The sequence below is a fragment of the Olea europaea genome, chromosome 10 (genome assembly GCF_002742605.1).
Source record: "Olea europaea var. sylvestris chromosome 10, O_europaea_v1, whole genome shotgun sequence".
NCBI classification, from domain to species: Eukaryota; Viridiplantae; Streptophyta; class Magnoliopsida; order Lamiales; family Oleaceae; genus Olea; species Olea europaea.
Genome location: NC_036246.1, coordinates 42,175,090 through 42,247,178, shown reverse-complemented (window position 1 = coordinate 42,247,178; position 72,089 = coordinate 42,175,090). Strand labels below are relative to the sequence as shown.

At 34.7% G+C, this 72,089-nt stretch overlaps 3 protein-coding genes and 1 pseudogene across 4 annotated transcripts; 2 read left to right on the top strand and 2 right to left on the bottom strand.

The window, feature by feature from the left end:
* Positions 1-11,876: 11,876 nt before the first annotated feature.
* Positions 11,877-18,580, top strand: LOC111402341. The gene is made up of 9 exons (XM_023030570.1): positions 11,877-12,789; positions 13,117-13,377; positions 13,922-14,132; positions 14,233-14,342; positions 14,419-14,618; positions 15,888-15,991; positions 17,168-17,355; positions 17,458-17,657; positions 18,183-18,580. The coding sequence occupies exons 1-9, from the start codon at positions 12,507-12,509 to the stop codon at positions 18,414-18,416; spliced, it is 1,791 nt and encodes a 596-aa protein (XP_022886338.1). The 5' UTR covers positions 11,877-12,506; the 3' UTR covers positions 18,417-18,580.
* Positions 18,581-23,534: 4,954 nt separating this feature from the next.
* Positions 23,535-29,034, bottom strand: LOC111402340 (serine carboxypeptidase-like 31). Of its 2 annotated transcripts, none has more exons than XM_023030569.1 (10): positions 28,638-29,034; positions 27,322-27,429; positions 27,093-27,188; positions 26,793-26,885; positions 26,615-26,697; positions 26,225-26,506; positions 25,875-26,008; positions 25,615-25,710; positions 25,083-25,149; positions 23,535-23,975 (listed from the first exon to the last, which is right to left on the bottom strand). In XM_023030569.1, exons 1-10 carry the CDS (start codon positions 28,921-28,923, stop codon positions 23,826-23,828), a joined length of 1,395 nt encoding a protein of 464 aa, XP_022886337.1. In that variant the 5' UTR covers positions 28,924-29,034; the 3' UTR covers positions 23,535-23,825. The 2 variants fall into 2 exon arrangements, with proteins under 2 accessions (XP_022886337.1, XP_022886336.1); XM_023030568.1 differs by having other exon boundaries at positions 25,083-25,188; positions 28,638-29,030.
* Positions 29,035-37,116: 8,082 nt separating this feature from the next.
* LOC111402339 lies at positions 37,117-53,840 on the bottom strand (annotated as a pseudogene).
* Positions 53,841-57,105: 3,265 nt separating this feature from the next.
* LOC111400694 (probable UDP-arabinose 4-epimerase 2) lies at positions 57,106-58,779 on the top strand. Its single transcript, XM_023028084.1, has 5 exons — positions 57,106-57,132; positions 57,487-57,600; positions 57,692-57,799; positions 57,893-57,984; positions 58,701-58,779. Exons 1-5 carry the CDS (start codon positions 57,106-57,108, stop codon positions 58,777-58,779), a joined length of 420 nt encoding a protein of 139 aa, XP_022883852.1.
* The last annotated feature ends 13,310 nt before the right edge of the window (positions 58,780-72,089 follow it).

Here is a 72,089-nt window from a genome sequence, read left to right as displayed (position 1 = left end):
TCCACCTCCGTGACGTCATGGGTCGATGGGCCTTCCTCGTTGTCGTCGCTGGGAAGGGTGGCTACAGTCTCTTCTGGATCTAGTTCAAAGGAAATTTGGTGAAATGGACAAACACAAGATATGAATTATCATTTGCATAGGGAGGAAGTGTTTGGTAATAGAACCTAAATCACAAAAGTTGGAAAAAATTACGCACGTACCGTTCATGTCCTGCATGTCATCCTCCTCCGTACGGTCGTCGTCCTCCGGGCTCTGTTCGTCTCCGCCTTCCCCGTCTAGTTGGAAGACAGAGAACAAATGAATGAACGAGTGAAATTGAATACATATGCGTATGACGAGATGAGATGACAGAAGATGAAAAAAGAACGCACGTACCGTTCACCGCATGCATTTCACCCTCGTCTGCATGGTCATCGTCGTGTGGGCTCCATTTGTCGCTGCCTTCCCCGGCTACTAAAAAAAAATAAGAAATTATTGAACGACTTAAATTGAAGACAGTAAGTAAAGGCGAATAAAATAGGACAAGAAAGATATCACGAGATGAGATGACATAAAATATAAAATTTATGCACGTACCGTTCCCCTCCTGCATTTCAGCCTCGTCAGCACGATTGTTGTCATGCGGGCTCCGTACGTCGCTGCCTTGCCCTTCTACTTGGAAACCAAAAAAATAATTAGTATTACAGTCAAATTCAATAGACTAGCATATCACGAGATGAGATGACATCGAAGACCAAAAATGTGTTACACAGAACTAACGGATATACCATTCACCTCCAAGTTCCCGATAAGGAAAGGACGGCCACCGTCATCCGGGCATAGGTCCATGTCGCCTCCATGTACATCGAAGTAATTTTGCAATTTCAAAAATATATTTGTAAGCAAACGCATAGGAAAAATTGCACACATATTGTAAATGGAAGTAACAGTAACATAAACACATACCCTTGTAGGGGTCGTCCCTAAGGTTTGGCTCATTCACGACCGGAGTTGCAGCGGAAGTGGAGGTGCCACTAGACGGGGGCACCAAGGTAGATATGAAGTCCCTCAGTCTGGCGAACACCTCGATGAGGTGCTGCATGATTTCAAACTTCACGGTCCGCAACCTCATCTCGAAGAGGATGCGCTGGTCATACAACATTCCCTCCACGTCCTTCCTCATCAAAGTCGGTCCACCACGCGTACCCTGAACCCCAGATGTGGACGGGGCAACCATTGGAGTGGGTAATGCACCCGACTGTTGTCCCGAGGCATCCACTTCGTCCTCGCTGTCACTACCATCGATCTCGCTGGAGGGGTCGCGACCGCTTTCTCCACTATCATCAGGCTTAGACCCATCGTCCCCATTGCCCTCTGGTGTCTGATGGCCATCGCTCGCAGATGTGTCAATGTCCTTGGCCCCTGCACCGAACTCGTCATCATGCCCGTCTCCGCGGCGCTACCGTCAGCTCTCCCACTAGCTAGTGCCGCCTCATGGAACTGTGGCCCGACAACACTCCTAGGGAGGTCGTCCAAAAATTGCATTGGATGATCGGGAAATGGCACCAAACTGGCGATGTATGACAGATAACGCTCGGCCTCCGTGGGACGCAGTGTAGCGTGCACGTGCAGTTGTAGAAACAGGGGAGAACATGTAGTTAAAATATAATGCATACTATTCCCAATTAAACAAAATAATGGAAAGGCAAATGAAAAATGTCCATGACCTGTACGTCCCTGAAGAACGCATCGTATGTACGCTACTACGGTTGTTTGGTGGAGGTCCAGTACAGAAGCCGGGGCGAGCGTTCACCCACACGCTCACCGAAGCGTTCGCCAAGTTCGGGCATGGCCTCATATGCCCAAATCTGTCCGGACGATAACAAAACAAATGTCGCATTAATATCCGTCCAAACACTGTGGAGGCATGATCTAATATTGACAAACAAAACACATAAACATAATGTTGTTCGTACTTGCATGACAATCGAAAATCCGTGAATTGTGTAACTGACGTCCTTCTCGTTCTTTGTCTTCGCATCGCTCATTTTATGTGCCCAAGTACCCCGGAATCCCTTTAACAAACACCTATACCCCACTTTGGCCCAGGGGTACGAAAAAACAGCTCCAGGTCGTCCATGATGGCAAGTGTATCCTCATCAATGCCAACATTATGGTCCGAAGCAGTGATAACTCCTTCCACAAGTAGAGCAAGCCCGAGCTTGTATCTATCTGCCTGGGGTATCGAAGCGCGGAGAAAGGCCTTCTCCAACTGGGCACATGAAATCTTCTCTAGCGATTTGAAATATTTTTCCTTTAGCCTCCTCTTCTCCAATGCCTTTGTGTACCGATCACCCTCCAGAAACGACCCAGCATGTAGTCTAGTGACGATAGCATACTCCTACAGTCCAAACGGGGTAAGATGGCCCTGCACGTTGAACCCCATCTCATGGGACTTATCGCAAGGGATCCCTCGGCACACCAGTGCCTGGATTAGCTGAGCGGAAAACTGGATCTCCGAAACGTTAGCAAGAAACCCAAGGCAGGAGTCGCGAAAGTCAGCCCGAAGTTAGTCGTCAAAGTTATCCATCACTATTTTTATGTACTTTAAGTTGCTCCGTTGCGAGATACGTGCCGACAACCATACATTCTCGGGCACCAGAAATTGAAATTCCATAATATCTGCAGATGAAACGATAACGATCAGACCATAATTTAACAGCAACTGAATATTACAAATTACAAGCGTACTTCCGCAGAGCATACAACCACATCAATCGGAATAAGTAATACGAGAAATGTATAAGAACATATCATCTATCCAAAGTTGCAGTAAACATTTATTATGATGAATTGTCTATGCAATATTCAACAAAATAAAATGTTAGCAAATTTTTTTTGTAATGTACGAAAATACATGCGGTAATGACATTTGAATGTTTGACAGACATGTTGTTTCTCGACGCACGTGCTGTGTCGTCTGTGCCCACCGTCATGTGTCGAGATACTGTCACCAAAGCCTGTGTCGACAGATGACTGTACTCTTCCTTACAGTGGTATACGTCATCTGTCGAGAATGCCCGTAGCTAACTGTCGAGAACGACAGTTCATCTGTCGGGGTTCAGCCAACTATCGAGAATAACAGGAGGCAAATGTCGGGAACGACAGTTTTCAACATAAATATGGCATACGTATGTATGGTGCCCCAACTCACAAACTTGCTATATAATAGCGGAAAACCAGGCTCCCGAAAATTCACAAAACGCTTTAAAACTTAGATGTTACATATGCATGGTGCCCTATATCAAAATGTAGAACATGCCTAAATCCGGTCATCCCAAAAATCATAATGAAGGTGAAAACGTGGATGTTAATTCTAGAAAATCATTTCATAGCCAGCCATGTAAACAAGTACGAATGTAAACACAACGAAGCAACAAAGTAAAAAACAACCATTACAGTAGAAGGCAAGCAAACAAGACTAGTTTCCCCTTTATAACTACATCGAAAACACCAAATGATGCAACTGCGCACCGAACAATCTAAGAGATATGCAAAGCAGCAAGTTGGTTTGTGAATATCTTGTGCGAGATAAGTTCAATACATATTCGTATATCACAATAACAAGAGAGAAGAAAGTGCTTTCACCTCGTCTAGTTGTAGCAGTTGTAAAGAGATATGAACAGATACGTCTCTTTTCTTCATCCACACTCCACAAAGTTTGGTTCTGCAACAACAGAAGAAATGTTGTGCATAAAAAACATATTGGAAAGGACCATACATTGAAATTGCCACATTTCTTGAATACCAATCTCCAAATATTTTAATTATTTCGCATTATAAACTGAAAGTGTATATCAAGTATAACCAAAAGTAATATTAAAGCTAATTTGTAATGGTCAAATCCCTTTTCCAAATCAGCCCACAGAATATTGATTCCTATAAGTTACACCTAAAGAATTCATGGTTTTGATAGAGACCACAGTGCTGAATTCTGAAATGTGAAGCAAGGATATCAAGTTCACGATATATGTATCAAGAGAAAGTTCATATTCACACATGAAGAATACTGAAATCAAGAAACTAGAAATTGACATCATAACCCAACTAATTGATGCTTAAGCAGTTATAAAGAGAAAATACACTAAATGCTTACGGTTTCGCGTATATCCAATTCAATCTGGTATTCTCATGCAGTACTGCTGCATTTAATTACCTAAATGAGTTTAATAACGGGCAAAAGAATAGCAAGTGCAAATGATGATATTCCATCATTACCAGCTCCTTGCATGTTCAAGATTTTCATAACTAAGTTCTAAATCTCAACAATCTCAAAAGACGTGACCTTCTTTCAACAAATAATAAAAATGGTCCTCATTCAGAACAATGCATCTTTTCAGTTCCACCTTAAACCCTTCTTGGACTTATAAGTCTTAACCGGCAGAATTTGATCACTAGCCGCATGATGCAGCGTACTAGGAAGCTCATTTTTCAGATAAACACTCAAATATTGACCACTGTCTAATGCTTCATTTATCTTAACGACAACATCCTTTGGCAAAAAACCAGATGACGAACAAATTACAAACAATGGAGTATATAAAGGATCATACAAGTTACGAACACATGCACAATCACATCTAAAAACACACACAAATAAACAAACACATTCAGAACAATGCATCTTTTCAATTTCAATTTTAATCTCCAAAAGTCTAACATATAACTTCCGAAACTGATCAAGCTACAAACATATTTAAGGAGTATTAAATAAGTGAAACTTCCATTCAACTGCAAACTTCTCCGAATACTGAGCAATATTAGCAACAATGATGACTTTATACCAGCAAAAGATTTTAATTCAGGTCATATGTCATCAACTAATATTGTGTAAATTTCCATCTTTACTGGAAGTAGATACAATGAAAATTCTTATAAAATTCAAAAGCAACTGATGTGATTTACACAACTTGACAGCCAAAATAATGAAGAGAGAGTCAATTATGTTGAAGCAAAGGAAGATGACGAATTGTTGTTGGCAACCAAACAAGAAAAACATAAACAATCATAGTACCTTGACATCAGCCATTAGCACTTAGGAATCTATCCAAATTGATGATAAACAAAAATATTACCGTCTCTTGAGCACTTTTTAGCCTTGAATTAGTAGGATTAAATTTTTAATTTTAATTTAAACTAAGAGTCAACAATTCATTTAAATGACGTATTTTATGGACTTCATAATTTCTCAAGTACATATTTCATCAATTTCTATCAAAATCTACTAAACATTTGAAAATTATAATGTCACCCTGATTCTAATTGCACACAAAGGCCTCTCATGTCCCCAAAATAAAACACACCATCTTATTAAGAAAAAATAAATTCCCCAAAATCAACCATACTTCTTCTCTCTGCCGGCGCTAGTGCTTATCGATTTTCGCTGCTAATGTCCCCTTCCAGTAATAGTTTTCTAAAGCCATGCATTTATTCCAAATCATGGCAACAACAAAGTCGATATGGGGGATGATAGTGGGAGTCTCTCCTACACTACTGAAGCTACGATCTTATTATTGCTATTCTTCAATATGGAAATGCAAGGCCCTCGTTCTGTTTCTAGACACTGAATTGTGATGCAAAAGGATTACGTATTTAAAATCTACTTGTATTATGCTTTGTGCTTCACATTCATCCAACAAAAATTCACAGGTTGGACAAGTGCAATACATAGTCCATCAAATAAACACCAAAAACAAAAACCCATAAATTATTTTCGCAAAAGGAAAAAATAAAAAATGCATCCACACAAAACATATTACCGTACGTATGAGTACTCTGGGTAGTTAGTGGATCACAGGTACAGATCGACGCAGTGACAAGATCGCGCTTTAGGTTTCTGTTTTCGGTGAGATGACTTTTCTTACAGCTTTAGGGATTTCGTTTTCGGTGAGGGAGATGAGTTCGCCGGCAGTATGCGATTTCGGTGGTCGGACTGTGTTTCACAGTTTCAGGGATTCCATTTTCGGTGATGGAGATCAGTTCACCAGCTCGGTGGTCGGTTTATCCACAGAGAGGAGTGGATTTTCGCGATCTAGGGATTTGGTATTCTCTTGCTTTCCTTTCGCACTCACAGCATTAGAGATGTAGGGGTTTCTCTTGGGACGGCAATAAGGAATTTAGGGGATTTCTATTCGGACAGCAGTAAGGAATTTAGGGATTTCTCTTCGGACGACATTAGGGATTTTGGGACATGTTCGTGTATGCTCTGCTTTTTTAAGTTGCAGGATGTAATTTTTGTCTGACCAATTTTGTACAATTTCTTTGATGGGTCAAATCTCATTTACTTAGGGTATGGAGGGTATTTAAAATTACCTTTAAGGGCAAATAAGTCTAAAATTTTCTAAAATTGACATTCTTGCAATGTCAAAAAAAAGTGACATTTTTGCAGTTACAAAGCCAAAAGTTGACTATTTTGATAATTTCCTCATAAAAAATTAAAGAACAAATTATAATTATACTCCCAAACTTTTTTAAAAATTGCAAATAAATTATTAAAAAGATAATTAGCTCAAAATACTCATACCTTTCAATGTTATTGTGCAAAATTTTCTTACTTTTTTTGGGCATTTTCGCCTTATTTTAAAATTGCATTACGAAAATCATCATTTTCGTCCATTTTTTAATTAAAAACTATAAAATAACCAATATACACATAGATTTCAACTGAAAGAGAAAGAATTTTGGAATATAGAGCCAAAAAAAAAATAATACAATAAATATCTATTCATTTCCACATATATTTATAGGCAAAGTTCTCTAATAATTAAAAATAAATGGCATTTAACTAGACAGATATTCAATATATTTCACGTAATACAATTTAAATGCCATTTAAATAGATGGATATTCAATAAATATGACATTAATATGTAATGCATAAATCATTTTCAATAGGTTCCACCTATATTTCTATATTTTTCACTAGAACTGGACAAAACATTCGAATCGGACTTGATCCGAACTGAATCAAATTGAACGGTTCTTCTTAAATTAAATACCCGAACATGTATCTGAATCAAGAATCGACGGGTTCGGTTTAATTCGGTTCCTTGTTCTAGATCAAGAATCGAATCTCCTTAATTTTTTAAATTTATTTATTTTAAATAAGCCAAATTTTTTTTTCAAATAAATTTGCTAACTAATTAATTTAGTTCAAACCCAAAAAAATGGATGAACATGATTATTTTCGCAATGTAATATGAAAATAAAGGTGAAAAAGCCAAAAAACAAAAAAAAAAAAAAACAAAGGTTGTGACATTTTGCATAATGATGTTGAAATGTGTGAATATTTTGTACTAATTATCCTTTCAATAATTTATTTGAATTTATTTGTAATTTTTTTTAAAGTTTGGGAGTGTAATTGCAATTTGTTCTTTAATTTTTCTTTTCTTTTCTTTTTCGTTTTATTTAAATAAGAGGTTATATTTATCATTTTACATTTTTTTATTAGGAAAATTAAATGAAAATGACATTTTTCATAGGAATGTCAACGAGTTGAGCCGGGCGAAATTGGCCCACGAGTCGAAACTCAAAGATCGGGCTCAACTACAGTAAAAATAGTTCAGGTTTTTTGGGTCTGAGTTGAGCCGAACTTTTGCTCAACCAAAAAGTTAAGGCTCAAGCCAAGCTTTCTACTTGCTTTTTTTAATTTTTAATTCATGACAAATCTAATATTTTTTTAAAATAATTTAAAATTTATGTAATTTATACGAATTATAAATTAAATAAAAGTTATTACCTTTTTTTTTTTTTTTTTTTTTTTTTTTGGAATTTGGAGTTGACTACACTCAACATAAGCAGTTCATATTATACAAAAAAAAAAAAAAAATTTATGTACAATTTTTCTTAAAACAAATAAATTTAGAAAAAACTGCAGCAGTGGTTCCTAACATTTTCATTTTTTGTAGACTTTACATTAACCTTCATTTTGTGCTAATGAAGGTCCCCAACATTTTATAAATATGCACACGAGATCCATTTGGATGGAAACCGTCCAAAACATCGTCAGTTGATTGGAAAAATTCCTTAAACTATCGGCTACGACAATGATTTTATTAGACGTTGAAACCTTGTTGTACGGTGTTTTGGATGATTTTATTGAATGTTGATTTCTTAATTTTCTCGGCCAACAGACGGTGTTTTGGACAGTCTGACGTTGATACATCAGGTACATATTTATGAAAGGATGGGAACCTCCACTGACAAAAAATGAAGATTAGGGTAAAGTCTACAAAAAATGAAAAAGTTAAAAATCGCTACTGCAATTTTCACGTAAATTTAAAAATTACTTATATTTTTAAAAACTACGTAATTTTTTTGGGCATAGCTGTTTGTTAGTTTTAAAACTATGTAATTTTTTATATAATTTTTTTAAGATTGTGTAATTTTTTATTATTATTTATTATTATTATTATTATTTTAATTACATAGCCGCCTTAACGTAGCTACCTTAACAGGTAACTACCTTGTCAAGGCAGCTATGTTTACATTGATTATTTATTTATTTATTTATTTTTCAACTCTATTTTCGTTACGAGTCAAAAATGGCCAAGCCACAGGAGCTAGCCGGGCTTTTCCCAGGCTGAGTCACGGGCTCCTCAAGCCAACGAGCTAAATTTACACCCATATGAGTGAAAGATGAAAACGGGGGTGAAAATATCAAAAAATGAAAGATAAGAACATTTTACTCAATAACATTGAAAAGTAAGAACATTTTGTGTTAATTACTCCTTTTTATAAGATAGTTAGTATATAAAGAATATAAATCTTTTTTTATTATATAATGAATTATTTTTATTTAAACGGGTATATATGGGTTCCCAAAAAAAAATAAAATAAATAAACCTTCTTTTCTGGACACCTCATCTGTACTTAAATTAGATAATATAATTTCATTATATACTAGTATTATCATAACCAGTAGGGGTACAACATATAAATTTCGGATTTCATTCCATTACTGCATGAACCTAGGAAGCCAGTACGAGGTATCAGCAAGAAAACTAAGAATATCCTGGGAACCTAAATACGTCAAAAGGCGAAGTACGTGTGATGAATTTCGCTATTTTATGTCAATCTTTGTAGAGAAAAAAGAGCAAGAGCAATGGAGAAAATTGCCATGAGATCTGCTGTTTTCAATTGTAGCATTGCGTAATTTATGATCAGAGAAGTTGAAGCCATTTAGTACTTAAATAGTTTGTCAATTCACATGCGTTTATGATATTTCTTCGTCTCTCCCAAGGAGTTTTTGTTTTCAAAACGTATCTAAAATCAAAACTTTGAATGTTTTGCTTATGACACATTGTTCGATATCCGTATGAACGAACCATTTGATCAATCAAAATCAATTACGGATGAGTAAATTAAGAAAGATGCAACAGATTCAAGGTAAAAAACAGGATAAAAAATAGGGGCGTCACGTGTCGACAAGCAATTGGACAGTATGAATTTTTTTTTAAAAAAAATATCCAAATCAGCTTGTTTTCTTCTTTCCTGTCTTCAACCCGTCCAAGGAGTTTAATTAGTAAATTAATTCTTGATTTCCAAAATTCTCAGAAGGAACATATTTTTAAGATTGTTCTCATTCACGTTAATTCCCCTTCATCTGACAAACATTTTTGGGACTCCTAAGAAAGTTTGAATGTTCAAACTTCAAAGTCAAAGCTTCTGGCCTTTTCGAGAGTGTGCATTGCTATAGGAAATAGATATTTAACATCTAAATTAAGTTAAATTAAGTTCCTATTTGGGTTTCATTCTTTAAAAATTTATTTTTATCACACATTTTTCTAAAATATCTATTAATTCTGTAAAATTATAAAACTACAAATAAAAAGCATAGTCCATAATATATAAATAAATAAATAAATATATATATATATATATATTACAAAATAGAAAAATATTCTACAAGAATCAGTTGTACTAGTTATGTCTTATTATTTTAAAAACCCATTTTATCTTCTTACGCAAATTCAATTATGTTGGAGTTTTCTACTGCATTTATTCCTCCTTTAGAAAAATAGAAGAAATAATACAAGTTTCAAATATTTTTATAATCATAAGCTTAATAAATGAGCAAACAAGGAGTGTACTCTACTTTTGACCTTTGCCTACTTAAGAAATAAGATAGCAAAGCACCAACTACCGTTTTAGATGTTAATCAACTTTTATTGAATTGTAATCAACTGGTTTTGTAGTTGGGTTTCAAATTTGTATTATTCAACAAGTCATTGTGTCTTGTGGGGACAAATAGAACGATATTGAACTATTTTTAGATAGAAAATTCAATAAAATCCCGTGATTCACAATATTTTTCAACCAATGTCGATTATCTAAATCTAAGAAATTCTAGTTTTGTGCTTGTCCAACGTCCATTTTCTCGAGTTGAATGTATCTCTACGCAAAAGATAAAAGTCATGGTATTAATAAAAGAAACTAATAATATTAGCAAAAGTCTCCTTTAGATACATCATACATAGACAGTGCATCAATATGCATTAATGCAATCTTGATACTAAATTGCCAAAATTATCTTCCCATGTGACCTATTTAATAATTTCCATTTTAATCTAATTATTGCTTAAGAAATCCTAAGCAGTGTAGCTTCTTAGCATTCTTCTCTAAATGGACCCTTTTAATTTAAAATTCGGGATGTCTCTCTCTTTTTTAAGTCAAAACTTGTTTCGAATGCGAGTTGCCATGATCCTGTTATATCCAATTCTATTTGAGAATCAAGTTGAATAAATGAGAAGTTCGTGCTTAACTTCAAATAAATTTTTTGTATGTAATGGGAATTGGATCGGAATAGAATTACTTCAACTTAATCTCGTTCTTTTTAGACTTTGGATATAAATTGTAAAGTGTGAATTGAATATGTATCTAGATAAGACTTTAGACCGAGTTAATTTTATGTGACAGACAAATTGAATATTTCAATTATGATGGTTTGGAAAGATCTAGTTACGGTAAGAATTAAAGTTGGACGCACCTTTTTATTGAGAACATTGAATGAAGATTTAAATGCTCATTGACATATAGATTGGAAACAATTCCACGCGTATAACAAAAAATTACTAGATCACTTCTTGTTTCTAATTTTGTAACTATCAATTATTTCTTCTTAACAAGTCTCAACATATCATTAAGCCCCTATTTGGTATCGAATTATAATTTAAGTCAAAGTTAACAATTCATTTTAATTACGTATTATATGAATTCCACAACTTTTTAACCACATTCCGTCAACTTCTATCAAAATTTACTAAAAATCTGATTTTAATCTCCACAAAATAAGGGTTAAACATAGGAAAAGAGACGAGCAAACTTCACAACTAATTTTCTCTGTTCATAATGCCCGACAGAACTACTTAAAACATAATTAATTTTAAGCTAAAAACAATTTTTAAAAATAAACTTTGAATGAGTGATAAATGTTGTCTGAATTTATACATATTTTGAGGGATATTTATTCATTGCTCGTTTCTATATATTTAAAATTTAAATGGTCTTTAAAGTCTTCCCAAATATGCTATTAGTGATTAAGCCAGCTTTCAAATTTTATAATTAAATTTTATAATTAAGTCAAAATTTGAAACAAATTGGCATAGAAGGCTCTATAATAAATAGAATAAACCACAAGCTGCATTCTCTAATGAAATTGCGCCACGTATGGGTCAAATGACAGCAGTCTGAAATTCAGAGCACATGGGATGATAACCTCAATGATTTTTTCAACTGATTTATTACATCATTTATTACAAATAAGACATGTATAAATTTGCAAAATTAATTTTTTGGGAAAAAATTAAATTCCAAATTAAAAGGGACTTGTGAACTGTGATCTAACTTATTAGATTTAGAAATCAGCCTCAAAACCCTAGAATTCAGTCGCCACTGCCCTATTCCAGCACTCAATTTTTAGGCATTTTTATTAATTTATTATTATTATTATTATTATTTTCTTTTTAGGGTTATTTTTGTTTAATGTTGATTTTGAGGACCATTTTTGCGTTAATACCAAGCATTCTTATACGTGATTGGTGGATTGAAAATCAATATTGAGTTTAATTGGATACAAATGTTCTGTGTTCTACTTTGGTTTAAATAGAGCTCCGATTCAATGATAGTTGTCACCTGTCTATAAAGAGGGAATTCTTTATTAGATTTCCTTTTGAGAGATCAAATTTTGGGTTCACATTACTCAAGTCTTTACTGGAGATTCTAATACTATACTGAATTATTGCCATTGGATTATATAGTTGATTCTGAATTTCGGCTAATTTTAACAGTTCAAAGGTATTAAATTTGTTACTTTGGGATCACTTTTGTGATTTGGGCCAGAAAATTGAGGGTGAAAAGGGATTGGGTTTTATAAATCAAGATTTAGAGTACAGATTTCTTGAATTTGGGGTTTGTTTTAACAGTTGATTTTGTGCGGATGAGAGGAGAGGGGAGATGAGTGGTGAAATATGGGACTTGAGGGGACAACAATGACTACAGGGTCATTGGGTCTTCGATCTTCGGGAAGTTATGGGTCATTGCAACAACATCAATTTCAGAGTAGTTTATTATCATCTTCGATCCAAACTACGCCTCCCCCTCTGGTGCCAAGAAAGCCTGCCAAGATGCTTAAGGAAAAGGACAGGTTTTTTCATTGGATCTGCAAATTCGCTCCCCGGAAGAAGGTTGGAATGCTGCTTTTGTGTCTTGTTTCCGCTGCTGTTTTCATCTGGGTTTTATATGTTGGAAAAGGTTTGGCTTCCTGTTTTCAACTCTTGTTCTCGAAATTCATTTTGCATTCTTTATTCTGGCTCTAGTGCATATCTATATTTATTTTTGTAAGAAAGAGCACAATGCATATAGTTCCGCAGCATATTCTACATTCTTGAATTAATTTAAAATGTAATTGGTCGTGGGTTTTATTTTTCTGAGTTTCCGATGACTGGCACAGATTGCTCAGAATGCGAAATTGTCATTTAATCAGCTGCGTGTGGGTTGAACTTGATTTTGAGATTAAGATGTTGATCACTTAATCAACAAAAGTCTTTGTTCATTCTGTGTGTTTCTGCTTGTTTGCAGGTGAAGATTCGCAAGAAACTATTATGTCAAATATGAGTATTAAATCCCCATTAATATCTGGGGAGAGAGATAGTTTTACTGCTGCTATTACTTCTGACGTAAACAATGTTGTGGGAAATGCAAATGTAGAGCCTCCGCCTCTGCCTCCAAATCCGACGCCACCTGTATATTTTACAGGATACACTCTTCCTCCTGGGAATCCATGTGAGGGTTTTACATTGCCACCGCCACCAGCGGATAGAAAGAGGACCGGACCACGTCGTAAGTTTACATTATCTCTCTTTCTGAGATGTGATGTTATTTGGCTTATGGAAGCATCAAGATAACTTAAGTGTCTATATGAACCAAGATATGATTACTTTGATCTTATCACGTTATTTTATTAAGAGGGTGTTTGACACCCATTTTTATGAAAATGAATTTTAGAATAGTATATTGATGGAGAATGTATGGATGAAAAATAAGTCAAAGTTTTTTATTTACGTGTAATATTATTTTAATGAAGAATGTGTGGTTAAAAAGAAAAGAGAGAAAAATGCATTTTGATAAAAATGGGAATCAAACGGGCCTTAAGTAATGCTGTTCATGTAGAGCCTAGATCATCATTGGTGTATGTGGCGCTAGGTAACTGCAACATTGTCCAATATTGATAAATGCATTCCAACTTATTCCTACTTCATTGGACAACTTGATCCTACTTACTACCACATAGACAGATGATCATCTAGATTGCATAAATAACGTTATTCCTTTTTAAAGCTGAGCTGTTCATTTTGCTTGATTTTCTTGTTGTTTGCTTTGCCAGCATGTCCAGTATGTTACCTTCCTTTGGAACAAGCTATTTCCCAAATGCCAACTGCACCATCCTTTTCTCCCGTGCTTAAGAATTTGATATATATTCATGAAGAAAACTTAAATAAAACCGAGTTTGGAGGCTCTGAATTCGGTGGATATCCTTCACTGAGACAGAGGAGTGATTCATATGACATAAGAGAGTCCATGGGCGTGCATTGTGGGTAGGTTGAATTTACTGGAATTATTTTTTCTGAATATTTTACCTCATTTTGCTCTTTATATGCACTTTTTTTCTTACGGGTAATTCAACATTCTCTTTAGGTTTGTCAGAGGAGCAAAACCTGGCCTCCGGACAGGTTTTGACATTAATGATTCTGACCTTCTTGAGATGGAAAGTTGTCGTGGGGTCGTAGTCGCATCTGCAATTTTTGGTACTGATCGAATGTTATGTTTTATTTCTATGTTAAAATTTGTCGGTGATTAGTACAGGATGTTTGTTTTTATCAGGAGCATTTGATTTAATACGACAACCAAAGAACATTAGTGAGTATGCCAAAAAAAATGTCTGCTTCCATATGTTTGTGGATGAAGAAACAGAAGCATTTTTGATCAATTCTAATGAGCTGGATAGTAGCAAGAAAATTGGGCTATGGAGAATAGTAGTTGTTCACAACCTACCTTACTCTGATCCAAGGCGGAATGGGAAGGTAAATATCTCGAAGTTAGCTGGTACATTCTTTGAGTTTAGACCTTCGTTTGGTGTATTGACATTCAATCTTAAGTTATAATGATCATTTTCAATGGGAGAACGAGTTATCAGAAACAAATATAGTTAATTACGTTCATCCTTGTATATAAGAGAGGGCTGTCAGCACATTGGTTAGGATTGAGGTCAAATGAAAAATTTTAAGAATTACTTACAAGATTCAATAAAAAATCCAATTTATATAAAGAAAGAAAATCTGATTAGAAGTCCTTCATGAAATTTAGATCTGCACATAATTTTGTCATTTCAATAATCACATCTAAAGGAGATGAACTTTAATGATGAATGCCATCTGATCTCAGCGGTCAGTAATTTCTGTTGTAAGCACACAGTTTTTTATTAACATTTAGTTTATCATGGGAGAAGAGAAATTTGGTATAGAAGTGGTTAGCCCTTGAGACTAAGAGATTTTAAAATGATTGTTGTTTTCTTTTTCAAAATTTAATAGCCTTGCACTGCATTTATGCTATTCTGCCACTAACAAATGTGTTAAGTGTGATTTCTCTTGTATCAGATTCGTGTCAGAAGTTTTCTCTTTAAAGGAGTTAGTGCTCATCTTTGCATATGCACAGCCGTCTCTTAAATGGACCTTTCTCGGATAATTTTGTTCAAGAACATTTACGAGTTCCAATTTGCAGTGAAATCATTCAAATTTCACAGTATTGAGTATTATTAACAATTGCCACTCTTGTCAACTCTGGATTCTGTTCAGTTATAAATCATTTTGCAGTAAATGGATATTCAGATTTGTTTCTCCTTTTCTGCATGATAATATATTCATTGCTTCCTTAAGCTTTTGTTGCTGTCATGCCTAATTTGTCTACTCTCCATTTTTAACTTTTTACTACTAGGCACTTGTTTAATGATGTCCAAGCTTTTCTTTATTGCTTTCAGTATTTCATGCAGAATGTGTGGCATAGTCTATGTCAGATAATGACACAGTCAAATAGGGTTCCCCACCCCTGCTTTTTTGATATGGTTGGTATTGCACTTGTTATTACGCATGCCACATCTAGTGGCTTTACCATTTTATCTACGCATTACCATAATGAAGATAATATTTACATAACGAATTGTTGATGGCAATCCTTTCTTCAACTTGTGCTTTATTTCTTCTAGTTTTGTCCATTCTGCCTGTTCGGCTACTGTGCAGCCATTTATGCATGATGCATTTACAGATTGTTTAACTGAGTATGCTCTTGCATGTCAGGTTCCCAAGCTTCTACTTCATAGGCTTTTCCCTAATGCCCGATACTCGCTATGGGTTGATGCAAAACTTGAGCTGGTTGTGGATCCATATCAGATTCTTGAAAGGTACATTTATTTTACTGTAAGTAGCCACATTTTTGGTTTCTGTTGTTACAAAACATACTTTTATTAGTCATGTTGTGTTCAAGATTTCGACGAGTGTAGCAAAAAAAGATTATACGAGTGACACTAAATAATATTTTTGCTTGGTAGATACTATTAGTGGCCTAACTTTTCTTTGAGGTGTAAAAATATTTGTTGATTAACCTTATTCAAGGTGACCGCAGTTTATATGTTCTTCGATGCAATGCCTTATTTTAATGATCAGGCATCTGTGCCCAAGTCGTTGACTTATTACGTATTGTCCACTTTGAGAGGGCATCTCTCTTCACACCTCAAGGCTTTATGTCATGTTCTGTCGTGTTCCTTAGAATTTGAACCGGAGACATCTGCCTTATGAGATACTGAAGTTGAATCCCGGTACTAACTGGACAAACTTAGGCATAGAGTTTGGGTCGTTATAATGTTTGCTTATGAATTTTGGCGATGTTAGTTAGACTAACAGAGGTCTTTGACATATATGAAGATACACTACTTTGTCAGTTGTGGGCTTTCTGAGGTAGTAATGATAGTCAAACATGATGCTTTTTGCTAGCTGAAGATGCTTGGGTCAAGGTAAAGTGTAACATATAACTGTCACGTCAGCTTCTGAGGCTTCATTGTGGATGTGAATCTCTGGGTCCTGGTTGTTTTAGGTTTTTCTTTCCAGCATTTTGTACATCAAATTTAGTTGCTTTTGATCTCCCTGCAACTCTAGCAACCGACAGAGTAGAATGGCAAAGAAGGATCACGTAGCTACAAATTTATTGGAAATAAGGCTAAGTTTGTTGTGCACATCAAATAAGATGGAGAAAAATATTCCATGGGGTACCTCTTCCTTAGTGAAGTTTTAGAATCCACATTCCTTAATGTATGTGTGATTTAAAAGGAAGAGAAGATAGTTAACTTAATTCCAATTTGTTTATCTACGTGTATCGTAATTAATAAATATCCATAGATATATATATATAGTTATTTAGTAATACTACTATTACAACTATGGTCATAAAAGAATATGTAATCCCATCATGCTCCATTGATAGTGTAATCACTTTCAAAAAGGAATTTTATTTTGGTTCCTTTTCCCCGTGTCTATAATAGAGATGCTCGGATTGACGTTTCTTTTACTAAATAATATTACAGGTTCTTATGGAGGAAAAATGCTAGCTTTGCTATTTCAAGACATTATAAGCGTTTTGATGTATTTGTAGAAGCAGAAGCTAATAAGGCTGCTGGGAAGTACGAAAATGCTTCCATTGACTTCCAAATTGATTTCTACAAAAAGGAGGGTTTAACCCCATTTTCAGCCGATAAATTTCCTATTACAAGTGGTAGGACAGTCAATTCCATTTTTCCCCTTATTTTTCTTTATTTTCGTGACTGGATCTGCCATTCCATGTTGGACTAATATGCGTTGATGATATGGTTTCTAGATGTTCCTGAAGGATGTGTTATAATAAGGGAGCACATTCCAATCTCCAACCTCTTCACCTGTCTTTGGTTTAATGAAGTGGATCGTTTTACTTCCAGAGACCAGATCAGTTTTTCAACTGTTAGGGACAAGATTGCGTCAAAGACCAATTACACCATCAATATGTTCTTGGATTGTGAAAGGCGTAACTTTGTGGTGCAGGTGATCTTATTTTTGTTGAGAGTTATTATTTCTGAGAAGATAGACTGAAACGTATTTATCTGTTTCTTTTGTATCTTGCTATCAACTATTCTTCAAACTATACTTGCTATTTACCACCTTTAAACTGCATTTACATCTTGTTTTTCCTTTAGGTTATCTATTACCTTTCAAATACCCTTTTTGACATCATACATTCTTTCCCGGTGAATGATCTCCCATTAACTTGTTCAAGAAAGAGAAACAAGTGGGTCTGCCTTTACGTGGAAATTCTGAAGAAAGAACACTGCTGATATTTTGTCCCACAACGTTTCTTTCTTTCCCGTGTTTAGGTGACAGGCTAGCACCATGTCGTTATTGGATCCTTTTATCATAATTTGGAGGAGTTCTTCACAAAATGAGTGTTTTTGTGTGAAATGCCAGGCCCTTCCTATTCAGGCCTGGCAGTAGCAGTACTTAGTGAGGAAACAAGACTTAGTTTGTTGTTTGTGCAGCTCGTAACTTTTATCACTTTTTTACTTTTTGCAGGGGTACCATAGGGACTTAATTGAGAACTGGGCTCTCCCTCCTCCGGACGCCATTGATCTTGTTCATCCTCCACCCCCCATTATCGATGAAAAACTAAACACGCCACCTGGAACTTTTACTGAAAATATTGTAAGTAGTCCAATCAAGAAGGCTTCAACAAAGCGCGGGAGAGACCGGAAATCAAGGCGTCATCGGAAAGTCAATGCCGGCAGCAAGGATATCACTGCTACTTGAAAAATTTTGTTCTAGGCAAATTTTTATATGGTCCTTTCCCTGTACAAGATAATTCAGTGCAGGGATTGGAATTTGTTCGAGTTGAGCCTTGTAATTATGCTTCTACACAGCAGCTTTTATTTTTATTTTTTATAATTTTTTAAAAGATGCAATATTTATTTATCCATTTTTTTTTTGTACATATTTATAATTTTTCTAATAATCATCATATGGGTTGCTTCGTTATTTACAAGGTGGTAGTCTTTTATTTATAATATATTAAAATATCACATTAAGGGAGAATCTTTTTTGGACGATTTTAACTCTTTTATAATTCAATTATTTCAATAATACTTTATATTCCGTTCTTCGATATGTAATAAATACTATAAAATTATTGTCATTTATGAAATTTGTGATATTAATTCTCAATTAATTAACTTTCATATTAATCTAGATTCAATGAATTTTCACTCGATAAATCTTGAATTATATGAATCTAGAGTTATTATAAATGAATTTATTCATATTCATATATCTGAAAATTTTAATGGGTGCTTAATTTTATAATTACAAAATCTATAATATATTAAAATATCACTTTAAGGGAGGATCATTTTTTGGATGATTTTAACGCTTTCATAATTCAATTATTTCAATAATACCTTATTTTCCATTATTCAATAGGTAATAAATACTATAAAACTACAGTCATTTATGAAATTTTTGTTATTAATTCTTAGTTAATTAACATTCACATTAATCTAGATTCAATTAATTTTCACTTGATGAATCTTGAATTATATGAATATAAAGTTATTATAGATGGATTTATTCATATTCATGTATCTGAAAAATTTAATGGGTGTTTAAATTTATGTATTAACAATTAATTTTTATGAATCAAATGTAATATAAAAAGATTGCTCATTTATAATATTTTATCACTACAAAAAATCTGAATCGTAGAAATTGAGTTTTGTGGGGAATATTTGAGTATAATTTTCTTCTCTTAAATTTCAATGCTAAATTATTATTTTTAATTTGTTCGAGACTTATCAATTCCTCCAACAAATTGATATCAAATATTACTTTTATATTACTTATAAAGTATTTTAGAATAACGTATAATTTACATTCAACTTTAACGAACGGATATATTTAATTGTAGGGACGGGCTGCCTACTGCGCACTCTTCACGTGTATCCAAAATCCCTGGAACTCAGCTGAAGAGAGGACCCATAACATTTATTTTGTGTGTTTAAGGTGGAAAAGAAACGTAAGTCGGCATCTTCTCGTGTTGTCTAGTGTGTGTCATTTGGTCAGGTAGATTATATAGTATTTTGTCGTTTTTAAGATCAAAAAGAAATTTAAATTTCATTTATTAATATCGTCATTTGCAGTACCAATGTATGTAGTACTAAATGAAACTGAATTATGTCAGAAAATATTTTGAACTCTTTAATTAATAATGTCCACTGATATTATTTCAAGGAGGAGTTTAGAAAAGTAACGGACAAAAAACTATCGATTCAATTTGGTTTTGCTTAAGCTTTAAATGATTTTGGATTAGAATCGAGAATCAATCTTTTCATTCCGAATCTTGCTCTGGAATTTTGAGTTGGAAAATTCTATTTGAGTCAAACATTCAATGTGTTTTGTTAAATCGAACTTTAATTATGAAAGCAAAGCAAACAAATTCATTTGTAAGATTCTTATTAATTCTAGACTTTGTTTCCATTGAATATGAATTGTACACACCGTTAATTTCACATGTACCCTCACTTAATTTAAATGAAAATCAAATTTTTAGTAAATTTTGATAAAATCTGATAGAACGTGGGATTGTAAAGTTATAAGTTCTATGAAATGTGTAGTAAAAATTGACTTATATTTTTAATTTAATGTTCTGGCTGTATTTCTTCTCTGGAAAAGGCCCAATATTTGGTTAATTTAAATAGGCAAAATCGCATTAGGAATAACGACTTTGGTTCCAAAAATTTCTCAACACGAACAATTGCGGACAGGCAAAAGCCCTTTCAAGAACGATATTCAACACGACAAGTCGACGCTGTATTCAAAACCTAAATCGTTATCTCCAGTTCCTTAAAACTCTAGCTCCGCTCCCCAATCGCTTGCTCCTACCTCGAAATACACTCTTCACTCCGCCTTGACCCCAAATCTTTATTGATTATCTTTATTGACTCAAGTAAAGTCAGATTACACCATGAATTGGAGGCTTAGTGTGCAGATAAAAAATTTAATTATCCTAATGTTTTTCACATGTATGTTTTAGCACTTACATTAATACTGATAAACTGATAATCTTTACTGCATTTCTGTGATTTCTTTAGTAAAGTAGACTTGACAACCAATATTAAAGATTGATCTTATGTTGTCTATTGATAAATGGAGAGAGAAATATGATACTTACAGAAAAATTGTATTTAAATTTATTAAGAATAAAATTAAAATCCTTTGAACCTTGATTCAACTTTGATTTGCATTAGGTTTTTTCTACCACTTCAGAAAAATCCCGTGGTGCTTTACAACTTTCTTCTTTGTACACGAGGCACTTGTTTCACTAGCCAACGAACTCGACTCGCTCGACAACTGAGGATACACGAAAATGTAAAGATTTGAGAAAGTTTCAAGCGATTTTAACTAAATACTTGGTGCTGAATAATGGACTCTATTGTGTAAAATAATGGATAAAAAGTTAATTATTATTATTTTTTAACTAAATTCAGCTTATATAATCTAACCTACTAAATATACCATAATTAATAGTACGTACTAATTATTAATCAATTTTTTCCATTAGTTCTTTTGTGTACTATCAAATCGGCATCTAATGGACCAAATAGAGAAACTTTAATAGCTAAAAAGACTACTGTGGGATTCATGTTGCAATTTGTTTATAGTGTTATTGAAAAATATCTAAAAGCTCAATATTGATTACAAAGACTAGTTAGGAAGATCGTTTCATTGTGCTATAGCAGTTTTAAAACATCTTGCAACAACATGCCTATTTGGACGTATAAGGTTTTTATAAAATGTGAATAAGTTTAGGGGTTTGTCTAGAATTTGAGATTGATATCGAAAATATTGTCAATTTTAATATATTCGAAGCCCTAAAATCTACATTGCATGCATTGCAAACATGTTTAGATTGGTTGTGGGACTCGAAAATCATGCTAAAGATATTTTCGAACATTAGTCCCCTTCTAAAAGATTATCTTTATGATTTTAATTTGATTTTTCTATTTTTTCTTTCGAGTGGAAGTTTGTAATATGAGAAGTTAGTTTTTAATAATTTTTTTACAATAATTAATAAGAGATCTCTCAATTTATTATTATTTTTTAATTAGAAAGAAATATGTTTATTCCCATTTTACATGTGTTGTAATGAATTTCTCTCGTATTGTTAAAGGTACTTTCATACTTGGTTATTTTTCTTATAACATTAATCTTTTAAGATTGAATCACATCTAAAATTAATATATCATACGCGAAGTCATTACCAAATCATGCAGTACTTTGCTCGCTCTCCTTTCTTGGTGAAGGACAAAGAGCTTGTTAAAGCCCACTAGATCAAAGCCTCAAACAAGAATTCAGATTCTAAGATTAGTGTGCTTAAATAAGCTATCATCTTACGAGGTTAGTAAGTGTCAAGAGATAAAACTTACAACGAATAAAAATGAAAATATAGACCAACATATGAATTATTCCTCTTAATAAGATTGATATTTTAAAATTGAACATCAAATTTTAATTTAGTATGCAGGCTCATGAAATTTGAACTAGTAATTCGATCCAATTAAAACTCAAGAAATGAAAAGTGAATTTTAAGATTTATATACTCAAATGTGTCATCATCTTGCGGTGTCATATTAAGTGATAAATCTCATATCGATTAAATATAAAATCAATAAGCAAAATAGATTGTGTTACTTTACTTAGCAAGATTGACATATTAAAATAGAATCTCAAATTTGATAAAGTACAGAGCCCTCTTAGTAAGATTAGTCTTTTAAGTACATGTTAAGAGATAATTATCAAAGTAACAAACAACATATCATTGTTTTGATTACTATTCTTGACATTATTAACTTCTTAAGATGGAACTCAAAACTCCTACATCCACAGTGATACGGAACAATTGGAAGAGAAAATCATAAACCAACTAGAAAATAGAAGAAATAAGAATGATATACGAAAATGTGGATAACTTTTAGCTCAATTGTCAAATTTTCATCCATGTGTACAATCCGAAAGCATTCTTCGATTCTTCAAAATTTTGTCGAGGTCACAATAATGGCCTTCGTTGTCGAACTTTCAAGGTCAAATTTCGTAGTTTAATGATCCATTACAGCTTTTTTCTTTTCTTTTCTTTTTTAAAAGTTTATTTAAAGGTATTTCATCTTTTACAATTTTTTACTTTTATTTGCATTTATCTGAATTAGGATCTCAATATGGTTAGAACTTGTTTTGAGTCATTAAGTATATGTTAATGGTTTAAAAACAAGATGGACGTTTAATATTATTAATAATATTTCAATGTTCCTGTTCTATTTGATGGATTTCAATATTCCTTATATCCGTTTGAGCGAAATTCAAGCAACACTTGTTCATGTGTTACGACAAGACCCTATTAATCTTATTCACGTTTCTGTTTTGCCTCACGGCCTCAAGAAAAAATATAATCTACACTAGAAATTTGGAGTTTTACGGCATACAATTTGGGACCCAATGGGACGTCAAACATTCAAACCTCATAAAGAATCAAAAACCGGACTATTAACACCAGAAATTAGAGCCCTAATGTCTGATGCAATGCCCCCCTCAAATTTAATTGATAGTCGACCTGCTTTATTAAAAATCTCAATCTTTCTCTCATATAAACCCTTCAACAATTTCAACATGTGTTAAGATTTAGAAATTCATCTTAAAAGACCAATCTTATTAACAGGAGTAGCTTCGAATTGCTTCATGAAATTTAATGAGCTCTAATATCATATTAAAATTTAGGAATTTATTTTAAAAGGTCAATCTTATTTAGAGAGTTAGGCTCATCTTTATTCGAGATGGGGTTTTATCCCTTAACAACATTTACAATGCATTAATTGAGTATTGACCTTATTACGAACTTAACTATTCGAATATCAACTTCTGTCTTATAAACCGGAAAGGGGAATTACAAGTTACAACAATAGAAATAGTTTCATAGTAGGAATTCTATTGCTTGACCTCTATTTATTGGCAACATATGTATACAAAAAATGGAGAGGTGGTCATAATATTTTTACTAAGAACGATCTCACTCTATTAATTTTTTTTCTGACACACTTATCAATCACACAAAATACGTATAATACTCGAAGATTTTAAGGTTAATTTCTCCAAGAATTTTCTCATAGAAGTCCAAATTTAAGTCCGCTGGTAAGGTAGAGAATCCCCAGAAAGGAAGGATGAGAAGAATGCAAGGGATTCACTCCTTTTGAATATAGGTACGGCATGACCAGCTCCTCTAAATGTTGCGAATGTAAGTCCTTCATACTCTTGAATCCAACCACCAACCTAGTTCAAATGATGCACAACATGAAACGTTAAAAGATTATTTCTATAAAAGTCATGAATTACATTAAATAAAAAATATTATTTTATGGTTATAATAATATAATATATTATATATCATTTTAATTTTTGAAATGCTATTTCACATTAATTAAATATTAAAATTAACACAATCAGTCAAACTAATTTTTTCTAAAGTTAATTCATAATCTCATTGAAGGAAAAAAAAAAAAGAACTAATTACTTGTTAATTACTTCGTTCTTGTTGAAATGTTGTTCAACATTCAAGAAAAAATGAAATTGGATGAATAAATATGAAGAAAAATCAAAAAAAGGTATTAGAGGTAAGATCTTGTTTTATGCTGCCGCATAGATTTATACTATGTAGTTACATGGCCTATTGTAGGGAATTTTGGGGGCCTCTTTGGGTTGTTCTTGCAATCGCATAGATTTATACTATGTAGTCGCATAGTTATACAAAATTGACCGTTGTAGGTTTATTTCCTACTGTTGCAACTCTGAATTGTGGTGGCTTTTCGACCTATTTTGGCACCAATTTGTGCACACTGGTGGTGGCCTATATATAGGTAATGCATTTCCAACCAAAAACAAGTGAGAAACATTTGTGATCCATATTCATTCCATTATCAAAGATCAAATTCTTGATTTATTTTCACACTCTTTTCTTTATTGTGCTCTTAAAGTTTTGGAGGGTCGCATTTGTGCTTTAGTGCTAGATCCTTTACAAGACTTGATATAATCTTACGAACCGTATGCCAAAATCCTTAAGCATCTCAATCAATTCCGTAAAGAGGCAAATATAGTTTGAGGAGAGCGATTACGCGTTCGAGCCTTTGATCTTGTTCTTATCAAGTTTCTGGTGTTAATTATTTTTGTTGTTGTATTATTGTGATATTATTCTCGTCTCTACTCCATTTCTCCTCCATATTTTCCAAACAGTTCTAATATTTAAAAATCCAATATTAAGTGAATTATTAGTTATGCCCATATAGTCGAACCCCCAATTATATTTTTTCGTTTTTGAAAATTTATAAAAGTATCAACTTTCGAAATATGTCGAAATGGTGCATCGTAGCTTTTTACAAATACCTGTTTCTGATGGTACCAAGGTCGCCAGGCCATTGTGATGGGCAGTCCCAAGGAGCTTAAGCTGTATCTTGTGGACAAAAATGGAACGCTACCATCAGTATCTCCGCTGCCATAACATATATATTATAAGATTCAGCCAAAAAAAAATAAAAAATAATAATAATAATAATAAAAAAATTCTTATTTATTTAAATATTTTTGATGAGGTTCCTCTACGCTTTATGTACTGACGAATTTTTATAGGTCTGGCATGTGGCCTTTTCAAAATTGGATAATGGCGAGATTGAGTTCAGACCTTTATCTGATATTAATTTAAATCGTTAAAAACTCGTGTATTTAATAGATGCTTATATGTCTTAGATTTATGTATATGCACGTAAGTTCCAAAGGTTAACCTCTGGAGTAATTTTTTTGGCTTGTGTTAGAGGAAAAAAATGGTAGGTGTCTTTTCTTGATTGGCTGTGGATTTGTGTGCATATGAGAAAACTAAAGTAACATAATGGAAAGAATTGGCAAGCAAGCATTTATCTACCTGTAAACCCATATCCTAAGTCCTGCTCCAATGAGCTTCTTGTATATTGGAAGAACCGACGTTCTTGAATAGGACCAGTTAGAATAGACTGTCAAACTGCATCGGATTATGAGCGTTACGGAAAAACAACACTACTAACAATAACAGAGAATTATAATTCATCTAAAAACTTAAAGTTAATTTTTTGAACTTAATTATCAAGTCGACCATGTGAATCCATTTTCTTAAGTATGTCAATAACAATTAGATAGATCACCTACTTGCATATGGTCCAGTTCCTGATGAGGGTAGTTCCATCACCAACGTGAAGAGCCTTTTGAACTTCACGTCGATTATAATAAGCCTTTGCATAGTCGTCCGTGCATGGATCATAACCACCCAGGACCCTTGGCATCTTAAAAAACAAATCATTTTCTCAAAATTAATCTTACGTTCAATTCATATGGGAAAATTGCAGCTAACATCTCCAATCGTACATTTCTAGCAAGTTTGTCTCAACCTTTTACTAGAATTAAATGTACTAAATTAAAGTGAGAGATCAAACTAAATACGAAGATCGTAGGTCGAAAACTGAGAAATTATGAAGTTTAAATAATATAACTTCCATTACCTTGCTAGATGAGCTTCTGACTGTCACTAAAGATGACTTCTTTCCTTCACTAGATGGAATGCAGACTGATGTATAAAGACTATAAATATCTATCTCATCATACTGTCGATAATATTCGGCTATGCCCTGAGAACAATCTTTATTGCTCCACGGATCATCGCTGTAAAAGTCACAAGATTCTTTGATTGTTTTGTGGGTTTCATCAGAAAGGACAGCATGGCTCCAAGCATAATCCACCATACCCTTCCAATCTTCCGCGTCACATGTTTCGGGATTGCCCAGCTGCAATAAAGTAATAGGTTCTGCGATCATTTGCTCCATTTAAAATCTTAGGGTCTTGACAGTCAGCTTGGAACTCAATCCTTAAATTAAATGGGAACAGAATTATACCATAATGCCTTTAAGATCTATGAATAATGAGGGATCTTTGTTCCTGTCATGAATGAGTTCAGCCAGCTCGGGAACATATTTCCCTGTCGGAAAAGCGTCAAGCGTACATATAGTAGCATGAATATTCTAGTAATTGCCACCAATCAGAAAACTGACGTCAACACACAAGATAATGTACCTGCATAACTCTCCCCGGCGATATAAAATTTCCTAGTCCTGTATGATGGGAACTTGAGGAACCACTTGTGCAGGAAAACATAGGAATCATTGGCTGCAGTATGAAAATCTAAAAGTTTAAACAGCTATAGATTACATTTATTTATATAAACTGAGTCTTCAACATATCAAACGGGAAGTTCATTCCTTATGAAAAGTTTGCTACTTGCACAATTTTCATGATCTTCCCTTATTAGCCCCACAAATTCATGATTGAGGCCGGAATTTGAGCATTTAAGAATTTACGTAATGTTTGACCTACCGGCAGAGTAATCTCCGAGAATATCATAGTCACCACTTGTGTTCGAGTATGAAAATCCAACGCCAATTGGAGATTCTAGGAACAATAAGTTGGCTTCTGTACCATCATACAAGAAAGACGATCTTTAATAGAATGTTTTTAGAAGAATAAGACACACGTGAACAAATTAATCTATTTGAACTTTGTAACATTGAAATGTCTCGTCTTAAAAGCTCGTTAGATGATAAACCTGTGTTCCATGAGTAAGAATTAAATTTTAGGCCATGTCCATCAGTGTCCACAAGAAAAGGACCAATTTCTTGTGTTGCACCATATCCCACAGAAGAACAACCTGGGCCTGAAACAAACAGCATCTTGTCATTTTACTGGATAACAGTGAATCAAAGCACCAAATTAATGCACTAGGCCCTTAGCGTATAAAATATGCTTACAGTGAGTTGGAAAAGAAGAAAAGTAATGCATCCACTTATAAGTTAACATTAATAAAAAATGGGAAAAGTATAATTCAGTTTTCATAATAGTTATTCATAGTGTTTATATATTAAAACATCATTTGATCTGTTTCAAGAAAATGTTGATCAGGAATCTTTCTTTCTTTAAAATATATGTTGATGAAGGACACTCCAGAATTTGTGCGCCGTTTAACGGATAAAAATGTTGGTCAAAGAGGTTGCTATACTGGAATCATGGTGACCGTGATAAGAATGAAGTACAGTGACGCCATGTCTAGTATGCTAGATTATATATGAATGGACGAGGTTAAAGAAGAGAATTGTGCGAGAAAAGTTGGTCATTTGTTACATTTAGCGCCACGTATCAAATATATAATTGTTCAGCCCTAGGCACTGCCTGGGAGCTAGCAAGAGAGCATAACTTTCAAGGCAATCACATGCTCTATATGTTTTAAATATTTCAAAAAATATAAAATTTAGTGGAATTCAATGTGTTGAGGATAAATCTCACAATAACTATTAAATAAATAAATAACTAACATATAACGGTTCTCTTAATAGAATTAATCTTTTTAAAATGAATCTCCAAAATTCAATACAATATTAGAACTTAACAAACTCAAACGAGCTAATCCATGTGTCATCTTAATGAGATTCGTGTTTTAAGATGGAATCTAAGATCCTATACAATGAAGTTCATTATGACTATTATAGTTTTAAGACATTTTTAGAGCCATGATATGCTCAAGTTGTATTGAGTACTCCACAAACATAAAGTTCAATGACAGTCATAACGATTTACTTGGAAAATTCTATTATAATAACCTTGCGCTAAGCTCGTATTTGTTGCCTCAATCTTTTACTGTCTTCCCAATATATTTTTATCACGTCGACAAATCATCTCTTCTTAGGCAAGTCACCAACATATTTTTGACATCTTGGCATCTTTTCATTTAGTAAGAAGAGATGATATATGGATATGTGTGTAGATATTACGTTCGTGACAACAAATCTTAATTCAACAGATAAGGTTCATTTGGTGTATGTCCCCAAAAGATGGAAACAAGTATTTCATATGTTTGTGTTTTCTTACCTCCATTGAGCCACAGCACTAAAGGTTTTTCATCTGGAAGAGTCGTGGCTTCATAAAACCAGTAAAAGAGTGCCCTTCCATTCTTTTCATTTACAGTAACATAACCAGCATAATTCCGAAATTTTACTTGGGGCTGACCCGGCAGATCAGTCACAAGATCCTCAGCATCTCCAAAACTAGATTTTTTCTCGGCCTGTCTGTGTCTAGCATCTGCAACTGGCTCAAAACCTACTAAGCAAATCATGATATGGAATATCAAAAACACGATTTTAAGAACAAGAGCCATTGAGAAACTGCAGGGACTAGACTAGACTTGACTGATTTTTTTGTGAAATGCATGAAGATGCGTGCATGTATATATAGCTGCGGGGAAATTGTATTCACTGAAGAATTGAGGTGTCTTACGTGGCACAATTGCTTATCAAGGACCTGAACGATAGGGAAATGTGGAGATAGAATAAAAGGTCATGTGAAAAAGGATTATTCCATAGGTGCAGAAAAGTTTCACAGGTTTCCTACAAGACAGCACCTCGTCAATCAGTTTTTTCTTTTCTTTTTTCATCTTTCAATGATACTTTGTCATGTATTATTGTGAAACAATTCTGCGAAACAAATCTGTCCATGTAGCATGATTCTGTGAAAAAAAACGTTTTCAAAAATCAAACTTGGCGTTCAAAGAATCCACTTTAAAGTTAAAAAGTAAATCCTTCTTTATAATAAGTCAATTGGCTTAAGGTTAGGCCCTACACCTTTATAACATATCTCGATTAGGCTCATGTTTGGTACAAATTAAAATCTTGATCTAGAGTTTAATCTAAGTTAAAATCAACAATCTTACCATACTATCTATCTCTTAGTCTATAAAGTTCTACTCTAGAATAAAGATAGTTGTTTGGTGAAAAAGACTCCCATGAGTTGGTTTGAATTTTCACCGTATGTTTCATTGGATCCACAACTTTTCAATCACATATTTCATCAATTTTTATTAAAATCTACTAAAAATTTAATTTTAATCTTCACTAAACAAGGGTCTAATGTGTTAAAAGGTTTAGACTAATAGAGATTCATCTCCTGTTTGAACCTATTATATATAAAAATCATTTTGCTCCAAACTTATTTTCAATCACACATTCTTTCAGTAAAATAGTTTTAAAATGTAAACCAAAATATATTTTTTCTAATTTTTAATCACACATTCTTCAAAGAATCACTATTATAAAATGTTAAGAACTATGTATCGCTCCGATACCACTTGTTTAGAAAATAAAGGAACGAGAATAATATAACAATATAAAAATCAAACAAGAACACAAGATTTATGTGATAAAACTATACTACGGGCAGAAAATGAGAATTTATTAATATCAATAATGAAGGATTACAAATTATTGTGTAGAATGTAAGGATTAATTTTTCTAGAGGTTTACTCATTATGTATATTGCAAGAAGAGCCTAATATGTGTGGACCACAATTAAGTCTACACAATAATGGAGTGTTTAGGATAAAATATGATTCAAAAATTTGTCAAAGTCATGAATTGATAAAAATTAAATAAGAGCGCAGCTCGAGAGGTGGTCTTGCGGAGGTAGAGCAGAGGCCGGCCGCTCGAGTGTCCTCTTTGCGGCTAACGAGCATTACCTTTCTTGTTCTAAGCTTTCAAGCAGTGTTGAGCACATAGCGAGTGTTGGGTGTGACGTTTCCTTCTCTTTGCACGATTTGTTCCTCTCCTATTGTAACTTGGACTCTTTCATGACTTCTTCAAGTCCAAAATCCAAACTCTCAATTAAACTCCTAAATTGACTTCCAACTAGAATTCCCGAATAGACTTCGACCAAAATTTCCAAATATTCTTCCAAATAGAATTCGAGTTACATCCTAATTCTAACAAATTTCACCTTGACAAAAATTACACTACAATGAACAAAATTTCAAAAATTTGTTATTTGCAGATAAATTCCAATGCAAGAAATAAAACTTAACTCTTCAAAAAAATCTAATGGAAAAATTCTCCACCTTTTTCACAAAACTCAATTAGGGCAAACTCAATAACTAAAAATCAACTGAATCCAAACACTATTCAGTAGGATTACCTTGGGCTCCAAAGTTTCTCAAATTATCCCTGTGAGTAATAAAATCACAAATAACTTAATAATTACTATACAAGGTAGAAACAAACCCTGTAGTAGAATCAACATAACGAAAAGCTTTTGTAGAAATTTTTGCTAGACTTAATACTTTCAACCACACTTAAAGTATAAACAGATAAATTAGCTTTACATACATTTTTGGAGACTTAATATCTCTTTTAGGTCTGTCTCTAAAAATTGAATACAATGGCACCGCTGGTAATGATGGCAAAGTGGCTTATCCATAACGTCTAGACTCAACTAAATCAAGTTCTTTAATATGGACTCTAAACCAAACTCCAACGTACTGAACCAAACTCAAAATACACCTGAGTCCATCACTTTAGCATAATATTCAAAGATTCTGTAGAACCAAGTAAGACATATAACTGGGACATTCTCTGTCCTAATAACACAATACAGAAACATTTACTATCCTTCAAGACTCCACATGCACAAATGTCCATGTACCCATTTGAATCAATAGTATTCAGAGAGATAAGATTTCTCTTCAAATCAGGAATATTTCTCACATCATTAAGTGTCTTGACAGTTCCATCCAACATCTTAACCATTCCAATTCTAGCTATCATACAAGTTGAATTATTTTCCATTATAACAACACCTTTGGAAACTATTTCATATGTTAAGAACAAATCTCTATTATGATACATATGAAAAGTGTAAGTTGTGTTAAGAATTCAATCCTTGTCAGATTTGAAGTCACCGTCAGAAGTAACCAAAAGTTCTTACTTGTTGTAGCAATCTTGTACAATTCTGGCTTCACCTGAAGTTTCCAATAATTTTTCCTTTGGATTTGTAACAGTTAATTTTTCTTTCTTTTTCAACTTGTAACAAGCCATTACAGACTTTATTACTGTAATTAGACATTAATATGCCCCTCATATAACCACCATCAACAACAAGGCCATCTCCACAAGCCTCATATCCAACAAGATACTTCATCTTCTCATTTGAAAATAGAGTATCATAAACTTCTTTAATGGTAAGAGTATCACCACTATATAAGATTGTATCTCTAAACAACATGTATGAAGTACGAAGCGAACACAATAATATCAACCCTAATTTTTCTTCATCATACTTAGCCTCCAAGGTTTCCAAATCAAAGATAATTTTCTTGAAAATAGTTAGGTGATCTTTCAATGATGTATTTTTTGTCAAATGATGAGAATAGAAGCATTGCTTCAGAAGTAACTTACTAGTTAGACTTTTTGTCATGCATAACTATTCCAATTTCAACTATAATTCAACGATGATTTTTTCCTTTAAAATTTTCTAAAGAATCATGATAAGGCCTTTCGATCCTTATGTTATCTTTCCTCCCACTTCGAGTTGAGGGCATTTTGTCAAATCCAAATAATATATCATCTAAATTCATCTAAGTGAGCACTGAAAGCATATTTACCTGTCAAAGCAAAAATTTGGTGGTTTCAATCCAGCAGCGAAATATCACACTTCATATTTGTCGTCACAAAAAACCAAACCTTGAACTGAGTTGATTAAACATCGCTCTGATATCACTTGTTAAGAATTATGTATCGCTCTGATACCACCAATTAAGAAAGTAAAGGAATGAGAATAATAGGGCAATATAAAAATTAACCAAGAACACAAGTTACATGGTAAAGATATACCACGGGTAGAAAATGAGAATTTATTAATATCAATAATAGAGGATTATAAATTGTTGTATAGAATGTAAGGATTGATCTATAGAGGCTTACTTCTCGCGCGTGTGTGTGTGAAGTAGATTTTGACTATAATTAAGTCTATACTATAATGGAGCGTTTGGGATAAAATTGAATTCAAAAATCTGCCAAAATCGTGAATTGATCAAAAATCGGATAAGACTGCCACTCTCACAGCCTCCTCACAGCTAGCAAGCACTAATTTCCTTGTTCTAAGCACTCGGCGCAATGCTTCCTTCTCTTTGCACGATTTCTTCCTCTCTTGTTGCAACTTGGACACTTTCATAATTTCTTTAAGTCCAAAACAAATTTCAAATTCCCAATTGAATTCCCAAATTTAATTCCAACTAAAATTTTCAATTAATCTTTCAAATAGAATTCTAATATAAAATCTATCCTTCCAAAAATGGGTTCAAACACCTTTAATATTATTGCCGGACACTTTTTCTACATTTTAATCTTACATGAATTGGTGACTTCTTAAACTTTATTGTTAATTGCGTCTTGATCAATCTTGACGAAGGAAATAAATTTTTGGGATTTCGAAAGTATCGCTATATATATTTCTTGATGAAATATCTTAAATTCAAAAAACTTGCTGAAAAGTTATCAAATAGTAATGGAAAGTCTTAATGAAAGACGAGATTATCGGAATAAGAATAAAATTGTAAATTATTCTCAACATTACAAGGAACGATGTCAAGTGAACTAGAATTGGTGGAGCATCCATTTATATGTGGGTGCTTGGATCAAAATCACGTGATCTTGATTACAAACAATCAACATATGTTTTCACATTGACATCAATTTTTGTGACCCTAGATTGATATGTAAAGTTTAAGACAAAAATAGGCCATCCTTTTATGTAACCTATCTTTTTTTATGGATAACAATTATCACAAGATCAAAGCTATTGAAATCAATTGAATGCCAAAAACTTATTGAAACAAAGATTTCTCATTTCGAAGTGAATATATTTTTATTAATAAATTAGTTGATTCAGAATGATACTATTGGAATCGGAAAATGACAAATTCCTAACTTTAGTTTAAATAATAAAATTCCCATGATGAAAACCTAAACTTAGATAAAGAAAAAGATGAAATTGACCATAACTAAATTTTGGAAGAGAGCCGACAAAATAAAAATTGAAAAAAGAAAGAAAGAAAGAAAAAAGAGCTCCCTTTCTAGCATATTCGGATTACATCACAACTCATGAATTCAAAAAACTTTTGGAATTCCAAAGCTTTTTATATATACTCAATTCGGTAAAATCGTTCGATCTCTTTTGAAAAAGAAAGAACCCAATTCATTTTTGTTAAAAACTCAATAATTAAGTGAAGGTAAAACTTAAATTCAGATAATTTGTTTGTTGAGATGATAAAACTTAAATTCAGATTATTTGTTTGTTGAGATGATCTTATATTACAATTTGCAATATGATTGTCACTATAGTTTCGAGCATATACTTTATGGGAACCAAATTAGATGATTTGGTCACTTTGCATATGTACCCACAAAAGAAGGGAACAATAATTTAATGCCACATTTTACAATATCCTTTTTGTTGGACTATGACGCCACCAAGTACAAATTATGCTGTGACATCAGGTTATATATTGTGACAAGTCCAATAACAAAATAGATTTGAAACGCAGAGAAAGAACATTGTGCAACATGTACAACAATAGGGGATATATTTCATATCGACGTCGTTTAGTTTTAACAAGGTGATAAAATATAGTATCAAAATAAATAAATATCGTAAACTGATGTCTTGTTATCACTTTTTATGAAATATTAGCCAACTTTGGTGTACCATGACTAGGATTCCAACTTTATTTAGTTGAATAATGAGGAAATCATGTATAACACGTGGAAAACCATCATGAATCATTATATATGACTATTTTGGAGGGAACGTAAAGCTAGACCTCCAAGAAAAGAACATAAACGAACACAATACAAGACCAATAAAGATAGTATTATCCCTATAATATGTTTGGTAATTATATCGAAAAATTTTATAGTACAAAAAATAAGATTTTTTAACTTTTTTTACTTATATAATATTGACCCATGTAGTCCACTTGCTAAAATATTTTTATTATGGAAATGTCTAGATTCATGAATAACAAATTCGTCATAATTAACAAGTTATTATATTATTGTTTGTGGGCGTTTGGTCACAAGGAACAACCTAGGATCTATAAGCATATATATACTTGATATGAAAAATGGCTAAATTAATCTTTTAAAGCTAACAAAATACATGTTATTATGAAAAATGGCTAAATTAATCTTTTGAAATTATTATATTTTTTACTCATTCAATCATGTTTAATTTAACATATCAAACATGTCTTACAGAATGGATAGACAAACAATATAAAAATAAAATACCATAACTAGAAACTTCCTAACAAGTGACAACAGCAAATGTTTGTGATATATGTATATATACAGTGCAATACAAAACAAATGTACTTTTCTACTTTTGCCTTCAATTCAAAACACAAATGCTATCTACAACACTATATCAAATGATGGTTGAACAATAATTTTCTCTTTAGGACGATGAACCTAATAATACTTTACTTCATCCCATAGCTTTTTTGCTTAATACTATTTACTTTTATCTAATCTAACGTGTCATATATACATAACATGACAAATTTATGATTAGAAACCGCAAAAAGTTCCACCAATAGGCATCCAATTCATAACAGGAGTATAATAAACACATATGAACTCAAATATGTGTATGGGAGTGACTCTACCTAACTATGAGCTTTTATGTTTGAGTATATATGGTTCTTATTTTCGAACTATTCAACTATTTTTCACCTCAAATCACAAAACCGAGACCTTCCCTTTTCTTTTATCAATGAGTCATTGACCAATGGTTCTCTCTTACGAAACTTTAATTCTTATTCAAGGAAAAATAACCAAGATTACTTTTAGAGGAGAGAGAAATAGATGCTTCTATCCAAAAGGAATAAAAAAAATGTGAGACAGATCAGAAATACTTATCCAATTGTAATCCCTTTTTTCCTTTGAGTCAACCATTAACAGTGGCTTAGAAAAAAAGCAATTTTGAATAGAGAAATGTGCAAATCTAACATAAGTGCCACAGGCCTTATTCTTATCTTTAACCTTATTTCAATAGAAATGAGCTTCCAAATGGTACCTTTACTCAATTAGGTGCTTGAATTTTTATAAACACTAAATGTTTCTTTTAATAATAGCCAACTTCCCAACATGTAGACAAAATAAATTTTGGTCTAATCTAATGGGGAGATAAGGCACTTACTACACGTCTGTTTGACAGATTTCTAGAGAAGTAAAAGTTACTTTTTGTTTCTAAATTGTTAAGTTGTCTTTTAAAAAAAAAAAAAAAATAGAAATTCTTATGTTTCATGTCAGGATAAGTAAACCTATAATTCATCAAACTTTCACATATAATAGACATTAAAGATTTAAAACTTACTTATATACTTATAAGTGAACCTCATAAATTAAAACAAACGTCGACTCGCTTCAATGAGTTTCCATAGACCCTGTTTAGAAAATGGGGAGCATAAAGAGATGTGATTAGCCTCCCACCCACTAAGCATTATAAACAAGAAGCACAAGATAAAGCATGAATAAATATATTTTTTTTAGATGAAATAATATAATATAATATCACTGCACTAATTTAAAGCAAATTACATCATCTTTTTTATTAGGAAATAAATTTGACGAGCATGAGAAAGGGTGTTTTGACTATAAAATACAAATAAATAAATTCCTTCTCTCTTTAACAGTTTAAAATTTTAAACGAGTGACTCGATACTACTTTGTAATGACAATGATTTTGTTCAATTTCTTTATTTATTACAGCATGTTTTAAACTCGTGTTTTGACCTTTGCTTCCAGGGTTTTAATTATTGTTAATGATAACTGGGATCCCATTAATCCCACTCTAAAGTATTGCATTTCTTTAGTAAAATAAAAGCACCATTGAGCAACTGGGAAGATCTTGGCAATTATATAATCGTTTCGTTTATTAAATTTTCCATTACGAGGACAAGGGAGCCCACGAATGTTCGTTCGACCACCTCATTGGTATGAAAAAGGTTGTGAATGTAATGGAATACCAAACCCAATACTACATGGAAAGACATCAAATAACCAAGAAAACGCACTATACAATAAATTTAATATTACATATCAAACATGTACCAATGAGGTCAAGTTTATATCATTGACATAAGAAATCTGTAGAATATAAGATGGCAAATGGAAGCCCAATAAAAATACAACCACATTATAAACGAACAATCGAGTGGAACAAAACATTCAACAGATAGAAAAGAGGGAGCTTGTTAGCTAACTAAAATACAATCAAAACAATTTCCAGTATTTCTACAAGACTCGAATTTTCTTGACTGTGTAATTTGTAGAACCACATCCGCTATACAATGTGAAAAAGAAAAACCGTTGTTCAAAAAATAAATGCAGACAATTTCTTTGTCGGTCGGTAATCTATGAGATCATGCTGTGAACTAAGGCCATATAATCTTTGCTTATTCTGTAGATCTATTTTAAAGCTTCAAAAAAAATAAAAATAAATAAATAAATGCTAATGCTGCTGCTGCTGCTGCTTCTGTGCTTTAGCAAATAAAGAATATATAAATGAAGTAATAGGCCGAATCCTGAATAGAAAGTATTAATCAACCATGAATAGATGCTTCGGTCTCATCCTCTCCAAATGCAGATGATACCATAACTCTCTTCTTTTGCTGAAAAATGCCAAAAATTTGAGTGTTATAAAACGACAAACGAAAACTGAGTACCATATATGATGTCAAATGTTCAGTTCTTTCACTTCAGTTTTCTTCCGTTTTTAACTGCCAGCTTCCTAGTTTATCTTTTTCCTTTTTGCATGGGGAAGGGAGAGAGTGTTGGGTTTTGATACCCAATAACTCCCCGAGCTATGATGTAAAATCGATTTTTTGTTATCAGTCGGCTTGGACCAAATGGCTGAACGAAATGTCAACGCCACTATTAGAACGACCCAACCCCAAATTGTATGGACCACTAGAAGTGACCTAATTTAATAGTGTCGCTCGTGGCTCGTTTCACCTTTACTTGGAGGGCTTTATGTTGTTACCCATTTTGGAGCCCATTGACTTGAGTGTTGGGCCTTTGGGCCGTGACTTTAACCTATACCTAACTTTCCATATTTGGACTCCTTACTTGGGCTATATGCTTGCTTCTTACTCACTGCCTCCAAAAAAAAGACCCGTGTGTGCAATTGGAGTCTTCTTCCCGTTTTCTCTTCTGTCTATTTCGGTTGTTCTTCACCTGTGATTACTTTGTGATCATTTCCTGTGTGGAATAGTACATCTTGCTGAGCTCTTTATGGGCAAGTAAAGCAACCGTGAAGGGAAGAAACCGTTTTGGTCGATTAGGTTTGAGTTCGATTATGGTGTTGACATTGGTGAAACTGAGCCCAGAAAATCCACCAATTGGAGGCCGATTATTCAACATTTGGTATCAGAGCGAGGTTGGGGTGGAATTTCTGGGCAAAATCCGATGAGAAAACCAGTAGAAATCAGAAAAATAAAACTGTCCAGAATTTTTTCCCAAAAATCGGATCTGCAACTTCAATTTTCGGCGAATCCAGACGTCTTTTGGTGAAACGAAGGTCGAATTCATGATCTGTAGGTGGAGGTGGTGCTGGGTGGTCGGCGCGTCTGGGTGACGACAGCGACGGCGTGTGGGTGTTCCGATGACGGCGCGTGCGATCGTTTCTGGATAAGCTGTCTTCAGGTAGCTGCACAGTTATATTTACTGAATCTTTAGGATGAATAGTGGTTGTCCTAAATTAGTAGATTCGTATCTCTCTCGATTATACGGACTCAGACACGTCCACTATGGTAAATTGGCTTAACCTGTTAATTTCAGCATTAGCACGTCACCGTGTGGGGTGACAATAGGTTGGGGGTTGTCATTGCTCGACAGCCATTGCTTGTGCTAAAAATTAGGATTACTTGCTCTTAATTGTTGCGATTGAGTACTTATTTTTGGATAAATTAGCGTATTGTGCTTTGTGCTAAAATTGTCATGAAATTTCGTTTGATTAGATATATCAATTTTGTTGCATCGTAAATTCCGCTGTGTTGTTACTTCCGTTAGAATACTTAGACTTTACCCGTTTGAACGTTCCCTTGATCTAAGATCGCGAGTCTTACAAAACCCTGAAAATCTAGAACGGTGTATATTGCGGCCGTAGCATTACTTTGTATGATCTATTTGCCCAATTGATTGCTTCGTTTTTTCAAAATATCTTCGCATTTCGAAGTTGGTATTTTTAATGGAAAAGGTGATTTTTCAATCTGGCAACAAAAAATGAAAGGCATTTTAGTCCAACAAAAGGTTTCAAAAGTCATTGAAGGCAATTTTCCAACTAATTTTTCAAAAGAACAAAAAGAAGAAATCAATGAACTTGCTTATACCTCAATCATTTTATATCTGTCTGACGCTGTTTTGAGAAAAGTAGGAAAATTGAAAACCACAAAAGATCTTTGGAAAAAGTTGGAAGATCTATATTTGCTTAAATCCATTCTTAATAAACTTTATCTTCTTGCGCGTTTCTTCAATTTTAAAATGGATCCTTCAAAAGATCTTGATGACAGTTTAGATGTTTTCAATAAATTTGTCCAAGATATTGTTAACTATGAAGAAACCATATCTGAAACCTACAAGACTATAATCTTACTTAATTCTATGCCTGAGTCATATAAGGAAGTTAAAAATGTCATTAAGTATGGTAGGGATACATTGACTCTCGAGATTGTCATAGACTCACTTAGGAGTAAGGAGATGGAAATGAAGGTTGAAAATGAAGATAAGAGGATTGGTAAGTTACACATGATAAGGAGTGGGATGAAGTTTAAGAAAATAAATTTGGATAGAGCTCAAAATAGTGGTGATTCGAGTAGTGATTCGAGTGATGAAAGTGGTAAGATGAAGGGCAAGAAATGGGGCAAGTCTAGTGGTAGACGATGTTATAGTTGTGGTAAGTCTGGACACTTTATTAGGGATTATCCCAAGAAGAAGGATAAGCATAAGGGTTATGTGAGGGATGAGATGTGAGAGGTGAGACAAATGTGGTTGAGGGGTCGAGTTATGACCCCAGCGAGGTTTATTGAGAGAGTAAACCTAGTCACTGCATATGTATCTGTGTGTGATCCTTTCAGCATGTACGTGATTGCCTAATTTGTTGCATGACTATATGTTGCATTTCAATTTGTCTTATATGTGTATTTGCATGAATTTGAGGTCATTACTTGGTGTGATCGTTTGCATGCATAGTGGGTTAGGATACATTAGCAGTGTGTTAGATGTCTTTTGGTAAGGTGGAGTATAGATGCCTAGGGGTACATGGTGATTTGTACTAAGGGATGTGGAGTGTGACATTTACATCACGAGTGGAGATATGATCAAGTGTGTAGAATCATTTATCTGTGAAAGAGACCCTGTACAGGTGGAGTGCGAGAGAGGCACTTCTATCACTTCTGTAAGGTGGAGTCCTATTATCCACGTAGGTTGAGAGAAGTGATGTGGTGATAAAGGATTATCCCTAGAACTTAGGATCTATTGTGACTTGCCATTTTGACATGAGTTGAGTGATCTATTTAGTAAATATAGTGGGCGATGAGAGGAGATATGTGTTCTCGAGGTGGGAGTAACACGAAATTGAATAAGCAAAGTGTGGTGAGATCTTTCGTGAGATCATTTATGTATTTGTTGCATATGTGTTTGATCGTGTGCTGATTAACTTAGTGTTAATCTTTAATTCTATGTGAACGTAAATTTGAAAAGATCTGTGTGAGGTATCCTATATAATATCTTTATCACATGATTAGTTGTTCACTGTAAGTACTTGTTTTTATCTGAGTGTTCTTGATCTTAGCTCTGATGAGTATACGGAGTAGGTATGGTGTGTGTTTCAGGTTGGAAACACGAGGTAAGGTCTGTGAGCCCAATTTTACTGGATTACCTTGATTTTGCAAGTATAAACTGTGTGTTTTTTGATTGCTTGCAGGTTATTGGGCATCAAGGTGGAGATTGTTGGGTTTTGATATCCAATAACTCCCCGAACTATAATGTAAAATCGGTTTTTTGTTATCAGTCGGCTTGAACCAAATGGTCGAACGAAATGTCAACGCCACTATTAGAATGATCCAACCTCAAATTATATGGACCACTAGAAGTGACCTAATTTAATAGTGTCGCTCGTGGCCCGTTTCACCTTTACTTGGAGGGCTTTACGTTGTTACCCATTTTGGAGCCCATTGACTTGAGTGTTGGGCCTTTGGGCCGTGACTTTAACCTATACCTAACTTACCATATTTGAACTCCTTACTTGGGCTATATACTTGCTTCTTACTCACTACCTCCAAAAAAAAGACCCATGTGTGCAATTGGAGTCTTTTTCCCGTTTTCTCTTCTGTCTATTTCAGTTGTTCTTCACCTATGATTACTTTGTGATCATTTCCTGTGTGGAATAGTACATCTTGGTGAGATCTTAGTGGGCAAGTAAAGCAACCGTGAAGAGAAGAAACCTTTTTGGTCGATTGGGTTTGAGTTCAATTGTGGTGTTGACATTGGTGGAACTGAGCCCAGAAAATCCACCAATTGGAGGTCGATTATTCAACAGAGAGGTCTAAATCTTGTATTGTAAGTGTTGACAAATAGTTTAAATAGACAGAAATAAGTAGCAGATAAGTGAGTAATATTTGTGGGTCCAATAAAATGTGTAGATAAAAAATGGTTTGACCGTTTATAAAGGTTTATTAGCCAAACATAGGCTAAATGCCATGATGAGCATGGCCGTGTCAATGGATTCCATATCAAAAACCCAAAATGAGAAAAATTTAAACAAAGTTACAAAAAAGTACCTGAAGAGCAAAAATATGATCTTCTACTGTATCTTTCACCGTCAGCCGCAAAACTAAAACAGGACGAGGCTGCCCAATTCGGTGTGCTCCCTCAATGGCTTGATCTTCAGTAGTTCAGTTCCACCACAGGTCCATGAGGAGGACATGACAAGCAGCAACCATGGTCAGTTCAAGGCTTGCAGCTTTCAGAGACATTATCATAACTGTAACCTAGCATAAAATTGCACAGTTTAGTCCTTTGAAATACAAATCATGAGTTGCTTATACAAGAGACAAATAATCCAACAAACCTCGGGAATGGTATTGAATTCTTTCATGGCTTTATCCCTAGCACCAACAGACATTGTTCCATCAAGTCTCCTGTATTGAATGGTAGAGTCCTTCAAACAAGATTCGAGCAAATCCAACATCTTTGTCCATTGTGAGAAAACAATAGCTTTCTCCTCCACTACCTTAACCAAAGTGTTTGAACATCCACTCTAGTCTGGACTTCCATTAGCTTTTCTAGGTAATTTTCTGAACAAGAAGCTCCAACTGAGAATTCTGAGGAACTTGTTCTAGAGGCACAATCCTGAGGTTTAGACAAAGATAGCAGGACCTAAAGAGCAGCCTTAATCTTTGAGGAATCATATGGATCAAAGGACAAGGCTCAGACACCTGAGCTTCTTCTGAACCAGAATCGTTGATATTAGCCTTGATGAACCCATCAACAGACAAAGCAGTCCGTATTGTTGTTACAGAAAACACAGACGATATACTAAGACGAGTTTTGCAAGTCTTGGTGGGGCACTGAGAATCATCACCTGTTAAATGCTCGCTTATGCACTGATTACAAAAGACATGTCCACAGACTGTTACAACAGCATCTTCCGATGGATCCTGCAATTTATTAGCAAAAGATATGTCAAGAAAGAGATAATAGTGCATAATGAGAGTTCTCTGGAAGGAAATAGAGAATTAAAGTTGTAACAGCAAAATTTTAACAGAGCAGCTCCCAAAATATATAACAATTTGAAATGCAAGGATCAGTAAATTACAAAATGGACAACTATTACGCTACCATAATTATTTAACAGTCAAAATGCTTAAACAAAATAACAATCATTTAGAAGCACGCTTAATCATTATAATCTAAAGGACATAACCAGTACCAAGGCAGAAGATTTAGATGAGTGGGTACTCTGTATCTTCCAGGAGAGAGAAGTACAGTACTACACGAGACATTTTGCCTATATTTTTCCCAGGAGGACGACATCATCTTAAGATTTGTATCTTCTGTTCGTAACTTCGACTGCAATGTTCAAAAATGAGAATAAGTTCAAATTCCTACAAGTTCCTAAGAAAGTTGAAGAGAGAAATAGACACACCTATAGAACCCCCACAACGCTTTGTTTTTGTCATGGCTTACAGAATCACATTTTTGCTGTTGCAAATGCTGATATGTAATTGTGACCTAAATTGCTACTTGTGACAAACAGGGATAATATTCACAATCTAACCCATTATATCAATCTATCATGGCAAAATATCAATAATCTATAGATATTAGAAGCCAGACTACATGAGAGGGTTTATGTGAACCATGGGAGGACCCCCCAGCCCCCCAACCCCAAAGAAAAAGAGAGAGAAATGCTAAGAGAGAGAGAGAGAGAGAGGAGCAACATTAATGACTAGAAGAATGATGTTATTTGTCGAGGAACAAGCATTAAAAATAATGGAAACACAACACCCACAGCAACATCTTAATAAGAGAAACACGTTAAATATCAAAAAATAGGTTTTGAGGACAATCTCTAGATAAGCACTGACACTGCATATTCCACAAATTGCCAAAGAGGCTTCCAAACAATTTAGAAGGCAAACTAGTTTCTCACGAGGAAGCTTTTTCGCCATCTCAATGTAGGCAGTCATTTTTGAATTATTACTGAATCCTCTAACAAGAATAGGGTGGTCACAAAAGCCGCAAAAGCATCAATAATATGTTGACATAATTTTGTTTCACGGTTCCAGCAGCAGCATATTCCTGGTATACAACGTAAGATGTTAAACAATAAAAAATAACAGATCAATCAAAACATTTGCAAACAATATTGCCTTATATTTAAAACATACTACAAATTGAGCATGTGAATCCACCTCAAGACTGAAATAGAAACATTGCTCCTCCTTTGAAAAATCCACCTTTTTCAATTCTATTGTTTTTTTTTTCCCATTTTTTTTTGGTGGGGGGGGGGGGGAGGTTGATAATTGGTTCTCCATCAATAAGAGTACCTAGACAAAAATATCATTACGATCCTGCAGGATGCTCCTACAGTTTAATATGCAGCTGTACAAGTGATAAAAAAGCGGAAAGAGGGCACTAGCTATTGAGATATAGTTATTTTTCAATAAGTCTACTCTAAATATTTCAAACAAACAGTATGATTTCAAAGGTGAAGTTACCAATAGAGCTTCCTAAGCCACAAAAGGCACGAACTTGAATTTGCTAAACAGGTAAATGAGTCCAGTTATAATAACACATCTTTTTTATGGTCCAGTTGGTTAATATTAAGACTGAAATCCGATCAGGTAAAAATGATGTGCATTTCTCAGGTCATAGAAACAGAGATAGACATTAACAAGGCCATTGCTGCATTAATATACTATAAAAGAGTGATTGAGCTTTATCATTATAGATTCCAAGCAGAGCACTATCCAGGGTCCAGAATAGACCAATTCTAACGTGTATTTAACTTATTAACATACACATCAAAAAAAGAAAAAAAAGAAATACAATTACTCATTGTATAAATCAAATCTTGCAACAACCACGCTAGTGTTCATTGCTTATAGAGAAGCAAAACCTTATTTCTCACCTTTGGTTCGATGCAACATTATAGTCTTTAGCATTGCTTGTAGCTTTTTGTACCCAACCTTTGGGTTTTTGGCACCTTTAGCGTAGAGCAAAAGAACTCAAACACAGCATATGGGTCATATCAGAGAAATCTGAAGTAGCTATAAAGATCATCAATTGCATTCTGGGTCCCTGATAAGCACCACCTACGTTTAGCATGAAGTCCCCAACAAGCCCTAGCTGTTTGAGTTCTGTGACTCCTAATGCTTTGAGCCTCATTGAGTACAACCCAAAACCATCCAACCTTGGCAAGGGAGCCAGATATAGTTACAAGTAATCCATTGTCAATTCCTTTCTTACCCTTTCTACTATTTGAGGATTTTTTAGTTTCAACGTAGTTCCTTTTTCTACCATAAAATGTAGATTCGGATTCAGTTTCATCTTCCTCTTCATTAACAAGAGGCTGCTTCGACCCTCCATGCTCACAATTGAATATGTCGTAAGCACAACGTCGTACTTCGCCAGCTGAAGAGGATCAGTACTGTTGCTTCCACATTTGTTACTTTATTGCGCAACTCATCATACCACTGTCGAATAACACTTGTCCGACACATACTATAAGTGTTCTAGCAGGTGGCCTATCCTTTGCTTGCATATTTGTCTTACCACCGGTAGTGGAGTATCCATCAACTTTGGCTTCTTGCTTTGGTTGATGGATCTCAGACACTACACCCACTTCATCCAGATTCAATGTCTCTATCTTGCATTGTTCTTTGTTCACTTTAGATGCTTTAGAAGTTGAAGACCTTTCTTTCAATATAAGAGCAATTGTTGATATGGTTTTTCCAAGCCCCTGCCAAAATAGTAGCACAAAACATATGAAGATCGTCACATGGCAATGATTGGGAATTACAACCTTAAAGAATAACACCGATAAGCCAACTTGATCGTCAGCTAGAAACCCACCAGAACAGCATGACACGCCTGTCTCCTTGTTGACCATCCATGATAAAGCAATTTGCTGTCCAGAAAAGCAATTACCATTAGAAGGTGTTGAAAACATGTATAAATTCAAAGGAAACAACAGTTGATAATTGATATCAAGAAATAAGTAAACAACCCGCGTATTTCCTTTTCCATATCTTTAAAATGGACATCAAAACAAACATAATTCAAAAAGGATTTGGAGTTTATAAAGTGATCCAGGGACTTAGTTAAGAATATACTAATCCTGTCCATGTGACAGTCCCCCCAAAAATTCAAAATCTACACTTGGTCAAAGCTGCTACAAAGCCAACCGTTTTTAAAAAGAGTAATGTTATTCATAGTCGCTCATTGCGGTAGTCGCCATACGTGGCATACATATGGCAGGTGATTATTTGATGCATTAATTTGGAAGTTTTTTTTATTCATTAATGCATCAAATAATCACCTATTATGTGTATGCAGCGTAGGGCGACTGTCGCAGTGAGGGACTATAAATAGCATTATTCTTTTAAAAAACGTCAACATTCATAATCCGGAAGGAAGAAAAGACAAGCTCTGCAACATAATATGGAAATGTAAAGGGATTTTAAAGGCTATAAGAAGAAAAGGGAAAATTTAAGTCTCTCATGACAACTTCCTCGACCAAAGAACCATTATTTGCTATAGAAACAGCATAGGTACATTGAATCTGTATTATTCTGAAAGACAAATCTGTAAAAAAATTCCATACCTGGTGTCTCAACGGAGGCAAAGACAAAAGGCCATCTGGTGGAGTAGCTTCTGATTTGGGTTGTGAAAGATCCTGTCACAAGGGTAGAAGCCTTGATATTGATCAATTACCATCAATACAGAAGAAAAAATAGAACTACTGGGGACATGATGACTCGTGTAATAGATTTTCACAAGAAGCTACAGAACGTAATTGGGTCATAATATGAATTACTTTCATAAACTCCTACTCACATTTTATACTCCATTATTCCAGTTTTATATGTCAAAAAGCAATACCATGTAAATTCCAGAAAAACAATTATTGTACTGTGGAAAAAAAGATAGGTAGCTAGCCACATAATTTCCAAAAAATTACCCCACAAAAATCTCCTTCAAATTCATAAAGCCAAGTTGAGGAACCAAAATACATTAATGAATTCAAAAGAGAAGTGAAGTGGCAAAAGAAATTAATTCTATTCAAAAAATTGAAGTAAGATGTCAAACCACGTGCTAAAAAAATACTCTCTCCAGCTCAAAATTGATCTCTTAGTCTGGCATAACATATTATTCAGATCACAGTTGCAACAATGTGATTCTAGGTGAGAGTAGGTCACATGCCACATCCAGGCAAGTGGTCAAATATGGAGTTGTGAATTGAGTACATTATTCAATCGAAATACAAAGTTATCATTTAAGTGCCAAAATAGAAAAGGACGAATGGTTTTCCAAATAAGAGGATTAGAAAAACAAATTGATCTTCTGAAGTGGTAAAAGCTGTAAGTTATAGGTTCCAGGTTTATCTAGCATTGATTCAGTATCAAGTTTATCTAACACTGATTCAGTATCTCCAGATTGGAATCTCGTATCCATCTGTCCACACGCCAGGACAATGGAACACCTTCACTTAGGGAAAATATAGAGAAGCTTTTATCTTATGTGAAATTTATGAAGACCCAAAATGTAGATATTCCGAGATCATGGGATAATTAGGATTTGATTATGTATGATTGTATTAACTTATTTAGATTAGGTAAGTTTTCTCTTTTCCATGTATAGGAAGTTACCTTGTTGGTCACTTTTCCTATGCTATATATTGAGGCTCAAAGATTGTAATTAGTGTGAGAAAGTATTATACAATTCATCTATACTTTCATTCCAATTTACATGGTATCAGAGCTAGGGTCTGTCTCTACCTAACCATGCAGTCAATGGAAGAAAACACCGCCAACGGCAAGGAGTCGACAACCTCAAAAACACAATACAGTGAACTTGAATCCCTTTCAACCTTGGGCTCCGGTGTACTCGACAATTTCTCGTTTCAACTCACAGTCGAAAAATTGAACGGAAAAAATTATCGAGAATGGGCTCGGTCAATAAAACTCATCGTCGATGGAAAAGGAAAGCTAGGTTATCTTATTGGAGAAAGGAAAAAGCTCGCCTCAACCGACGTCGGACTTCTGCAAAAATGGAGGTCGAAAAATTCAATGGTGATTGTGTGGTTGGTTAATTCCATGAAACCCCCAATTGGAAAGACTTACTTGTTTCTACCGACAGCAAAAGATGTGTGGGATGCCATTCGTGAAATATATTCAGACCCAAAAAAATTCTTCACAAATTTTTTAGATCAAAACGAAACTCTGGCAGACGAAGCAAAGGGAGAGAGACGTGACAGACTACTACCTGGAGATGTCTTCACTCTGGTAGGAACTCGATCATAATGTTGACGAAGAATGGGACTGTTTGGCCGACAGTGTACGGTACAGAAAGAAAATTGAAAACGAACGGGTATACTAGTTCCTGGCCGGGCTTAATAGGGAATTAGATGATGTGAGAGGAAGAATCCTTGGCCGGCGACCCCTACCATCACTTCTCGAAGCCTTCGCTGAGGTTCGCAGAGAAGAAAATCGGTGAGGAGTGATGATTCGAGAAGGGAAGACTGCCGGGCTTGAAGAGGAAACTGGGTCTGTGTTATTATCAACAGAGCGTGGGTTTGGTGGGTCGACCCAATTAACTAAAGTGTTTAGTTCAACAGAACGTGGGCTTGGTGGGTCGTCCTAATTAACTAAAGGGTTTAGTTCAGCCCATTTACCTGGAGGGCCAGCATTAAATGGAGCTAAAGGACTTGGATCTATCGAATTGGGCCTAATTTCCGAAGGGACACCCACTAATGGGTTCGGCCCAAAACAATAGAGGGGACGTCCTTGGTGCGATCACTGTCGTAAACCGGGGCATAAAACAGATACATGTTGGGAACTACATGGATAACCAGTTGATTGGAAACCAAGACAAAATAACAGGAATCGGGGTTACCAAGCGGTTGTTGATCCTATCGAAGAAAAGAATACCTCTACTCAGGGCGGTGCATTCAATCCTGAACAATTGGAGCAACTATATAAAATGTTTTCAACTTTCCAATCATCATGTCCGTCAAGTTCACTAACTCACAAAGGTAATTCTTCGAAAGCACTACATACAACTACTCAATCCACAGTTTCTTGGATTATTGACTCAGGTGAATCCGATCATATGACGGGCTCCTTCCACCTTTTCTCCAAATATTCCACTTCTGCTGGCAATATCAAAGTTAAAATCGCAGACGGCTCACTCTCACCTGTAGCAGGAGAAGGGAGTATTCGAATCTCTAATTTTATAATATTAGAGTCCGTTCTCCATGTTCCAAACCTATCTTGTAATTTATTGTCAGTTAGCCAATTAACGAAAAACTCCAATTGCTCAACTAAATTTCTCCCATCTTATTGCATTTTTCAGGACATATCATCGAGGAAGACGATTGGCAGTGCTAAAGAATGTGGGGGACTTTACTACTTTGAGGAAGCAAACATGAGTAAGAATAATCAAATTGCAAATTGTGATTTTCCTTTTGTTCCTAGAGATAGTGAGCTTTTGTTATGGCATTTTAGAATGGGTCATCCCAATTTTCAGTATTTACGTCATGTATTTCCTTTCATGTTTTCTAATAAAAAGACATTTGATATTGAATGTGAACATTGTGAACTTGCAAAACATCATCGTACCTTCTTTCCAAAATCTACATACAAATCTTCGAAACCATTCACCTTAATTCACAGTGATTTATGGGGTCCTTCACGAATTTTGAATCGAACGCACAAAAAATGGTTCGTAACATTTATAGATGATCATACTAGAATATGTTAGATTTATCTCCTAAAAGAAAAGTCAGATGTCAGATCAATATTCATAAATTTCCATTCAATGATTCAAACTCAATTTCAGACACAAATTCAAATATTGCGTACTGATAATGGTACAGAATATTTCAATGCCACCTTGAAAGAGTATCTCCAAAAACATGGAATAATTCATCAAAGTTCCTGTGTCGATACTCCACAACAAAATCACATTGCTAAGCGAAAAAATAAACACCTCCTTGAGGTAGCTCGTGCCTTAATATTCACCACCAATAGGTCAAAATTTTTTTGGGGAGATGCCATTTTAACCTCGGCCTATCTCATCAATAGAATGCCCAGTCGCATTCTCTCCTTCAAATCACCACTCCAAGTATTTTAGGAATTCTTCCCCAATTCCCGACTTGATTCAAGCTTACCACTCCGCATATTCGGTTGTACTGCTTTCATCTAAATACACCCTTACCACCGAAGTAAACTAGATCCTCGTGCACTTAAATGCGTGCTCATTGGATATTCGTCTACCTAAAAGGGCTACAAATGCTATGATCCATCCACAAAACTAGTGTTTGTTAGCATCGATGTCACTTTTTTTGAAAGAACCCCTTATTATAAAAAACCCTATCTTCAGGGGGAGACTCTAAGTGAAGATCGGTTCTCAAATCAAGATTGATTCTTAAACTTTAATATTTCCCCTAGTGAACCTATCATAAACATCGAATCCGAATCAATTACTCTTCCTGGTCCTAACATGCCATCTACAAAGGTAAACTAAAACTCAGGGGGAGATGCTGAAAAACAAGTTAGCAAGGAGATATTACTTTACTCAAGAAAGCCGAAATCAATGTATAAGGAGAACCTCACATCTGAAGTACCAAAAGAGTTCGAACCAATGATAGTTCCAGAAAGTGATCTATACCTATTGCTCTCAGAAAACAACCTCAGTCATGTACTCTCCACCCTATCTCAAAATTTGTTTCATATAACACTTTATCTGCAGGATTTCGTACTTTCTCTTATAACCTTGATAATACAGAAATTCCAAAGAATATTCAGTAGGCCATGGCTACTCCCAAATGGAAAGAAGCAGTGTTGGAAGAAATGCGAGCACTGGAAAAAAATAAAACTTGGGATGTGGTAAACTTACCAAGGGAGAAAAGACCCATCAGGTGCAAATGGGTCTTTAATGTGAAGTATAAATCTGATGGGACAATAGAACGGTACAAGGCTCGTCTTGTTGTGAAATGATATACACAGACCTACGACATTGACTACACAGAAACATTCGCTCCTGTAGCAAAATTGAATACAATCCGAGTTATCTTATCCTTAGCAGCAAATTTGGATTGGCCTCTCCAACAGTTAGACATCAAGAATGCCTTCTTGAATGGAGAATTAGAAGAAGAGGTTTTTATGACATTACCCCCAGGCTTATATGAAAGCGAGGAAGAAAATAAGGTATGTAAACTCAAAAAATCCTTGTACGATCTCAAACAATCACCAAGAGCATGGTTCGACAGATTCGCAAAAGTATTGAGAAGTCAAGGATATCAACAAGGACAGTCAGACCATACAATGTTCTACCAATTATCTGAAACAGGGATGAAAACAATCTTAATTGTTTACGTTGATGACATCATATTAACTGGAGATAATATAGTGGAAATAGAAAGGCTTAAGAAGAACCTAGCCATGGAGTTCGAAGTAAAAGATTGGGACAGATGAGATACTTTTTGGGAATGGAGGTTGCCAGATCAAAGAAAGGCATCAGTGTTTCACAACGAAAGTACATTCTTCACCTTCTAACAGAAATTGGCATGCTTGGCTGCAAACCATGTGACACACCAATAGAGGCCGGAAGAAAGGAAGAAAACACTACCAACGATTAGTTAGCAAATTGATCTATTTCTCACACACTAGACCTGATATTGCATTTGCAGTTAGCGTGGTTAGCCAACATATGCACTCTCCAAAGGAAGTCCATTTAGAAGCAGTATACAAAATTCTTAGATATCTTAAAGATACTCCTGGAAAAGGACTTTTCTTTAAGAAAAATGAAAAGAAAGAGGTAGAAATCTTTACTGATGCAGATTGGGCTGGTTCAATAGAAGATAGAAGATCAACTACAAGCTATTGTACCTTTGTATGGGGAAATTTGGTAACTTGGAGAAGTAAGAAGCAAAATGTGGTAGCCAGAAGCAGTGTTGAAGCCGAGTTTAGAGCTATCGCACAAGGAATATGCGAAGGACTGTGGACAAAAAAGTTATTGGAAGAATTACAGACGATGGTGAAACTTACAATAAAATTATATTGTGACAACAAAGCAGCAATCAACATCTCCCTCAATCCAGTTCAACATGATAAAACCAAACATGTGGAAGTGGATAGACACTTTATCAAAGAAAATGTTGAAGAAGGGACCGTATGCATGATTTATATGCCTACGGGAAAACAAATTGCAGATATCTTCACCAAAAGATTGCTACAACGGAATTTTGAAGAATTTATTTGCAAGTTGGATTTGATCAACATTTACGATCCAACTTGAGGGGGAGTGTAAATATTCCGAGATTATGGGATAATTAGGATTTGATTATGTATGATTGTATAACCTATTTAGATTAGGTAAGTTTTTCTCTTTTTCATGTATAGGAAGTTACCTTGTTGGTCACTTTTCCTATGCTATATATTGAGGCTCAAAGATTGTAATTAGTGTGAGAAAGTATTATACAATTCATCTATACTTTCGTTCCAATTTACACAAAAACCGACATAGATAAAGCTTCAATTATAGCTTCCAAGTCATGTATTCGTCAATCTCCCCCGTTGTGTTAATAAAAAAAATAGAGGATTCCTGCACTTTTTTTCCACTTATTCTGAGAAAGCAATCGTTCTTTAGCCCAAATTTCCTTTTCTCAAAAGCACTGAGTTCATGCATGAGATTTTGCTTGGGAAAAAGAGGGAACATTGAATTTATACTGGTGTGTTAAATTTAAAAAGCGAGGAAATATGAGAAAAATAGAGTAACAGCTATTGAAAACATGATATCAGCCAAAATTAATAAATAACCACTCAATATCGAATAAACTTTTTATTTTCCCCAAAATCTCCTTTTACTGCCTAAAAAATTTGTTTAATCTAAGTATAAAAACAAAAAGCAACAGATAAGAGCTTGACCCAAATGATAGACTCAGGAAGCTTAAGATAATCAAAATACTAAAATATATTAATTAAAATAATTTCTGTTCCCTATTAGTTGATGGTTCCAATAGTGTTCCTACTTTAAAAAGTGAGAGGCAAAATAGTTTGGTCTAGCAGAAAAATAATTAAAAGAGAACTAAAGAGTACCATGGCAATTGGCACACAACAGAATCTACAAAATAAAATAGACCATAGATAATGAAGCCAATGCTGAAAAGATATCCATAACCTTTTATTCTAGGAAATTCTTTCTTCTTTTTCCAATAATCCTACTTTAGACTACCTAGAAAGAATCATTATATACTAGCAACTGTACATATGTTCAATTGGGATACACAGCAATTAATGAAAGAGAAGGATGAATTAGTTGTTTCTCAGAAGAATGGATATACAACTGAAAGCCAATGCTTAAACCGCCCAGCATATGTACGAGTTCTGGACAGCATAAAGATGGCACAGTACAAACCAATTCACATCAAACTCTCACATTGGTAACCAAGACATCAACACATAGCTCGATTCTTTACACAGAAATTTTCTCAAAGAATATTACCTAGTATGTATGATTAGATGGATAATTACAAATTTCTTGGTACCTAAATTTAACAAAATAATATTTTAACTATAGCTCGTTAGAGACATAACGAATATCAGTTCAGGAACCTACCCGCAAAGCAAATCGATAGATGAATCGTTCATCATTTTGCCTGAGACTTGAATGGCCCATTACTGTGTGGCTTAGAGGGTCTCTTGATGTGGAAAGATGGGAAGCAGAAACCAACTTGGCACTTGCTGAAGTGGGATTTACGCACGAAGGTGCACTCATCTCCTCTAGAACACAGAGATCAGAGTCATCATCGACATGGAAGCTTTGATCAATTGAACCACTCTGAGACCCTTGGCAATTGATATTTGAAAGATAAGAATCATTAACCTTTGGTGTACCTTGTTCCGTCTTTAAACAACTACATTGCTGATTAGTTGAGGTGGAAGGCAGTACGGAAATTTGCTCTGCCCGTACAATAGGACCACAACTGTGAGCAGTTACTGTTGAATTTTGTGTGGAAGATTTGACAACTGTACGAAGAGAAAAGCAAGTTCTCTTTGATTCAAAATATATGTTATCTCTCTCATACTTCATATGAGGCAAATTATGCTCACTGGAAATGGGAGTAAGAGGACAAAGACCATTTTATGTCACCGTTAGTAGACAGACCATTAGCAGCACCATAGAAATTCCTACCAACTACACCACCAATTACTTCAGAAGCTATGGAAGCTATATCACTCAATGTAATTGATTCCCATTTCTTTTCAATCTTTACATGACCATGTACTTCACTGAAAACATTTGCTAAGATTCTTGGAATAGCGTGATCTGATCCACTTCTCACCATATGCATGTCACTTGATGGGGTAAATGGAACATCATTGCTACCACATCCAAAATTTGCATTTGCCCAATGTCACTTCTAACTAGATCCGCGAAAGCCATCGTCATTGTGAAGTCCTGAGTTGGAAACTCCATTTCATCCATTAATAAGGGCGGATTTGGGGTAGCTCAACTGGGCTGTAGCCCAGTACATTTACTGCCCAAAGGCCCTTTTGTGTTAAGATTTTTTGGAAAAAGGAAAAACTATAGCTCGGCCCAATTTATATTTAGCCCACTATCTAAACCACTTTAGCCCAACTTAAATTGATCAACTTTTGATCCAAAATTTGTAATTAGCCCACGGCTGATCTCCACAGATTGTGGTAAAGAAAGGGAGGAATGATCTTTAGGCTTCAAATCTGCATAGGGAGTCACTTGGATAGCTGGATGGAGTATTTGAAGAACATACTTACAGAATCGTCAGAAAAAATCTTGAATTATTAGGAGTCTGAATTATGATAAAGAAATAAAGGGATGATCATGATCTTTAGGCTTCGAATTTGGGTAGGAAATCAACGGGTTGTAGTACCTTGAAGAACATACATACAAAATCACCAACAAAAATCTTGAATCGAAAGTGAGTGACGATGTTGAAGCAATAAAAATCAAGATCTACAGCCTTCGAAAATTGGAACGGAATCACCCCTGATCTCTTGATTTGAGGATAATCTTACCGATTGCAAATGGTTTGCTGAATTAACTTTAGGCTCATAACTGTAGAGATGAAATTAGGGCAGCAATTTGGGGAAATTATGATTAGTGCAGGAATGAAGAGTAATCAATGGTGAAATAATGACCTCTCTGATAAAGTGAAGTAATTTAATTTTAACCAAAAATACTATACACATTCCAGTAATTCTGGAATTTATCAAATTGAAAAGTAAAAATCGAATATTAATTTAAAATGTAGTGATGGGTGAAATTTCCTCTGGAACGTAAACCTATTCAGCCATTGCATAATTTCCATTGAATCCATTCCAAAGTCCAAAGACTCCAAACCCAATAACCCACCTAATCAGACATTCATCTCCTGAATTTGAGCCTCATTTATCTCCACAACCTGATTTTGTTATATTTATAACATTTTCTTTTCTTTTTTTCTTTTGGTTATATTTGAATTACATCAAATTTTTAAAAATATTTGGCCCCCGGTGGCCAAATCCGAGCATCACAGCCCCCCGCAGTGTACATTCCTGGCTCCGCCCCTGCCATTATGTTCATCATCCAATCGTCATCTCTAGATGATGACTTAAATCCTGAACTATAAGGAAAATCTGGCTTCAATGGAGCAAAATTAGATCTATTATCAAAATGTAATAGATACATATCACCATTTTCAGCTAAGAAATCTGGAATATCCACCATCGGAATTTCACAACTAGACTCAGCATGAGAAGCTTCATGTAAAGACCCATCACCATCGATGATACAGGATTCCCCAATATTTGCAACCAAAGTACCCAGATCGCTTTTTTCAACAAGTTGATTGAAATATAAACCTGCAAACAATATCAAAGGTAATCATTTCATACCAAGGATTCATATTACATGTGCAATAAACACTAACCAACTGTTAAAAAAAATGCAAAAGCATTACAAAAATACTAAACACACATCACGAGGTTCAAAACTCTATAAAACACAATATTTTCACCCTATTATGACAAGAAACAACTATATTAAATAGGCTTTGGTGAATTCAATAGGAACAATGCAGATAACTATTTATCGTAACAGGGGGATTAAAACTCCCATCCCAACAGAACTGGTTTAGGAACAAAAAAAAAACAAGGGGTGTTAAAATGAAAGGTTAAGATTGCCGAGTATCTTTCATTCAAAAAGATTCAACAAGGACCTCATTTCCAATAAAATAGTTATTGGCTAGATGAAATCATTTTCACCAGTCCCTTCAATCCATTACAGAGAAAAGAAATGCAACTAAATATTTGACAACCAAATCGAGACTTCTTAATTTTGGTCTACCTCCCCACTCTTCAACATATTCTGTTGGGATCACATCACTCCAGTGAATGGGAGTTTCAAGATCTAAGAGATAATACAACCACAACCCTTAAGTCATCTTTCTCTTTACTTATCCTAAGTTGATGTCCCCAACCACTTATTAGCTTATATTCTCTTTTCTTATCTCGTCTGTTCTAATACAATCATACGCCCATCTTAATATCAATTTTTTGTTATGGATATTTTAGCTTATAATAACCTTAAATACAATGTCACAAAGCATAGCTTTTCTTGTAACTTTACTTTTAATGTCACTCGTAACTTACTATTGCATAAAATCTCTATTTTACACTTCTTCATTTTGTCCATCTTGCTCCAGTTGTATGCATTGCATCCTTCTCAAGGTGTTCTTCCTTGTTAATATCAAACCTAAATACCTAAAACACTCACTATTTGGGATATGATTCATGATTGCAAAAATCTACAATAATCCTTTTTTGACAATAAAAAAAATGCCATCAACAAATAAAGACACCAAGAATCCTTGTCTTTAATGTGCCTAATCTCATGCATGACTAAATATGAATTTAAGGTAGGATAGGTATCTGATGCAAGCCAGGCTATAGCCATAAGAAAAATGCCATAACATAAGGCCCAGTTTCCCATATTATTTCGTCCCCATATCACTCCCAACACTTTAAAGAAAATTGGATAAACAAAGCAAATATTGAAAATGTAAAGGAACACAAATGAAATTCGTCAACCATATCCCACAATTGCTTACCAACCTTGTGAGGTTTCATTTGACGATGAATCCTCCAGCCTGGCCTGCAAATTAGAAAAGTATAAAAATCAAGCATCAATAGAGATGAAATAATAACAACTAGTTAACATCATAGTCAGGACTCGGAAGGTTATTCAATATTTTATGCATATATTTCCATATAAATGTTGGAAGGAGGGAAATGATTAGTTTTGTTGTTAAGCTTCTGAAAAAAAAAAAATCTAAAGAAAGAGAATTTGAACTACTTTTTCTTTATTTGCATAGTTGTTGTCATTATGTTTATTCCTCTTTTCTCTCTTACTCCGCTGGTATGAAAAGTTCTTAATATTAATTGAGTACCTGGTTCTAACTGTTTTGATTTTGGGTTTAATATGAGACCCTATAGTTTGAAATTCAGGCCGCGACTTACGATATCCTGTCAATTGGTCAACTGGGGGCCTTGTTCGTTCACAATACAGTTTCTCATCTATGTTAGGAAATAACTGCATTTTGAGCACATTACCTGCTTGGGTGTTTATGCATAGTAGTATGCATTTCTGGTAAAGGTTGTAATTATATACAGAGTTGGATGTAACTTGAAGCACTTCATGATTTAGGAATGGAAATCTTTTATGAATACACTGAAGTCTTGAGCAAATGTTAAAATTCATAGTCCAAGTGCAGTATATAATTAGACTTTGCTATAAGCTTGTCTTCTGATTTGGTAGGTGCAGCATGGTAGAACCTTATGTTAAAATTGGACATCGTCCTGTCTAGAGTATGAAAAGGTTATATTTTAATTATTATTGTTTGCACATTTAAGCAATTAGAAGATATCTTTAGAAATCCCCTTTCACCAAATAGATTCAGATTTATAGGAATGAAATAGAAAATAAAGGATCCATATGTGCAATTTTTTGTTTAAAACTTATGCAGAACATTGGACACTTCTTGAAATTTAAAATGACTCTTTTTGTTTTTCCCTCGTGTCTTTGTACAGTTCTCACGTCATGAACCAGGTGTTGCTCATGTCTTGGTTACTGGAGGTGCTGGCTACATTGGTTCACATGCGACATTGCGACTTCTGAAGGACTCATATCGTGTGACAGTGGTGGTATGTTTCTGACATGAATAGTTCATTTCTGTAATCATTACTGTCCATAAGACATGACCCCCTGAGAAGAGACAGAATTGTTGTTTCACAGGATAATCTCTCAAGGGGAAATATTGGTGCCATCAAGGTCCTACAGCAGCTATTTCCAGAACCTGGGAGACTTCAGTTTATATATGCTGACCTGGGTGATGCGAAAGCTGTATCCTCATTCAGCATTTGTTTTTATAATAATTTTTTTCCAAGTGCAAGTTTAGTATGGGTTTCGAATTGTTACCTTGATCAATCTGTTCAGGTGCATAAATTTTTTTCAGAAAATGCATTTGATGCTGTGATGCATTTCGCAGCCGTAGCATATGTTGGAGAAAGCACTCTAGATCCCCTCAAGTGAGTGGCTTTTGATCTTATAGTAGGCCTTTGTAAATAAGATATAATAGTAGTAAATTCGACCATAAAAGATGCCTCAAAGCATGTGTTTCCCTGATCAACTGGTCTCCTGAGAAGCTGCATATTGGTTGATACCTCATAAAAAGATGAGAAATTTCAAGTATATCCATAACATGCTTGTTTTAGGGTAGTTCACTATTTAAGGATGGCCTACAAGGAATTTATTGCCTTTGTTTCAAACATTAGAATATTAATCAAATTCCGGGGATGTATTTGAAGTTGTATGAGTTGGTCCATCTTGTTACTGATGGTTGACCTAAGCTCGTTCTTGAATTCCCTCACCGTCTCGAGCAAATGGTGATGCAGCACCAATGGGATGATTAATAGAAATAGAAGAAAGATTCAGAAAGAATTGGGAATTAAGGGAGGGGATAGAAGAAGAATTCAATAGAAGAAGGGGAGGGATGCGCCATAAGCCACCAAAATAATTATTCATTCATTATCGTTTCAAAATTACAATGCAAAATATGTTTAAATAGTAAAGCAACCCTAACGAGTTTGGGCCCGAGCCCATACAAGTCCAAATTTAAATAATCGTCCAAGAAAATAAATAAAGTTTAAATAAAATAAGTAAACGTTGTCCGATGTCCTCATCAACTCTCCCGGGGTGGGAGAAAAACTCGACCCTGTCGAGTGATAGATAGTATGGGTTGCAGTCAATCTGATACTCCAAATGCTTCAAGCCACGCCACGGTGGATGATCTTTCTGACGAACCAAGTAACAAAATTTCATGATTGATAGTACTGAAAACTGTAGCTTATTCCCAAGAATATGACCTGACCAAGGGGGTGATCTTTCCTTCTAACCAAGTACTGATACTGGACTCCAAATACCTAATACTCATGCACCTCATCTTCAAGATTTTCACATGATTGTACATAATGAGAAGCATAAGAAGCACGTCGATCTACCCAATAAACAAGGAAGTACTCAATCTTGCTATCATTGGTCAATACAATACGTTCATCTAAAATAATATCAATTTTATCTTTGTGTTCAGTGAGAGATGGTATTGAAGTAGAAATATCAACATAGTCAAGTTGGGGGTCCATAAAGTTAAGTAGAAATGGATCATCAAAGGAAGTAACACGGTGTTTGTAAGTAATGAAGTCCTTAATATTTAAAGCAGAGTGGTAGCCAAAATTTGATGAAAGAGCAATGACATGTGTATTTGAACCAACATGCTTTAAAATTTTTAAAGGACCAGCACTACAAGCTTGTAATATAATATAATCCCCAATATTAAATTCAAAATATCGTTTATGCGAATCAGCTTGAAGTTTATATAATGCATTACTTGCGTCATGTTGTTTATTGATCTCAATATGCTAGTCATGAAGATGATATACAAATGCTTCAACTGACAACGACACACTAGCATGCGGGGACATGGGACGGTCGCCTAGACTTATAACTATGAACAACTTCAAATGGATTTAGACTTAGAGACCGATTCATAGAATTGTTATATGCGATGTGAACAGTTGGGGGGATCGAATCCCAATTCCCAAGTTTTTTCTGGACTAGAGACTGTAATAAATTGACAAGACTTTGGTTAGCAATTTCGTTTTAACCATTAGTTTGAGGTTGGTCAGTAGTGGAGAATTTCGGTTTAGTGCTAAACATGGGCAACTGGATTCTCCAAGGGTGACTAATGAAATCATCAAACTCTTTGAGTTGGGCTAGGGTATGACATATAACATGTGATTGAGAGTTGTTGGAAACAAGGGGTATAATTTCTAAAGTCTCGGAAAGGGTCGGGATTCCACCTAAGGAAGTGTCCTCACTATCATCCAAGTCATCAAAATCTTCAAGTTTATGTTCATAGACTAGATCTTCTAGCGGCTCATCTATTGCATTCTTTCGTTCTTCCATGACTAAGGTTTGATTATGACATTTGGAAGAAATATAGCCAAAGACCTTACAGTTGATGCACAGCAATTGAGAAGAAGTCCTTGGAGTTTCAAAAATTTTACCCTTATTATCAAAGATTGGAAGAATATTAGACGAAGGAGATCCTAAAAGGGACTTAACGGGAGGAAGTGGAGCCAATGAAACAGAATGATTATTGTTAATACGCCTTCTATATGGAGAAGAAGGTTTTGGACTATCACGACCTTTACAATTATTTTTCCAAATGTGAGGAACATTGGACGGGGAAGACTTTATGATAGACATATGGTGAGGTGGAGCTAATGGGATGGGTGAACGATGATGACCATGTTTTTCATATGGAGTACTAATAATCAACTTATAATCTCGAGCTAAAGAGTAAGCTTGATTAAGAGTAGTGACACCTCGAAGGAAAAGCTCACGCCTAAGATCATCTCTCAAACATTGGCTAAAACTACTCAAAGTCATGGTCTCATCCTCAATGAAATGACATTTGGTTCAAAATTCCTCAAATTGTGTGATATATTCCGTCACTAGTTGACTTCCTTGTTTAAGGGCATTCCATTGAGTAAAAATTTCAAAATTATCTCGTTCTCGCTCACGAACTTGATCCCTACCCCTACGATCGTGTCTAAAGCATTTTTTATCACCATGTTGATGATGATAATATCTATTTTGGGACACTTTAGATTTATAGATGTTGGTTGAACTAGGGATTTGTTTAAAGTTGTTCAAATTAGCAGATAGATCCTTACTCTCTTCAAGAGTAGCAATCATTTGAGTTTGGATAGCAACTATTTGTCGAGTAAGTGCATCAAATTGTGAGGGGTCCTGTTTAAGGTACTGGAACTAGAAGTGATAGGACGACCACTATGCAACTATATGCACTGTAATAGCAACTAAATAAAGTGCAATAGAGATATCAATAAACAAAAGTGCAAGCAATGAAAAATAACAATTTGAGCATTTTATCTTCCCCTTTTTTATGTAATAAATTTAGAGATTAAAATTATATACAACAACCTAGTACTGTTGGTATATGTAAAATAATAAAGCAATGATCAAATACTAGTCAAAACTTAATCACATAAAATAAGCAGGTTAAAGTGAGATTTAACGAGGTTAATGGATCCAATTACGTGAGTTTAGATAAAAATAGATCAGTAGCAGCACAAAAATTTAATTGATGCAATTTCAAAATGAAACAATAATATAAACCAATAATAAGTAAAAATAAGAACTTCCCTTTCGTTCGTCGAAGTAGTCAAGTCAGATCAATCAGAATAAAAGATGTACCTGTAAATAATAGAAAAGACGTTTCTTTTCTTCCTCTTTTTCACAATTTTTTTTTTCAAACTCGATTTTTTTTTTAAAGAAATAGGCTTTAACAAAACAACATAGTTTATAAAACCAGGCCCAAATACCAAACTATAGACAAAGCCCAATTTGAAAATAAGTGCTGAGTCTCCAATAAAAATGCTGGAACGCTTAAAGCCCAATTTGAATATCAAATACCCACTGCAATCGATAGCCTAATTCGTCTAGCCCTATGCAACTCATCTGGAGAAAATTGTAGCTCAATGAAGATGGAAGTCGACGGCTGCAGGATGACGAGCGTTGGAGCTGTGAAGATGACCGGTGGTTGGGTGCCACGAATAGAGGCGATGGTCGTGGGGTGGTTCAATTTTTGGGTTACTGTGACTGTTAGTGGTGGTCGCATGGTCAGTTTGGGATATGTGAGCTGCCGATTGTGGGGATTACCAGTGACAGCTGCGATGGATTTTCGCGATTGTGCCAGTAGTATTGTTTGCAGCAGATGTTTTGAGTTTGAAGAAGGCAGCGGGAGTAATTGTTGGATTCGCTTGTGGTCGATATGGATCTGGGTTCTATTTAAGTTTCGGTGGTAACAATTGATTGTGGTGGTGGAAGTCTACCCGTGGTTTGGGGTCGAAATTTGTAATTTGGGCGGAGGGTTGTAGCGTTAATAGTTGGTGGTAGTTTCTGGTGATGATTGGTAGTGGGTGATAATGGTAGCAGTGGTGGCTTAGTAGATCGTGTGTGGGGTGGTTATTGTTTGTAGTAGCTTATATAGGTGTCGTGGTGTAGTTGATAGTCAGCAGTTACAGGCAGGATGCGATTTTGGATTTTGCAGTAGCCGGTTTGAAGTGTGGAGAATATGATGTGGGGATTTGTTGTAGGTTATAGTTGCTATGGAGACTATTTTACCAAGCGTTTGCAGAAGCAGATGCAGAGAAGAAACTGCCAGCAAATATTGTTGGACGAGTTGGATAAACAGACAGAAGTGCGGCCATTTTTATGACTAAAATCCAGGTTTTGGCTCTGATACCACTTTGATGTAGAATCAATATACGAATCAAGAAATAACAAAGTTAGAAGGACAAGAAGAAATAGGCAACAAGAAAGGAGAAAAAATAGAGAGAATGAAGGGAGAAGATCGGAGGAGAAGAGAACAAGATGGGAAGACAGGAGAAAGCAATGCTAATTTTCATTCAATTCTTTATCTTCATCAACTGTCCTAAATACGCAACAAAATAGAAATAAATTTCAAAACAAAAATCCTAAAGAGAAGGGTTTGGGCCAAACCCACTATACAAGCCCAATAACAGAAACATAAATAATAATCTAAATAGAATATAATTAATAGTCCAAATAGAAAATAAATAGCAAATGGATGTCCGCATCAGGGCCTTTATCATGTCACGTCTCATTCTGGTTATAGATATTTTTTGACATTAGTTGATGATCATTCTCGATTCACATGGTTATATATGTTGAGGCAAAAATTTGATGCGGTGAAAGTTGTGATAGATTTTTTAACTTTATTGTCACACAATTTCATGCTACCATTGAAGTTTTTCGATCAGACAATGCTCATGAATTATCATTCAAAAAATTCTTTGCTGAAAGAGGGATGGTACATCAGTTTAGTTGCGTTGAACGACCACAACAAAATTTAGTTGTTGAACGCAAACACCAGCACCTCCTCAATGTGGGACGTTTTCTTTTCTTCCAATCCAGAGTTCCAATCAATTTTTGGTCAGAAAGTGTGCTTACAGCGGCATTCTTGATAAATAGAACCCCTTCTCATGTTTTAAATCACAAAACTCCTTTTGAAGTTTTATATGGTCGTATGACAGATTATTCCAACCTCAAAGTGTTTGGATGTTTGGCATTTGTCTCAACACTTATCGCTCACAGGACAAAATTCCAAATACGAGCCAAGGTATGTGTCTTCTTGGGATACCCTTCTGGTGTCAAAGGTTTTAAATTTTTTTATGTATCCTCCAAGCAAATTTTCATATCCAGGGATGCCATTTTTCATGAAGAAATTTTCCCGTTACATACTATCACTAATGCTGATCAATTGGTAGATCTTTTTCCTAATTTAGTCCTACATTCTTATTTTCTATCAATTCCACATGATGTCCCTGTTGATAACACCCCTAATACACCCCCTATTTCCTCAATCTAGTTCACCTCTCATAAATCAGTCATATCCCAATGTTCGAAGGTCTCACGGAGTTTCTAAACCCCCCATATATCTCAGAGACTTTCACTGCAATTTACTTTCACCCAATTATCAACCTTCTATCCTTCCCTCTCATCACATTGGGCAATTTGTCTTTTATGACAGATTATCAACTCCCCATCGTCAATTCATCTTGAATGTTTCAACTCATTTTGAACCTCAATTTTTTCATCAAGCAGTCAAACTTCCTCAATGGCGTGATGCCATGAAACTGGAACTTGAGGCCATGGAACTTAACCAGACCTGGTCCCTTACCAAATAGAAAGCACACAATGGGTTATCGTTGGGTTTTTAAAAACAAATACAAATTTGATGGGTCTCTTGAAAGGCACAAAGCCCGTCTTGTCACCAAGGGTTATACACAACAAGAGGGACTGTATTATTTTGATACATTCTCCCCAGTTGCTAAAATCGTATCTGTCAAGGTCATGCTTGCACTTGCTACCCGCAATAATTGGCACTTGGTTCAACTAGATGTGAACAAAGCATTTCTGAATGGAGATTTGTTTGAAGAGGTTTATATGGCCTTCCTCTTGGCTGTGATCTTCTTAAACCTCTCAAACGGGGAGAGTCTCAATTGGTTTTTAAATTACACAAGTCTATATACGGCCTTAAACAAGCCTCAAAGCAATGGAAGTCCAAGTTTTCCCTTTCTCTTATTCAACATGGTTTCAACCAGTCTAAAGCAGATTATTCCTTTTTTACAAAGGGCATAGGAGATAACTTTGTAGCTTTATTGGTGTATGTTGATGATATAGTCATTGCAGGGCCTAATATGCATGTTATTAATGAACTAAAGGAATACTTGCATTCTCAATTCAAGCTCAAGGATTTGGGGAAGAAATTGAAATTGCACGAGCAGCATCGGGAATTATTATTTCATAGAGGCAATAGACATTACAAATGATTAAAGATGCATGCTATTTGGATTGTAAACCAGTTAGCAATCCCATGGATCCAAAGATTGTTCTTAGCTCACTTGATGGGGAATTGTTATCAGATGCATCCCAATACAGAAGACTCATTGGAAGATTGTTATACTTAACCCTCACCCGATCGGATATTACATTTACAGTACACAAGTTGAGCCAATTTATGTCTTAACCAAGATTGCCTCATCTCAAGGCCGTTCATCACCTTCTTCTCTATTTGAAAGGAATTCCTAGCCAAGGTCTCATTTTCTCTTTTAATTCACTGTCAGGTTCAGATTCATCCATCAAACTTCAGGCTTTTTTCGATGCTGACTTGGGATCTTGCGTTGATACACGAATATCTACTACTAGCTTTTGCATTTTCATTGGTGATTCACTAGTTTCTTGGAAGTCTAAGCATCAACCAACCATTTCTCATTCTTCAATAGAGGCAGACTACCGGGCTCTTGCAGCAACAGTCAGTGAAATTACTTGGATAAATCAATTACTGGTGGATTTCCAGGTTGCCAACACTTTAGCATCTATAATCTATTGTGATAATCTCCCTGTAATTCAGATCGCAAAGAATCCAACTTTTCACAAGCTAACAAAACACATTGAGATCGATCTTCATTTCATTCGGGATAAGATCACAACTGGGGCGATTAAGGTTTTTCCAGTCAGATCATAGCACCAGCTTGCTGATGCATTCACGAAGCCTTTTCCAGCTTCCATACTTTCTCCTTAGATGACCAAGATGTGTGTAAAAGATATTTACAGCACATTTTAAGGGGAAATATTGTGTACCATTACATTTTGTATATAGCAAGCAAGATAGTTAGTTAGTTAGTTGACAGCTGTACAAACATTGAATGATTTTCTCGTGACCAGTACAAGAATTTTCTCTCTCTTCCAATTCAGTTCTAATACCGTCTGAAACAATTCCTCCATTATCGTGTCTCGGTCATCATCATTTCAATCTTCTTATCCTTACCCAAATTTTACCATGCAAAACAATAGGAGGAAAAAAAAACTAATTTTCTCAATTCAATCGAAGTTCTATTCTTCCATCTATATGAAAAGAAACAATTGTGTAGAATTTAGCAAGAAGATTCTCTGCAATTTTCGTGATAAATTTTTGGAATCCCTAAACGAAAATGGGAAAAACATCTTAGGGGGACGCGAGTTAGATAAAAATATGGGAGTAGGTTAGAGAGATAAAATTTCTAGTAAATCCCTATAATTTTTTAATGTAAAACAGGAAAATAGTAGGAAAAGAAGGACAAGGGGCTTAGGTTAAGGAGTTATACAATTCCAGTTGAATTAATCTATGGGTACAAGAAAATAGCGCAAAATGCGTACGAAAATTTGAAACTGCTGACTTGGCAGCTTATATTTAATTTACCCAAAAAATGAATCCAAAAAACTGGGCTAACTCCAAAATCGGTTTGAACACCAAATTGAAATTACAATTATTCCTCCCCAAAACCCCAAATCACAGAGCCTTCCCCAAAAAGAAAAACCTCGCCCCCCCCACTTTCTTCATCCCGAACCCGAAGCAAATCCGGCAGCCCAGTGATTGTCCCTGCCTTCTGACGGGGGAAAAAGAATTCATGGTAAGACTTTCTGTCCCATTGTTTTAGCATGTCAAAAAAATCTCGTTTTGGCATGTGGAAAAAATCTTGTTTTGGCACACACGATTTAGGGTCCCGCATTTCTAGTCCCGTACCAGTTCGCAAGGTTCATTTGCTTACTTCATCTGTAAGAAATAAATTCCTACCTTCTGATACAAGATACCATGTGTGATTCTTTAGGTTTTAGGAATGAAGATTCTTGGTTGTAGATATAGTTTGAATTTTCCCATATTTCATGTCACATGAGTCGAATTATGTTTGATGTGTGAGTCCTTGGGTTTAGGAATGAAGATTTCTCATATGTAGGTTGGCTGTGTATATACCTACTCTGATAGGGAAAAAACTTGATTTGGAATGACGTCGAGATTTAGAATTTCAGAGTTGTATCTGTATTGGCTACAACTTCTGTCATTTTTCAACTTCTTAATCAAATGAAGGGAAATGTTTGCGATGGAAAACATCCACATTTTACCTCTGTTATTTTTTAGGTTTGAGGTACAGTCTTAAATTTGAGTTGTTATAGCACTACATGACTTGAATATAATGGTTATGATTTGTTCATTGTCTAGTTCATTTTGATAGAGTCATCCATGACTAATTATTCACTCTATTTTGAACTTAAGTTCCAAAGTGGGATTCCATAATTCAGTTGCATTCATGTAGTTTATTTGTTTCTTCAACAGTTGATTAGAAGGAGAGGAAGGAATTTCTGAGTTTGTCACTACTTTGGACAATCCTAACAAAACATAGATGCCCTTCGTGTAAACGATTTCAAAACTATTTTGAGCTCGAACGGGATATTGGAAACAAAGGGCGCTTGTTCTTCAATGACTGTGGGTATTTCGACACGGTAAAAAATGAAGATTTAATTGGGGAATCGAGTACCATTAATAAAGCAGTGAATCATAAGCTCAATGAAGAATATGAAGACGTGCCAAGAATCTTTGACAATCTAGCTCGAATGGTCGAGAAACGAGACATCGACATATCATTGCACGTAACATTTTGCAAAGGAAAAGGAACTTTCAAATGTGATGAGAAAGAAAAGGGACCGACTTGAATGGGTGATTTCAAGTATTTGCCATATGTCTTGTTTGTAATGTACGAACTTACAAAAATTAGTTTCGTTTCTAACATATGAACTTCTTGAATTTAGTAGGCTTTAAAGTACAATGGTTAATTTTGTCAACGTCGTTCGAGCGTTGGACATAAGTTTACTATTTTGCGAATCATTGTAATATATTAACGGGTTGAATTTATGTTTCTTATTATTGTTTGTCTTGTGAACCATTGTAATATATTAATGGCGTGGATTTATGTTTCATGTATGTTTCTTATACGACATGAATTTGTGGAAGAAGATTTTGAACTTTTCGTTGTAACTTAAGGATTCTGACGTATGCAGATTGGTCGTTGCTATGATTACATTTTGACTGATCAATTTACTGATAAAAAACTTATGACAAAATAATAGACTTCATGACTGATCATTCTGATTTCGCCAATGCCAACCATAATGCAGTGACAATTAACAATAAGGTCATTGATTATCAAAATCCTAAATCATGCTAAAATTAATATAAATCAATGGTATAAAAAGTTGTTCAAATAAGCCAAGTTCACCACAAACAAATTACATCAATTTTGGAGTTTATGCATTCACTAGCCTTGTTCAAATTTAGTAAAACAATTGTCCAAGTGACATGAATTGCCAGAAAAGGAGAATGTGATCTTAAATCACTGCACCTAACAAGTCATTGAACAATGTCAAAAGAAAGAGGAATGGATGATTGAGAAATAGAATATACAAATTATCATTCTACACAAGATCAGGCTACAAATTTCGAAAATGTGATTTACCTTGATTTAGTATAAATGTATGGGTTTATATGAATTTTCCCATACATTTGTTGCAAGTGAACATCAATTAACTAAAGAAATCTATGTAGACGATGGACAATGATTAAAGGAAGGAAAAAAATTATGACAAAAGCACAGTGCAAGCTTGATTTCTCATCTTTCAAGAACATTCTTGCACTGACATTATTGATCCCAAAATGCAGTTCATGTTGCCTCACATGACAAATGTCCGATTTTTCATCACACAATATTTACGAAGTGAAGCAATATTAGCTTTAGAAAGTTTACATGTGATGTTGCGTGCTGAAACTTTCGTCTTCAAGCTAAGACCGTCAGTGCGTGGCACAGTCAATTTGCTGGCGAGGACAATCACGAGCTGTCGAATTTGATCTACGGGTTCGGGATGAAAGAAAGCGGCGGGTGTGATTTGGGTTTTTGGGAGAATCATGAATAATTGTAATTTCAATTTGGGGGGAAAAGGCTGGATAAGTTTTTGGGTCGGGAAAAAGCAAGGGCTTACCTTATAAGCTCTTTTTATGTTTCATTTTCACTAAAAAGAAAAGGCCTTATAGCAATAGAGACTAACAAGGGAACTTACCAATACTAAAGATGGGAATCTTCTTGGAAATGGGAAGATCTAGGATAGGCAGCCAACCTCCTGGAGTTGGCCCGGTTTATTTGGGTTGACTTTTTTGGGTAAATTAAATGCAAGCTGCTAAGTCAGTAGTTTCAAATTCCTGTACGCATTCTGTGCTATTTTCCTGTACCCATAGAATGATTGGTATCAGTTTTACGTATTTATTAGTCGGATAGGAAAAGCTTGGGGAACTCACCATTCTTATGCACATTAGTATATAAAGGCCTAGTTAAAGAAGGAAAACGCGGTGTGACCAACTATTATTATTATTATTACTGTATATTTCGACTTAAAAGGGTTGTTTGACAATTTTTTTTATTAAAATTTAATAAGACTGTAGATTTCACAAAATGTATAATTAAAAGTGAAGCTGGACTTGTCGAAAATTTGATAAAATATTAATAAAGTTTAATCAAATAAGCAATACATAAGTAGAAAATAAGTTAAAAGTATTTTTTTTAAAACGATTGCTTTGAAGGGGCAAATATTTTGAAAGAATTTAATTGGTTGTGGATATGGATATAAATGTCAGCATATCTCCTATTATATCGATCGATCATTTAATGAATATTTTGATCAAAGGTAATAATCTCGCCGGGTGGGTTATATTAATCTTTCTTGGGTCCTTTCTTTTCAGAATTATGAATATTACAGCTTATTGAATTGATAATAGCTGAGCAGTTGAAGATGTTTTTAGTAGATTACTTAGTCAAAAATGAATGGCAAATTGTTATAGCAGCATCATCGTGAATTTTTTATTATTTATTCATTGCAAAGATGAGGCGCTATTGGTGCTCTAATCCAGGATTCAGGCATTTCCTCCACAAGTTTGAACAGTTTGCCTCGTGGTATCATTGAAGCAAGGTCAGACCTAGAGTTAATACCCTTATTCCTACGAAAAACAAGTAGTTCTAATTCGAAGGTAAAAAATGTACAGCCCTGTTGCACTTGAAGTCACAAAATTTTTCCAGACAACTCACAGTGGGCGTGGGCGTGGGCGTGGGCGTGTGATTTTTTTATCATAATGGGGCCCACACATGTGTCTATTCAGATAGAATTCTGTGAACTGGAATTCTGTACAAATGAAAATTTCCATTGACCGATGGTTAACCCCCTTCTCCCCACGGTATTTGGTTGCTTCTCCTTTCTTCAATTTTCAGGTCAATGTTCAAAGATCCCGTAATTTGCTAGCACTGCCAATTGAGATTAAGAAGAACATTGATTCAATCGTTCAAAAGGTGTTTGAGGATGAGATATTTATGATATGCGTTACCATTTTAATTGTGCTCATCCATTGCCTAATTCTGTTGAATTCTGTTTCTTTTTGAGAATTTTACAATTATTTTGTTCCATTACGATGGTAATGTGGATGGGTGGTGGAACCTGGAATGGAGTAAAGGTGCAATACATATAGTTGCTCGCAGACTGGAATTAATGGTTCAGTTTCTTGTCCTCAATCTGCCCATGTTTAAAATTTTCATGTAAAATCTATTCAGTTGCACTATATATTTTCATTTCAGGTGGTTTTTACATTTAGCTGGTGGTGGAGACAGGATTTTTTTTTGGGTGTGCAACAATTATATAGCAAAAATAATTATAAGTAATATTATTACAATTATTTGATCTATTTTCATATTTTGAAAACATTGTATAATATCATTATTATCAATTTCGTTTTATATATTTTCTCAATAGATAAAATACTACTTTGTTATATTACCAAATCCTTTCAAGAAATTGCTAACTAAAAGGTGATTGCATATAGATCAGAGATAAAAAATAAATAATAAATAAAAATAAAAAATTGAATTCTCAATTTCCTTGGCTCTGGCTCCGTTGCTACTTACGATTACACCAAAAAAAAATACAAGGAAAAGTCGAAAAACCCCATGGGTAAATATAGAAAGACAAGTACGTTTCACTAAAAGAGATCCCAGCTACTAGTTCAAATAAAATGTTAGAATATAAATCAACATAATATTACCCAAATCTGAATATCTTACAATAAAATTCACACACACCAAAAAAAACCTCACATACACACATTTCATTTTACAAAAGAAGAAAAAAAAATTCATGTATACGTATATACCTTTCTTGGCCGACATTGTCCCAAATCTGGAGCTTGACTACTTTATCATCAATTTGGATTCTTCGAGTGGCGAATTCATCCCCGGCCGAATTTGATTCCAGTTTCAACTCGTTTCAAGTGAATCTCGATAATAAATTCGATTTTTCGACACTCGAATCACATATCAGCACTAACTTGAATAAGTAATTGTAATCATCTTTCGCTCAATATCATTGTTACGTCCTCGCTTCTATTTAGTAATACTACTCTTTGCCTCGTGCGTTGCACGAGTATTGTATTTATTATGTTATTATTAGTGTGAAATGTGTAGAATTTAGAAAAAGTTTTTGAAAATGAGAAATATTTGTCTCATCGTCATTTTTATAATTATTTTTATAAGTTATTTTAATTCTTATACTATTTGTCTGATGTAGATGAAGATTTATTTATTTTTCTCTTGATAAATATGCAGCAAAAAAAAAACTGATTTCATTTGATGATGGGTGGTGCTTATGCTCTTGTATCCACTTTCGATAGCCCAACTTCACACAACCTCATCGAACAGGTCACCTGCCTTTATCTATGTACCTTCACTTCCCATTGCACATGCATGTGTGTGTCGGTGTGCTGAAAAATACCTATGTGCATGTTAGTAAATTGAGATAATAGTTTTAGCTGCACGAAACTAAAAGACAGCTCTGGTTTTTGAAGATATTAATTGAGTGATAAATTTTTGGTTGTGCTCTGTCCTTAGACTATATTTGGACAATGCAAAGTGAAAAATATGTCTATACTTTGACAATGTTACCCAACGGAACAGAAGGGAAAGGCTAAATTTCCCCCCTTAATAGTAATTTTTTTGACGACATTTAAAGCTATTTTAGGACTTATTGATTTATTTGTCACAAAATATAAGTAATAATTAGCCTATTAGATGGAAATTTGACACTTGAGTGGGATACAGATTTTTCAGACCATGATTGAACTAAAATGTCGAAGTGAAACTATAGAAAAACATGCAATTAGTTAATTTTAGCAAACATAGATTTGAATTTTTCTTTGAAAACTGCTATGTATGAGACCAAAGCATGACATGGAAAAGATCAGAGTAGGTCATTTTGAGCACTCAATCCATGAGTATATTATCCAAAAATTGTCAATACCGGTACAACTCTTTACCCATGGGAGAATAATCACTGGAGTGCTGATGTTGGAGCTCAGAAGTCAGACCAATAATTTGATTTTAGCACCAGCACCACTATGAATTTTCATATTAATTTATAAATATTTTCACGGCATATCTATATAATAACATTTTTCCTCACGAACTTCCAAAGGTTTACCACCTTACCAATACTATCAATGTTGTGGCATAATTTTCTAATCTTGAATGAAATGTGCAATAAAATCCTTCGACGAAAACAATTTGGAGAAGTTAATTCATGATAATGCAAGGATAATAATAGGTTTTCCCCTATTGAGCGTGGT

Excerpts from the sequence above, each read along its gene's own strand:
- LOC111402341 (XM_023030570.1), top strand. The coding sequence starts at position 12,507 with ATGGGACTTGAGGGGACAACAATGACTACAGGGTCATTGGGTCTTCGA. Across the intron at positions 14,133-14,232 it reads TCCATGGGCGTGCATTGTGG|GTTTGTCAGAGGAGCAAAAC; the intron begins GTAGGTTGAATT and ends CATTCTCTTTAG. Across the intron at positions 14,343-14,418 it reads AGTCGCATCTGCAATTTTTG|GAGCATTTGATTTAATACGA; the intron begins GTACTGATCGAA and ends TGTTTTTATCAG.
- LOC111402340 (XM_023030568.1), bottom strand. The coding sequence starts at position 28,923 with ATGGCTCTTGTTCTTAAAATCGTGTTTTTGATATTCCATATCATGATT. Across the intron at positions 25,711-25,874 it reads AGGAACTGGACCATATGCAA|TTTGACAGTCTATTCTAACT; the intron begins GTAGGTGATCTA and ends AATCCGATGCAG. Across the intron at positions 25,189-25,614 it reads CTTAGGATATGGGTTTACAG|CGGAGATACTGATGGTAGCG; the intron begins GTAGATAAATGC and ends ATGTTATGGCAG.
- LOC111400694 (XM_023028084.1), top strand. The coding sequence starts at position 57,106 with ATGGAAATCTTTTATGAATACACTGAA. Across the intron at positions 57,601-57,691 it reads CATATCGTGTGACAGTGGTG|GATAATCTCTCAAGGGGAAA; the intron begins GTATGTTTCTGA and ends GTTGTTTCACAG. Across the intron at positions 57,800-57,892 it reads ACCTGGGTGATGCGAAAGCT|GTGCATAAATTTTTTTCAGA; the intron begins GTATCCTCATTC and ends CAATCTGTTCAG.